The sequence below is a fragment of the Fringilla coelebs genome (genome assembly GCF_963513975.1).
Source record: "Fringilla coelebs genome assembly, chromosome: 30".
NCBI classification, from domain to species: Eukaryota; Metazoa; Chordata; class Aves; order Passeriformes; family Fringillidae; genus Fringilla; species Fringilla coelebs.
The window spans coordinates 736,290-796,138 of NC_140056.1; the positions used below are offsets into that span (position 1 = coordinate 736,290).

A 59,849-nucleotide genomic window follows, 5' to 3' on the forward strand; every position below is an offset into this window, starting at 1 on the left:
GGCCTGGGAGCACTGGGACAGTGGAAGGTGATCCTGCCATGGCAGGGATGGCACTGGTTGGGCTGTAAGGTCGCCCACTTCCAGCCGAAACCATTCCAGGTTTCTCTGTTCTGCAGGACTTGGCTCCCTCACAGATCCCAGTGCCTGGGGATCCCAGGACTTTCTGAGCCCATGTGAAATACGGCATATTTATCTGATTAAGGTGTATTTCTGGTGTACAGATTTGCGGTTAAGTGCGCTCAGTTGCCGCTGCTTTACGGAATTCACCAGATCTCTGTATAAACCAGAGACTTTTCTGCCGCCCCTCGCCCCGCTCCACTCAGACTCTTCCCCGCTCGCTGCCCCCTTCCCCGACCCCTCCGCCCCGGCCCGGCCCCGCTGGGTCCCGCTGGGTCCCGGTACCGTCCGCAGGGTCGGTGGGGGCCGCTCCCGCGTGCAGGGGCCCCGCGAGCAGCAGCAGCAGCAGCGGCAGCGCGGGCCGCGCCCGCCGCATCGCCGGCGAGGGCCGAAGATGGCTGCGGGCCTGAGGGGAGCCCCGCGGGGAGCCCCGCGGGGAACGGCCGGCGTCGGCACCGGCACCGGCACCGGCACCGGGCCGTTGGGGCGGCGGGGACGGCGCGGGAGCGAGGACCGAGGAGCCGGTGAAGGGCGGGAGGGGCCGGCCTGCCCTCAGCGACCGCTGGCAGGGAGCGCTCAGCCGGGCACAGGGTCGGGGGGCTCAGCTTCACCTGGGCAAGGGGTCAGGGGGCTGACCCTCACCTCTGCAAAGAGTCAAGGTTTTCAGCCCTGAGCCAAGGATCAAGGGTCTCACCCTCACATGGGCCAGGGGTCAGGTTTGGGGGTTCAGGCTCCATCAGGTGGAGCAGCCATGAGGGAGCGGGGAGGGGGCAGCAGGTGCGATGGAGGCCCAGTGACATGACAGCTGGGGAACACCCGAAGGATCCCTGTTCCAGAGTCAACCAGGCACAGACAACAGTCCCTTTCCATTAATACATTTATTTTCTGCTTCCCGGGCTGGTTTCTGTTGTCCTGGGATCCTCCCTGGCTGCACTGGGCTCTATCAAGGCAAGAGTCAGTAGTGTCAGGGCTTCGGGAAGGAAACAGCCTCAAGGTATACCAGGGGAGGTTTAATTAGATAAGAGGACAGATTTCTTCACAGAAAGGGCTGTCAGGCCCTGGCACAGGCTGCCGAGGGCAGTGGTGAAGTCACCATCCCTGGAAGTGTTCAAAAACTATGTGGATGTGGCACTTGGGACAGGGTTTAGTGGTGAACACGGTGCTGGGACTGTCATCCAAAAGGGTGTTTCCAACTTTGTTGATTGTGTGATTCAGAGACACTCAAGAAATTGACCCTCTCTTCTCACTTGACGGTTTGGTTTCTGATTCAAGTCCTTCGCTGTGTTACTGATATGGGAATGTGTTACTGATATGGGAATGCGTGGAGGAGCCTGTGCTGTGCAGGGTGTGTGGGTCACGATGAGGAGTTTTGGGGGACAGGGGGGCAGGCAGCAGTTACTTCACCCCATACCCTATGATGTGCGGCTCGATGGGCATCCAGGGTATCGCCACACTGATGTGTTGTATCTTCAGCTCGGAGAACTTTGCCTCTTCCAGATTCTTCCACAGCTCTCTCGTGAGGCAGCATCCAGCAAAGACGAGTTTCCAAGTTGGGTAACAGACTTGCTGCCAAAAATACGTCCAGCTGGAATGCTCAGCGGCCACGTGCTCCAAGAAATAGAAAGCTCCTCCCTGGGAACACAGAGTCCTCTTACAGCGGGTGTGGGGGTCACGCCAAATGGCTACCACTTCCCCTCCCTTCCCTTTTCCCTTTCCTTTTTCTTTTCCCTCTGTTAGCTGGAATTAATGAAAGAAGGAAACATCCAGAGATTCAAAATCCCCATTCAAAAAGCACAAAGGACTGACTTATTTGATCCCTCTTTTATTCCAGCAATAATTTGTTGTGGTTTGGTATCAGTTAACATGACTGTTTTTTTGGAATTAAATGATCTTTAAGGTTCCTCTCAACCCAGACCATTCCACAGTTCTATGAAAATGCCACTGTAAAGGCTGAAAGTCTGTTTTAAGCGCAAACCAACTCTTTTTAACTTGTTTGGTTTTTTTTTTTTTAATTTTTGGTCTGAGTTTTAAGCTCAAACCAACTCTTTTTCACTTGTTTATTGTTTGTCTGTTTTGTTTTAGGGTTTTTAAAATTTTTTTGAGGTTTTTTTTTTGTTTGTTTGTTTGTTTTGTTTTTTCCCCTTTCCTTGCTCATGGTACCTCTAGAGCAGACGTTAAGGGTAATACCAGCTCCTTTGCAGGTACTCACCGGCCGCAGCACCCGGAGCACTTCCTTCAGGGTGCTGCTGACGCTGTTGACGGAGCACAGCACCAGGGTGCAAACCACAGCGTCCACCGAGCCGCTGGGCACCTGCCGCAGGTCCTCTCCCGCAGCCACCAGGAACTGCTCGTAGCGGAGGTGCTGGTGCTTCTTCATGTTTCTGGAGAGGCCCTCCTGGAAGTTGGGGTTGATGTCGGTGCAAGTGACTCTGCAGCCCGGGGGGTAGAACTGGAAGTTGGAGCCGCTGCCGGTGCCGATCTCCAGCAGCCGCAGCTCCCCTGAGGGGCCCCTGAAGTCAGGCAGATTGCGGAATAGCTCCTGCTTGTGCTTCTTTGATTTCTTTTCGTGAAGCCCAGAAATCTTTTCTAAGAAGAAGGGAAAAAAGACCTTCCTGCAGAAAGGTTCCCAGATGCCCAGGAAGGACAGCAGGTAGACAGGCCAGGCTAGCAGTGCCAGGCCAGCACGGAGCAGGAGCGCACTCGCAGCGGCCTCTGGCATTTTCAGCGTGGGCAGAGGATCTGTGCAGAGCAGAACTGCTTCTCCTGTGTGGCAGAGCTTGGGGAGCTCAGTCAGAGCTGCATTTGTGTCCTCTCAGAGTGCATTCAGCTGCTTGGGTTGTTCTGGTGGACGCTTTTCTCCAGCTGATTTCTCAGTCCGGTCACAGGCGAGGACTGAACAGTGCAGGTGCAGCCAAGCAGTGACCAGAGTCCAGGGGAGGAGCTGCCAGCCTGTTCCCAAGCTGGGACAAGCCGGGCAGCACAACTTGGTGTGTAACCCCAGGCAAAGTTCTGCAAGCGCCCTCCTTCAGTTCCGGGTACAGTCATTCTCTTAAAGCAGCCTGCGCTGCCCTTGGAAGCTCAGCCGAGCTCTGGATCTCCGCAGAAATTTCATCAGGGGTTTGATTAATGTTTCAGTTCAGAGTTGTTAGGGAGTTGATTTTCCAGCTGCTGGAAGCTGCTGGGTTTGCTCAGCAGCTCTGTGCTCTCTCTCTGAACAGCAGTTTTAAGTCTTTGCTGTTCAAGGACACCTTAAATCTTTTGGTGGGTGAGAATGAGCTCTCAGTGATCTTCCAGACTGATGGGAGTCATGGACAGAGATAAAACAATTTATTAATTAATTAGTGCTGTGTGCAGCATGTGGAGTTTGGATTTTTATTTGGGTCGAATCAACACTGACCACTCCATGAGCACATTCTGGAAGACTTTGTCAACTTTGCAGTTGACAGTTTTCCAAAGGATTTGGTGGCAGCATGGATCAGCCATTAACAGGTGACAGCTCTGCTCCTGGTGGCAGGAGAATCCACTGGGATCCAAGGTTATTTAGGGACCGCTCATCCCAAGGTTATTAGTATCCTGGAACAGTTCTCCTGGGGGTGCGCTGGAGTTTTGCTTTCCTGGGAAAGCCACCAGTGTGTCTCCACTTCCCTCTGGTGGCAATAAAGCAAATTAAAGCCAGGAGTAATTAGGTGCTTCATTAATGATCTCTGTATTGTTGTATTTTCATGCCTCCACCTTGTGGCAGCTACAAACAGATTGAACAGTGGGAATCACAGAATCGCTTATGGAAAAGACCTCCAAGATGGAGTCCAACTTTTAATTACTCTGTGTTGCACCAAATACAGGCAGAAATGGACACAGGGATAATGATGATGATGATGATGATGATGATGATGATGGACACAGGGATGACCTCTGTGGACACGGGGATGATGATGACAACGATCAGGGATGATGATGATGATGGTGATGGTGATAGTGATGGACACAGGGGTGCTGGTGATGGGCACAGGGATACTGATGATGATGATGGATACACGGATATTGATGATGATGACGGTGATGGACACAGGGATGTTGATGATGACGATGGATACATGGATATTGATGATGATGATGGTGATGAACACAGGGATGCTGGTGATGGACACAGGGAGGCTGATGATGATGATGGACACACAGATATTGATGATGATGATGGTGATGGACACAGGGAGGCTGATGATGATGATGGACACACAGATATTGATGATGATGATGGTGATGGACACAGGGATGCTGGTGATCGACAGAGGGATGCTGGTGATGGACCCAGGGACGCTGATGATGACGATGGACATACGGATATTGATGATGATGATGATGTTGATGGGCACAGGGATGCTGGTGATGGACACACGGATGCTGGTGATGGGCACAGGGATGCTGATGATGACGATGGACACACGGATACTGGTGATGCTGACGGCGGGCCAGGCCCGGGGGTTCCCCGCTCCCCCCGCGCCGCTCTCGGTGCCTCCGGAGCGCCCCCCTGCGGCGCGCGCGGGGCGGGCGGGGGCCGGGCCGGCCGGGCGGGGGGAGCGCCGGGAGCGCACCAAGATGGCGACACCCGCAGTCCCTCCCGCAGCTCCCCCCGCGCCGCAGTCCGGCAGCGCCGCGCCGGGGCCGCGCTGAGCCCGCCCGACACGGTGAGTCGCAGCCCCCGAGACCCCCGCGGGCTCCAGCCGCAGCTCCCCTCGCTTGCTGTCCTGCTAGCTCCATCCCCCCCGTAGCCCTTGGCACAGCTCCCCCGGGGGCTCTGCCGCAGAGCGCGGCCCGGAGAGCCCCGGGGACACCGGAGGCGGGTTGTGGGGCGGTGCGGGGGGGAGGGCCTGGGGAGCCCCCAGCCCCAAATCCGCCGCGTTAGGGGGATCCCGGAGCCTTGCCCCTTCTCGGCCATCCCCTCGGTGGATGCCCGGGCACCCCGCACACAGAGAAGGGGGTCGGGGGGTCGGTTCTGTGACCACTCAGCGCTGCCCGCGGGGCTTCGGCAGCCGCTGCCCCGGCCGGGGAGGGTCCGTCCGCTGCAGCCCGAGGCCCCCGGCCCTGCGGGGAGTGGGGGGGGGGGGGGACGGTGCCGGGCCCCGGATCAGCGTCCCCCGGCCGGCGGGCTGGCTCTGGGAAGGGCAACCGCCCCCTGCGCCCACCCTGGACCTGGAGCCCCATCTGGGCCCCGTCCTTCCATCCTTCCGTCTGTTCCTGCATCCCTCTCTACATCTGTGCCTCCATCCCTCCTCCACCTGCCCTCCACCCCACAGCCTGGGGGGCCCACGGGACCCTCCTCCCACGCCCCAAATTCGGGGTCGTGCTCTTTGCATTATAGGAAGGGAGAGCCCGAGTTCTCCTCGATATCCCTTTCCCCTCGGCCCTGGCTGCAGCGCTGCTCTGTCCCTTCACCATCCCCTGCTCCCACCGCTCGGCATGCAGAGCCTCCCCTGCCCGGGGAGGGGGGATTTTGGAGGACAGGAGGGTTTTTTTTTTGCGGGGGTAAGAGGGCAGGGGGATGCTGGGGGCAGTCTTGGTGTTCCAGCTGACCCAGATGTTGGGTCAGCATCGTGGTTGTGCCTCTTTCTTCCCTCTTTCCTTCCGCCACAGATTTTGGGGGGGATGGTGAGGGCAGATTTGGTTTATATTATTTTTTCCCTTCCTGCTGGGAGGGAATTGCACATTCACGAGGTTTTTCTATTAAAAAATCTGGGTGTCTTCCTCCCCTCCCCCTGCGTTCTGGTGCAAACTGATGCCCAGCTGATGTGGGGGTGGGGACACCGGGAGCTGCTCCACGGCAGCGGCTGCGGATGATCCGGGGTGAAGTCGGAAAGTCTGGCAAGGGGAGTGTGTGCAAGGGGCAGCAGCTGGATCCGGACCCTCGGTCCCTGAGCTGAATTTTGGAGGGTGATCCCGGGTGTGGGAGGATCATCCTTGTCCCCTCCGTGCCGTGTCGCAGCGGTCGGCGGGAGCCCCCCGAGGGGCCGCGCAGGTGGGGCGGGTTCCGCGGCTCCGGTTGTGCTTGTGCCGTGTGTGGCCGGGTAAGCCGGCCCTGGCACACTGCAGCATTCCACCCGCACCGGGAGCCGTGACCGGGACGTCCTCTTTTCACGCCGGGAAGCTTTGATTGTGAGGAACGGGGTGGGAGGGGGTGGGTGGGGGGGCGTGTGGTCCCTGTCCCCTTCCTGCCGCTGCCTTCAGAGGCGGAAAGGGAGGAACGCGTGACCGTGGTGGTTTTCCAGGGCAGTCCTGCTTTGGAGGGATGGGGCCTGGAAATGGTCCTGTTCTCCTCTGTCGGTGATGGAGGTTCTGGGATGCTCTGGGGTCGGTTCCTCGAGGGGTGCCCTGGGGCAGAAGGTATGGGTGAGGCTGGAGGGCCCATGGGACACTCCCTGTGCCCATTACTGTCCCCTGGGCCTGTCACTGCCCTCCCGATCTCTTTAGGGGCAGCCACATAAAGTTAGTGAAGCTGTTCAGGATCTCTGCATAGCCCTGGTCTTGGGGAGTTGGTGCCTTTAGGAGTAACAAGCCCCTGCACTCTGTTGGGACCGTCCCTGCTGGGTCTGTCCTAAGGCCTCACGGAGCTCCAGTGCTGGGGTTTTCCACCCTTTGTGGGTTTAGAAAGTCCCTGTTCTTCACTTTGGTGTTTTATATAAAACTAACAACATGACCAAAGGTTTCTTTGATCATTTTAACGTGTTTGGGTGCTTCTGCAGTGTTGTTCACTCAGGGTGGAGAACCTGGAGCCATCACAGATAATTTAATCAGTTATATAAGCTTGTATGTATGGCTTAGATGTAGATCATGGTATAGATACTGTACTGCTCAGTGGAACAATTATAATCCTGTGGCTGTTTGGTGGGAGGAGGTTTCTAATAGGCAGGAGGGTGAGCGATCACGTGCCTCAGGAAATGGAGCATGGCTGTGCCTTCATTCTGTTAAATAAAGCAGAAACAAAGTCAGCATTGAATGGAAATGAAGTCGCTTCAAACCATAAATCACAGTATCATCTTCCTCTGTTTGGTGCTGTGTCTGTGCTTGGTCGTGGGGCTGCCCAAGTGTGTTTTGCATTAAAATGACCTGGTCTGGGTTTCCATCTCGATGGAGAGTTGCTGTTTTTCAATGGCTGAGTGGTGGCCCTGAGGCTATATGGCCCCATGGGCTCCTGCTGTCACATGGTGGCCCTTCAGCATCGATCGCCTTCCCCAAGCTGCTGCAACTCCATTGACATATACACTGGATCAATAATTTATTGTTGAGTTCAGAGCAATGGGCTGGGTTAGAGCAGGAGCAGTGAAACAACAAAACAAGTTGGGAATGAGCACAGGGAGAGTAATTTCAGGAGCCACAGAGAGGAAAGGTGTGTGATGGCTCGTGTTGGTGATGGTGGGGTGGAAAGCTGGTCCTTGTGGGACATTGGCTGGAATCTGGTGGGGTCCAGGAATGCTTGGACTGCTCCTCTTGTGCCTCATTATCTTGTTTCTGTGCAGAGGTGGAGAATACAAGTAGGGAAGAAGTGGCTTCCTGCTGCAGGAGTGTATTACAAAACCTCCCTGACATGAGCTCAGGTTCCAGCCTGGCTTTTAACACTTCACATGTTCTTCTGGCTTAGGCAAAACTCTCTCCTTTTTGGGAGGGGTTTCTTCCCAGAAAGAGTGGTCAGGCATTGGAAGGGGCTGTCCAGGGATTGGTGGAGTCCCCATCCCTGGAGGTGTCCAAAGAATGACTGGACATGGCACTGAGTGCTCTGGGCTGGGTGACAAGGTGGGGATTGGTCACAGGATGGACTTGATGAACTTGGAGGGCTTTTCCAACCTCACTGATTCTGGGATTCTGTCTTGAAATGCTGTTCCAAATTTAGAGCAACTTCTGCCTTCCCTTCCCTCAGCCTTGTCCTGTAACTGTTACTCCTGCCTAAAATGGAGCACTCCAGAAAATGGGAGATTTTGAGGAGAACGAACAGCCAAAGCTGGGACTTTGCTCCTTCCTTAACAGACCTATTTCAAAATTCAGAGATCTTGCTACCCTCTGAAAGTCCCCTTCTATGCTTCTTGTATTTCTGCCCCAGCCAGAAAGTGTGAGGAGTTTATAATGAACTCTGCTGAGAGGTGATTTGGGGAGGAATGTTTGTTGAGTACTGCATAACACTGCCGAATTGTCCAGGTAATGGTGTTAAAGTTACAGGAATAGCTGCATAGGTGGTCTTAAAGTTGAGGAAATGAACCCTTTATTGCTGGAGAAGGGAGCAGTGAGCTGTGGGGAGTGTGAAAGGGAGGCTCAGGGGGGATTTTCTCCAGGCTGAGCCTCCTCAGCTGCTCCTCAGTGTGAGATCTCTGTCACCCAGGTGGGAAAATGCTCTGGAAACACGAGGTTGGATGGCAAACGGGACCATTCCAGTGGTGTTCCCAGTGGGAGAGGAACTTTTTCTGTTCTGTTGAGTAAAGTCAGTGGCAGGATGGTGATGTCAAGGCAACCAGGAATAACTGACTTTGGTGGAGGGAGATGTTTGTCTGACCAGATATTCAGGGGGTTACTAGGAAGGAAGAAAAGTGTCACTCCACAGGGAAACCTGTGTTGTGTTCCAGCACACATCAGAAATTTTTAACAGAGCACTGGAAGGGGGTTGTTTATTCTCCCCCCTTTCATATTTGTCCCCTTTGTACTCAAACCATCTCAGTGCTCCACAACAAGAAATTAATTCCCCCAAAATTATAGTGTAAAATAACCATTTCCTGACTCCTGTTTTATGGGTCATGGATGGGCTGAATGAACTGAACAAGGAATTAAATTTGGGTTAGTGGTTGAACTCTTGCACAAAAGCTATTTTGAACAGTTCTTTGTTCAGAATTTTGAATTTAAAAGGGGCAAGTTGAAACATTTCAGGTTGTTTCGTTTGTGAACCTCCAAGTTCTGTGTGAGCTTGGAGATAAACACAAGTTTGCCTTGAGTAAGGATGGAATAGGGAACTGGGGATTAATTAATTAAGTAGGATTAACTAGTTCTGATTCTTGTAACGTACTGAGGGATGTTACTGAAGTTACACAGCTGCTGGGAGGGAGTGAGGACCCTGCAGGAATCGGTCTTTAGTTGGTCTTCATTAACTTGTTGTTAATTAATAATGTTTTCTGTGTGGCCAAGTCTTCAAGGCCTGGTTGGACACGGCTTGGAGCAACCTGGGGTGGTAGAAGGTGCCCCTGCCCATGGCAGGAGGTGGAAGAGAATGAGCTTTAAGGTTCCTTTAAACCCAAACCATTCAACCTTGGGATGATTCTAATATTTTTCTGTTGCTCTTGGTTGCTTCTTCTCTTTCCTCTGTACACTTCTGTTCATTTTTTTTTTTTTTTACTCTTAGAGGTCTGTGTCCAAGTTCAGGCCTTTCATGGCCATTTCAAGACCATGAGCACTTCCCTGCCCTGTCCCAAATCTGCCCTTGACCTCTCTTGTTGATCCAAGCACTGGGAACTTCCATAAGGTTTTACACAGGGTGGGGAGACGCCCAGCACCAAGCAATAAATGCTGCTTGGAAGTGGAAATATTTCCTTTTTTCTTCCACTTGTAGCATCAAATGGGCCATGAGAGCTTTCCTAAAGTAAAGGTCCCTCCTTCACTGATGCTGGTCACAACACTGACCCTTTTCATTAAATTGGTTACTTTAATTGGTCAGTTCATTTAATTGATTAAATTAGCTTGTTCTAGACACAGGACTCACTGCAGGTGGGGATTGGAGACTGAAAGCCACAGGATTTCTCCATGTGTGGCTATTTTGGGTTTGCTTGAAGCTTTTTAGGCTCTCCTGGAGCAGGATTTTAGGGTGCTGCTCATCTACACCATGTTTTCCTTCCTGCCTCAATCCTCATGTTGAAATCAAGAGGCACATATATGTGTCCACGTGGGTTATATAAAAATTCACACAGAAGGTGTCTCTGTCTCAAAGACACACTGTGAATGGCTGACTTGTGGTAATTAATAAAGGAAGAAGTGTATTAAAGGAAGGAAATTGCCTCAAAAGTGTTTTTTAATTTATTTTGATGATCAGCTTGAATAATTTATTGGAATATTTCATAATGTACCATTAAATGGACTGCTGGGAACATTTAGAAAAAATAATTAAGTCTTAGCAACTGGGCACCTCGGTGCAGCAGTTTCTGGTGGAAGATCTTTGGCATTTGAGCAATGTGTGTGTTGTGTGCCCCCAAATCCAAACTCCCAGGATGAATTCCTGGCTCCCTGGCAGTGGCTGGGAGCAGCAGTGCAATGTCATTCCCAGTGCAGGGATCCATGGATCCCTAACCCAGTCTCTTCTTCTGCAACTCACCTGGATGCTGAGTGTCTGTCACTGCTGATTTTGGCAGCATGGTGTTGTTCCCAGTGCAGTTTTCCATGGATAAAATTGGAAAAAAACTGTGCCACAATTTTCAGAACGTTTCTCTTGTTACAGGTTGAAAAACCTGATATGGGAAGGGCTGAAAGAAATCCTGGGATATATCCATCAATCCCAGCATGACCATTCCTGGTTGGAAAATCACATTTACAAAGTTTTTAGCTTCCAGAAGCTTTACAAGGCAGAGCAGCTGTGGAAGTTTCTCCTTGATGAAGATGAGGTGGAGCCACACATCTTACTTTGCCCATTACCTTAATGGGGGATAATTTATAGGGAAAACAAATGAAGTCAGGACAGGCAAACCATCCCAAGGAGAGAGACCCTCAGGTCACTGTTATGTGTTGATAGTACACAAGAAGCAGCCCTGTAAGTAATTCCACAATGCCAAAACATGGAGAAACTGCTGCCACGTGCAGCTGTGAACCAGATTTGGTTTGTTGGGTTTGGCTGTTTTTTTTTCCTTTAAATTGCCAGTCAGCTGAGTTGGTGCCTCCAGTTGTGGGTTGTGTAATTTTGCACAAATTCCTTCATGCCTTCATTTTTCCCTTTTTTATGCTGTGTCCCTGAGCTACTTTGGTTTCTAAATTCAGGCCTTACATATTTATCTGTGCCATTCAATTAGACCACATCCCCAATGCTGCTCTATAGTTTCACAGTATGTGGGAAATTTGGTAATTAAATGCATGCAAATGCTGCAAGAATAGAATAAATTAATTTTCCTTAATATCAGCAGGCCATTTGGTGATGTCTCAAAGATAATGTGACCAAGATCCTGGTTCTTCTCTCCCCTTCGTGCCATCTTTTTTGAGTCGTTACTATTATTGCTCTAGAAATTCCCAGTTTTATAGGAAGAGAATCTTGGCCCCACTGCACTCTGGAATTACATAAGGAGGGAGATCTGTACTCCAGGATTTTTTGGATCTCCAAATAAAACCTGAGCTGGAAACAACATTTGAACCATACCTGTGTGGTGCAACTTCAGATTTATGTGTGGATTGGGGGGTGTTAAAGGTTGTGTCACAGCAGTTGCAAGGGATAACCTGAGATCCCTCAGAATGATTTGCACTGGGTGTTCCAGCTTTGGAAATGCTGTGTTGAGGGCTGGGATCTCCAGATTTCTTACCAAGGAACTCAGTTATTTATTGGGTTTTATTTATTCCTGAAGCCCACTGCAGTCCAGAGAGTTGTGGTTCTCTGTTTCAGCTTCCCTGAGCTCCTCCCACGTGAATTCAGTGCCATCCTCATGGCCTGGGCAGGCTGGGGGTGCTTGACCTCATGCTGAAATAGCTGAATTTCAACAATTCAACCCCATGTCATAGTTTCCAAGGAAACTGAAAGTCATTCTTTTCTCCAGATCTTTAATATTTATTTGGGTGCTATGTTTGTGTTGCCTTAAAAGATCTGACCTTACTGCTTATCTTTTTCCTTGCTCGAGGGACCTTATCCCAGGCAGCTCTGGGATTCGTTCTGTGCCCTATCCTCATGATTTTTGTGCCATATCCTTACGATTTTTGTGCCATATCCTCACAGTTTTTGTGCCTTTCCTCTTGGATTTGGTGTTTGGGTCCCTCCCCGAGCACTGTCGGGGCTGGGTTCTCTTCCAGCCTGCAGCACTGCAGTGCTGTTGCATCAGTGCAGGGTTTCTGTCATCCCTCTCTCCCTTGGCCTCTTCTGGAGTGAGAACAGCCTGCCGAGGTAGCAGCAGCTCAGAAATGCAAGGTATTCCTGGTATTCCTGCTGCTGGTTCTGGAGCTGGCACGAGGAGCAGAGCTGCAGAGCTCGTGGTGGGCGGCTGCATTCGGGGGAACCAACTTCCTCCCAGCTCTGCTGCTCATGGCAGTGGGTGAGGAGAACAAGGGGCTCCATGGAGGGATGGGGCAAATCCTGCCAGGGCAGGCTGGAGGATCTGGGAGCTTGGCCTCACCTGTGCCCTGCAGCCCTCTCTTTGCTTTTGTTTGTGGTGTATCTGATTCCAAGAAGACCCTGTGTCTAATCAGAGAAATTGAACTTTCAGAAATTACTGTTGTGCTTGATGGAAGTATTTTTCAATTATTTCATTTTTATGGCCTCAGATTAATAGAAACCCTCATAATTTATAGAATTATGAAATAGCTTGGGTTGGGAGGGACCTTAAGCTCATCCAGTCCCACCCCTCGCATGGACAGGGGCACCTTCCCCTGTCCCAGGCTGCCCCATGCCCTGTCCAGCCTGGCCTTGGACACTTCCAGGGATCCAGGGGCAGCCACAGCTTCTCTGGATAACCTGTGCCTCACCACCCTCACAGGGAGGGGTTTCTCATATAATTCTATATCTGTAAAATGAAAGGGTGAGAATTGACTTCCTGTTGCAGAGCCGGTCCAATTTGAGCCGGCTTGGAATTTTGTCTAAAAATCAGTTTTGCTGAGAGCAGTGACTGATCAAACTGTTTTTGCAGGAAAATAGTGGCTTTGAAGATGAAGTTGCTTTTCAGAATGTTTTTTCTAGAATATTTTGTGTTCAGGAAGGCCCAAGTTGGGGTCGCCACCAGTGGGGTTGGGGGAGATCCTACAAGCTGCTTCTTGCTTGTAGAATTCATTGAAGTGGCACCAGTGACAGGTGTGCACATGCCTGGAGCTCGTTTTGGGGATGAAACCAGCAGGTCTGTGCCTCACTCTGATGCCTTCAGTTTTACCTTTCATATTTTCCAGACTCTGTACTGCATTGGTATATAACTCTGAACTTCATATAAAGTGTTTGCAAGTTCTCCTCACAGTTCAGTCAGACAAAGCAATCCTTTTCCAGCCCCAGAACCAAGGACAGTGCTGCAGCTTCAGCACCAAAAAGTGTAAAACAACAGCAAATTGAGGAGAGCAAAACTGGGAGGATGGGACTTCATAACCGGGAGTTGTAATTGGACAATTAATCCCAATATGGAAATGGAGCAAAACTTATAAAAGTGTGAAAACTCATGACTCAGAGTCCATCTTGGGTGTAGCCCTGGCCAGGCTCTTGTACTGCCCAAGGTGCATCCTTTGAAGACCTTTTAATAAATCCGTATTTTATTCTTTAACTCTGTGTAGCTGTGTTCTATGAGCCTCTCAAGGCATCACCTACAGCCTCAGGGCCTGAAAAGTATAAATAAAAATTTATAATTGTATGAAAAACTCATGACCATTGTCCATCTTGGGTGGACAATGAGCCAAGAGGCAATGAGCCATCTTGGGTGGACAGCAAGAGTCATGGCAGGGCTCTTGTACTGCCCAAGGTGTATCCATTGAGGATATCCTTTTAATAAATCCCTACTTAATTCTTTAACTCTGTCTAGCTCTGTTCCAGGGTGCCTCTCAAGGCATCACCTCCGTGGGGATGTGAAGAGCAGGGCTCCCCGTGGCTCTGCCCGTGCTGTTCTCACCTCGTGCCTGTGTTTTCTCCCCGCAGAGCTGACCTGCCCAGGGTGCAACATCTCTAAAGAAGCTGCTGCAGGATGAAAAGATGGCAGCGCGGCTGCTCGCACCACCAGGCCCCGAGAGTTTTAAACCCTTCACTCCGGAGTCCCTGGCCAACATCGAGAAACACATCGCGGAGCTGAAGAAGAAGCAGCGCTCCAAGCAGGACAGCAGCCACCGGGACGACGATGAAGACAGCAAACCAAAACCAAACAGTGACCTTGAGGCGGGCAAGAATTTGCCTTTCATCTACGGGGACATCCCTAAAGGGCTGGTTGCTGTGCCACTGGAGGACTTTGACCCTTATTATATGACCCAGAAAGTGAGTCTGCAAGGAAGGAGTTGCTAAAGCGCCTTTTTTTCTTGGGAACTTACAGGTTTGGGTATGGTTTAAACAGAAGATAAAGAAAGGGAGTCTTGGATGGGGATGGTTTGGTTGTTTTGTTTTCTTACATATTTTTATGTGAGGTTTAATAGTGGTGATATGATCAGTCTTTAAGGATAGAGTTAGGAGAACAAGCTCTGGAAATTAAAAATAGTTCAAGTTGTGCTAATGTGTCAATTTTAACCATCAGGGTTAAAGAAGAATTTAATTGAGGGGTAACAGTAAGGGTTTCAGTGTGTATTTCAGCACTTACATGGAATTCAGTCTGAAGTTGATGGTTATGAAGCACTGGGACACAGAATCATGGCAAAAAAGGAGACTAATTAACTCACTTCTTGATTTTTATTTGTCTAAGGTGATGTGGCAGGAAGCATTTATGGGTGCTGAGGTGTTTGAAGAAATGGTGTTGTGAGGGAATGGCTGGCAAACTCTGCTGGGGATGAAGGAGAGGGATCCACTGGTGATGGAATGAGGAACATGGTCACTGATTTTATTAGAAGGCAAAACTGAGGTTCTTTAGTGTTTAATTTCATTGCTTTCTTTGATACAAGTCTAATTGAGCCGTCTGAGACAGTCACCTTCTCAACTGAGGCTCAGCTGTGCCTCTGGGGGAGCTGCAGATTGAGCTGTGTGGGTGACAGGAGCTGTGATGTGGCTGTTCAGAACTCAGAACTGGCTGCATGTGGAATCTGTGTCATGGGTGACCAATGAGTTTGGTCAGAGTTTTTGTTGGGACAGACGTTTGTGCTATGCTCAGAAGTGACTCTGAGGCTGGCAGGGCATCATTCACATGAAATCAGCTGAATTTGGGGAGTGATGAGTGTAACTGACCCCTCTTTACTGTTTAATGGTTGTTTGTGTCAATTAATTCTTGTGTCCAGAGTGCTGAGGGCAGATTCTGACTCAGTACAGGGCTGTGAAATTGGGGGATCTGTGTCTTGCATCATGGTGCCCAGCTGATGTGTTCCTCCAGGAGATGCACTACCAGGAGCTGCTGTGGGAAGAAGGCAGCTGAGTTATCCTCAGGAATACTCGTTATTTATTAAACAAATATTTTCTCCTTATTAACCCAACCTGATTCTGCTGAGAGCAGGTCATAGAATTACAGGATTTGGGTTGGGAGGGACCTTAAAACTCATCCATTTCCACCCCTGCCAGGGACAGGGACACTTTCCACTATCCCAGGGTGCTCCAAGCCCTGTCCAGCCTGGCTTTGGACACTTCCAGGGATCCAGCAGCACCCACAGCTTCTCTGGGCACCCTGTGCCTACCCTCCCCACCCTCCTGAGAGAACTCCCAAGGTCTCTCGACCCCTTTCACCCACCACAGAGGTGTTAGGAAATGTCTGTCATCCCACTGCCAGAGTTTTGAAACCTCTCTGTGTCTGTGAGTTGAAGGGGTGATGTCAGTAGAAGAATTGGGCCGATTGATGTTTTTTCTGGCTGAAGGAGGGGGCAGTGCTGAAGGGGCAGTGAGCAGAGCTCCCTGGTTCTCAACATTCCACCCCAAACAGGAGGCACAGGGAACCCCGTTTTCCCTCCTGCTGCATCCGTCTCCACATTTGCCTCCCAACACAAGGCTATTAATAAACCTTTCATTTTGAGAGGAAGAAATGAGCTGCATTCCCTCTCTGAAGGCATCTGTCACATCTCTGGGAGCGCCGTGTGGAATCCTTGGCGGGCTGAGATGCAGGGAAGGTTCTGGAGATGGGAGCAAACCCCCCCCAGCCCTGCTGACCTCAAGCAGGGTCTGGCTCTCCCCACAAACCCTGAATCCTCTGCTCCCTGCCTGTCATGTCCATCTTAGCGTGGCCTTGCCTTAGTGCTCCTTGCTGCTTCCAATAGTCAGTGACTTTCCACAAAGAATTTTTTTTAAGGCCATTAAAAAAGGCCCTTCTCTGAATCATCAGGAATTACGAATCTTCTTGAATCATGGGAAGTTTTCCAAGATTTCCCCCCCCCCCCCCCCTCCCTCTCCAGAAGGCTTTGCATCACAGGTCTTTGCTTTTGCAGTGTGCACAGGGACGAATCAGCTGGTTCCTTTTCCCTGCAGGAGGACACGGTGATCTTGGTTTGTCTAAGGAAACTGAAACTGCATTTTAACAGAGCAGCTGAACCTCCCAGCACCTGTAAACTGATATTTAAAGGAGAAACGGTGTGACCTGGAAACAGAACCATGGCACAGGGAGTCACAAGTCCTGGGTTTGTAGCCCAGCAATGGTTTTGTCCAAGGTGCTGCTCTTTCCTCTGCTCAGTTTCATTTTGCAGTATGGGAGTCACAGAATCCCAGAATCCTTGAAGTTGGAAAAGACCTCCAGGATCAAGCTCAGCTTGTTCGCAGCTCTGAACACATTCTAGCCCCTGAGTGTCTTGAAGTGAGGAGTAAACCATGACTCTGAGGAGGATCTGGAATCCCTTTGGTTGCAGGTGGCAGGTTTGGGAGCTGCTTAGCTCATCTTTGTCTCTGTGTAAGGACGAGAAAGAATTTTTTCATGATTCTTTGTTTTACAACTTGTAATGGCCTTCCAGTTCCTGGCCTGAAGCACAGGGTAGGAGCAATAGTTACCCATTTTTATTATGGAAACCCAAACTATTTCAATTAATATATCCAAAAGGCATGTACATGAACTTCCTCGTTCACATGTGCAAACAAAATTCAGGAAAAACCCCGTGTGAGCAGCCCCAGCCTTGGGAGCAGAGCAGCCTCATGGCCTTAAATCCTTCACTCTTTATTAAGACATCAAGGCCATCTTCCTCTTTCACTCTTACAGTCAGGATTTCCATTTTGGATGTTTTTCCATCTTGTACACCTCTCTTTCCTTCTGATCCATTCATGGCCCAGTCCATCCCTCCTCAACACCTCCTCACCCTGTTCTTTCCCTCTGGACATGGTGTTTGCCAGGCTGGGGCCGTTCTCCTCAAGCACCTTCCATTTCCAATTCCCTCGAATTCCGTCCCTGCTGCAGAATGAGGTGAAGGTGCTCCTGCTTCTGCAAAGGCTGCAGTGATGAGGCAACAGAAGGTCCCTGGATATTCTGTGAGTTGAGGCTGTGGATAAGTTCAGTGGGAAAAGGAAGAGTGTCCACACACACGTCTGAGGTTGGGCTGGGACGTCCGAGGTCACCTATGGCTGCCACAGAAGCACCTGAGGATCTCTCTAGAGCCTTCGTGCCAAGGGAGTGACTTGCAGCTTTGTCAAGTCACATGCCAGGTTTGGAAACGGGCCCTGTGGGTCCAGAATGTCACCTTGGCCCAGGAAAATCACAGGGATGTGAGGGACCAGCTGCAGGAGGCACGTCTGGCTCTGGAATGTGCCTTAGGAGCCTTGGCCTGTGGTGTCTGCAGGGAGTGCTGGTGACTCTGCAAGGTCACGACACAATTCCTGGGTTTGCATTTCAGTGAAGTCACCAAAACAGAAGAGTCAGAGCCATCCCAAAAATCAGATTTTTATTCTCATTTCCAGCGTCTCATTGCCTTTCCCAGGTCTTGAGTGCTTAATGGTGTTTTTTCTTCCACTCTGACTCTCCAGTTGGCTTCAAAGGAGCAGGAAAAGTGATTGTGGAAGGGAAAAACTGAAAAAAGGAGATTGGATCCCCTGGCAGTTATGTTCTGCAGTCCTCTCCAGGTGTTGGAGGGAAGGCAGAGTGTGATGGAGCTGTTGGCTGTTGGTGCTGTGGATCCAGGCATGCAGAGCTGGGATCAGGGAATGCCAAGTGTGGAATCTGCTCCCGTCTCCTAAACAACTGCAGCCCACTTGTAATGGGGGAAAGGGTGGAGAATTATTTCTGGCCAGGAGGCAGAATGGATTTCCTTGCACAGGCAGATTGAGAGGTCCTTAAAACTTAAAAATCAGGAGCTCCCTCCAGCAGCTCCACATCCTCCCAGGGCTGCGGCAGCTCTGCAGGTGGGGTCTCACCTGAGCGGGGCAGAGGGGCTCAGCCCAGGCTCGGGGGGTTCCTGGGGCACCTCAAACCCTTCTCCCCACGGCTGCTCTCAGGACTTATTGTGTCTGTAATTCTTCAGCCCACAAGGTACCCGAGTTTGCTTTAAATTCCTTTTCCAGCAGCCTCAGTGGCTCGCTCAGGGTGTCACCAGGAAGTCACCGCTCTCCCCTGCTCCACATTGTGTCACTGCTGCAGGAATGTGCTCCCATATGTTCTGAGGCTGTTCCTAAAGCTGTTTGCTTCTGAAATCTCCTGCCCACTCCCCCTCACTCCTCAGCCATTACAGAACTGCTCAGTGGCAAACCTGCAGGAAGCAGGAATGTTTTAAATCTTGATGGAGCTGGAATCATTTTTGCCATCCCCCAGTTGGTTCTGTTGCTCTCCCAAGCACAGTCATAATTTTGCGGATTGATTTTTATGAAACCTTCTTTTTATGCAACTTATTTCCAAGGTTTTGGTGGGTCTTGATGAACTTGATGGAAACTAAAGAGGATGGAGTTTTTTCACAGGTCTAACAACAAAGGGAGTCTTTGGGAAGTCCAACCAGACAAAACCATCTCTTAAACTGACTGCAAAATACCTTTTTCCAGGTATCACCTTCCTCTGAGTTTTGAGCTTTGCTTCAGCACATCTTAAAAGCTCTTAAGGATGTTTTTGGCCCAGGTCCAGAAAATGTTTTAAGAGCTTGCAGCCATTTTGAAATAGAGTTTTAATATGTCAGCAGCAGAATGGAAAACTAAGAGAGGGTTTAAATTGCCAAACACTTCTTGGCTTTTGGGCTTTCCTTTCTGTTGACAAGACCAAGTGGAGATTTAGTCAGGATTTTACAGGGTACACAGGGGAATGGTGGATCTCAGAACTGTCATAATCCATGAGCAGACTGGAGTTCTGACACCTCACTACTGTGAGGGCTGTGCTGAAAGGCGCAGGGATGATGGGCTTTACAGGCAGGAACAATTCAACAGGCTTTGTGGTCTAAAATGAGAAATCTGGGCAGAGCACAGGGAGAAAACAAGGAACTGTCTTAGGTTCAGTCACATAACAGGTGAGGGACTGAACAAGGAGAACATGGAGTTCATGTTTGATAGGCTGTGGGATGAAAACTTTGATTTCCCTGTGGAGAAAGTGGTCAGGCATTGGAAGGGGCTGCCCAGGAAGGTTTGGAGTCCCCATCCCTGGAGATTTCCAAGGAATGAATGAGTGGACACTCAGCACTCTGTGGGGTTTGGGAAGTTCCTGCCTTCTTCCAGCTCCCCTTATCCCACGTAATGTCTCGTACGGTCCTGCTGGAGGGTTCATTGCTCAAAAGGCGTGGGAGATTTAGGGGATCATTTTTAAAGAGATTTAAAGAGGAAGGGAATGTGAGTCCTGGAAAGTTTGTGGTATCAGGGAAGGGGAGAGCTGATTCCTAGAATTGGGTGTCCCCTGAGCACTCTGTAATGGCAGTTTTGCAAAACTTTGGGCCTTTTAAGGGGTTTGTCCATGCCAAGGTGATCTGGTCATTAATTCTTGATGCTGCAATTTAAGAGCTGTCCAGGGCTGTCTTTAAAGTGCTTTTGGTAGGGATGCATTAGTGGTTCTGCTAACAAACCTTCCTCTCTCTGTGCTGAACCACAATCTGATTTTGATTTCCTTTGCAAATAATTTACTGTTCAATGGTCTAATTTAACCAAATGAGCTCAAACACGTTGTTTCATTGACGAGGAAAATGACAAATTTCCTAAGAGTGAGTCTCCTGGGGAAGCCTGTGCTGGCAGAGAGCCCTGGTGGATTCCCTGGGGTTGGGCTCTGAGCTCAGGGCTGTGCCAGCTGGGGGTTAGAGGCAGGAGTGAGTCTAGCTGTGCTTTGGGGCCATCCTGGAGAGTTTAAAAACAGGATAAGTGGTGCCAGGAAAAGGGCTTTGGCTTCTCAGTGCACACAAATTGGATTTTTCCTCTGGCTGGGATGGTGGGAGCTCTGGATGTGAAGCACCCACAGACCCAGTTGGCCCCTGATGCTCCTGGTGCTGCTCTCTGCAGGGAGATGGACAGCAGAATTCTGCCCCATGCTCACATGGATCATTCCACAGGTTCTGAATGAAGAAGTGAACCTGAAATTCATTCCACAAGTTCTGAACCTGACATCTTCATCAGCTCTGTAGAGAAAAGCAGTGAGATTGCTGTGCTGGGGATGGTGGGTGACCTGTATCTACTGGGCTGGGGGACACTGCCACCACCTTTTGGTCCTGCTTGCCTGCCAGTCTCTCTTCCCAGGGATTTGTAACAGCAGGATTCGTTGTGGTTATTTGGGCAGTGTGATAATTCAGGGGTTTTGAATAAGTTTGAGACAAGACCTCTGAGTTGTTTTTAGTGATGCAGTTTATTTTCTTATTTTCTACATAAGTAAAAAGTGTGAGTTCAGCTCACATTGTTACAGCATAATTCAGAAAGTCACAAGACCTTTTAAAGAGTTATTAACCAATGAAACACTGCTAGCAAAGATATTTATGTTTTTGACCTAATCCTTAAATATTTCATCTTATAGACCCATACTACAGTGTAAACTTTCTTAGCCATCATAACACACAAACCTATAGTGCTATATTCTAAACTCCTTTACCTCTGTAACTACTTTTATTTTTTCTGAAACTTAAAGCTTTCCTTTACTTAGCTGAACATGTCTCTACTTTAAACTCTAAATCCACATTCTCACCTCTAACACTTAAGTTTAAAGGCCTTTTCCAAGGTCACAGATCAAATCCTGTGTTTAATTTTAAATTTTAGCTTAGAAGCCTCAAATTCTAAGAGTTCTGTACATTTCAGATTCCAGCAGGAAGGAGGCAGGGGCTGTGCCAGATCTGCTCCTCAGTGCTGCTCCTGGGGCTCTGGGGACCCGGGTTCTCATCCTTAGAAAGGAATAGCAGGGTGTAGGAGAGGAAAGAGGGGCTTGGGTGGGAGATTTGACTTCTGTCCTGTCTGGGGTCTCAAATTAAATGGAATTTTGGAGTAGAATTACCCCTGGTGTCCTGCTGGGTGATGCCTGTGATGTTCAGGTGTGTTGTACCCTAATGGGAGCTTCATAAAGGAGATTATTTAAAAAAAAAAAACACCAGAAAATGCTATTTTTTACCCTGGAATTTTGTCAACTTTGTACAATTCCTGCTATGATTTTCCTGCATTAACTCTCTCTTTCTCTTTCTTTTTTTTCTCTGCAGACCTTTGTAGTACTAAACAGAGGGAAAACACTCTTCCGATTTAGTGCCACACCTGCCTTGTACATTTTAAGTCCTTTTAATCTGTTTAGAAGAATAGCTATTAAAATTTTGATACATTCATATCCTTTTCATTACTGAATTACGTTTGTGTGTTTGTTGAAAATCTCTTAGCTGTTGTCTTTTGCTCAGTTCACAAATATAAATGCCAGTCCTGCACCTGGAGATGTGGCCTCAGAATATGCACAAAATCCAGGTTTTTACTGGACAAAAAAGCAGTTCTTTAGCCACATCCAATGAAGGGAAATTCTCTTTTATTTACCCTGTTCACACACGTGGATAAGTTTTGGAACAGAGGCAGCTTAAGGTTGTGCTTCATGTGAAGGAGAGTTAGGCTTTAAAAGCTACTGAAATGGTTAAATTGAATTAAAATATAATGAAATAAATACTAAAATATTACATAGAAATAAATAGAATTATTATCTGGAGAACAAGCCACAGCCACCTTGTCTGTAATTTCTTGCTCTTTTGGCATCTCTAAAGCATCCTCCTAAAGCAAAGCTCTTCCAAAATGTCACTCCCATTGCAGAGCTTTGGAAGCACCATCAGAAGGTGTTCTTAGGAGAAAAGTAATGTATTTTATTGACTGTTTCTTTATTTATTTTTAGAAAATGGCTCTAAAATGGAAACACATCCAAATGGTTTAGAGGCTTCTACAGTCTCCCTTCCTGTATCTCAGATGGAGGAAAAGCTTTTCCATCTTTTCAGAGTTGACTTGGGAATATTTTCTTTGGCTCTGAGTTATTTCTTGTGGCCTTTTCTCCCCCTCGATGTGGAGCTGAGGGATGAATTTCTGCCAGGCTGAACCTGAGGTGCTGCTGGAGGCTCTGAGGTCTGTTTGAGTCTCCTGAAATAGTTTTGGAAGACAAATGTCTGGATTTCACCACTCTGCTCCTAATTCAGGAGTTACTGAATAGATGGATTTGGGGGCAAGGTTTCATTTAGGTCTCTGAATTGAGTTGCTGAGACATACCAGAAAATATAACCTTGATTTATATAAAACTAACTTTAAAAGTATATTAAATTGAAATTAAACAGAAAATTGATCAAATAGTGACTACTTGTGTAGTCATATATGCTATATGCTATATATAGATAGTTATAACTGTGTATAGTTGTATATATAGTTATATATGCAGTTGTATATATAGTTATATATGCATATATATAACTATATATGTATATATCATTATATAGTATATATGTTATGTAGCATATAAATAGTATATGTAATACAGTATATAAAAATACAGTATATAAATACTGTATGTAATACAGTTTATATAGCATATAGTATATGTTATGTAATGTAGTATATTAAAATATATAGTATATAAATATTGTATAGATATTGTATGTAATACAACACATAAAAACATAAATAGTTTTATTTCCCATGACTGCTGGAAGCATCTCAGCCCTTATTAGCAGCCCACAGAGAATAGCCTGGAAATGGTTGGATGTTCCTTCAGTCACTGACCTCTGGAGACTTTAGGGGTTGTAGAGTCACCGTGTGTCCCTTTGCTCCTTGACTTTGTCCCACAGTATTTAGCATGATCATTATGTGCACTATTTTGACCAACTGTGTATTCATGACTTTTAGTAACCCGCCTGAATGGTCAAAGAATGTGGAGTAAGTAGGAATTGTTGCATTGAAGTACCAAATGTTGTGTTTGTAAGAACCTCCCAAAATGCTGAGTTTGTTCCCTTGAGGACCCTGTTCCTCCCCATGCTTTTCTTGTGCATGCTCCCCATGTTATTTTTTTCTTTGTTTGTGGCTTTTTTTTTTTTTTTTTTGGTGTGTGTTTGTTTGTTTTTGTTTTGCTTTGCATTGGATTTTAGAATTTTTTTTGGGGGGGGTATTTTTTAAGGTGTTTTTGGGGTTTATTTTTTTTTTTTTAATCTTTTGGAGCCTTTTATTTAAATCAAAGTCTTTGCAATTCACCTTTTTTCACTACTAAAATGACCTTTCTTTGTCCCAGGTACACATTCACCGGGATTTATACGTTTGAATCACTCGTGAAAATCATTGCCAGAGGTTTCTGTATAGATGGCTTCACCTTCCTGAGGGATCCCTGGAACTGGCTGGATTTCAGCGTCATCATGATGGCGTAAGTTGTGTTTTTCCAGGGATTTCTGTGCCTGGGAGGGGACTAGGCCTTGGCAAGAGGGTAGGTGTGTAAGGAAAAAGGAGATCAAGGAAAACTTCAATGATCCCCCTTGATTTTTCCAAGGAAAGTTTTAGCCTGATGGGATTTCAGCTTTAAACTGCAACAGCGCTGAGTTAGTGGAGTTGCTACTGCAAAAAAAAAAAAAAAAGGATTTTCTGAAAATTGCCTTGATTATTACAAGATTTTAGCTGATTCATGCACCAGAGGGGCAGATCAGCATAGGAACCAAATGTCTTTAAATTCCAGTCTCTACCACTCCTTTCCCCTTGGGCTGTGACTGGAAGCTGGACTGTGATTAACCCATTAATAACCTGTTAATAAGCCGTTATTAACCCATTTCCCATGAAGCTGCAGTGTCAGAAAGGAGACATTTGATTTTCCTTCCTCATTTTTTTTCTCTTGTGCTGGGTTGGGCTGATACTGAGGATAATGGGCATGTCTGAGTCACATCAGGAAACACACCCTAAATTTCTGTTTTTTTCCATGTTTTCCATTTTTTTTGCCCTGAGCTGCACTGGCTCAGACTTAGTCCTGCTGATGGACATCTGGTCTTTGTCACTGGTACTGGTGAGTATCAGTGACAAAGAGTTGCTGGTGGAAGAAATATTTTTGCCCTTTCACACTTATTTTTGGAGTATTGCACATGGCATGGTTGGGCTCCCATATTCACCAGAGTCTGATGGAGCAGAGATCACAGAGGAAGGCTCAGGAGCTGCATTTCCAAGGGTTCAGAGCACTTGAACTGAAGTAAAACACTTTTATCATATTTTTCTGCACCCAAGATTGTTGAGTTTCCTGAGTTTTTGCTCTTTTTCTACCTTTCATTTTGTTCATTTAAATTATATGCATCTTTCATTTGTTTATTTAAATTATATGCAAAGAGTTGAACGTGTTCCATGAAAAGCCAGAAACCAGCAGCTCCCAACACCTGAGTTTGAGTGCAGAGCAGGTCGGGATCTGCTGTGCCCAGTGTGAACTCCCAGTGTGGGTGCACACAGACCAAATCCCACCTGGGAATTATCAATCCCTTAGTTTCTTCAGAAATGCCACCAGTTTTAAGGCATTGGTCTGCAAGGAATGTCCCAAATCCCCCAGTGGTGTTTGTAACCCTTTCCTTTCCAGAGGCCAGGCTTTGCCTGTAGGCTCTGTACAATTCTTTTTGTGTCAAGGGCATTATTTAAACAACACTAAGAGTTTTTGGAAGCCCTTGAGGCTTTTCTGCAGCAGGAAGAATCTTGAATGTTGAGCATGTCTTTGCTTTTTCATAGCAAGTTTCTCCCCATGTGGCACAGAGGAAATATTCTCTAAGCTGGGGTAAAATATAACCCTGTTACTCTGCACTAAGCTTCTTCTCCCCTGTGTACCTTGGTTGGGTTTATCTGCTTGGAAAAAGAGAATCAAACCTTCCTGTGGCTCACAAACAGACATTGAAGCATAAAGAATCAGAAATGGAGGATGCTAATTAAAATGAAGGATGCTAATTAAATGGAAGGATGTTAATCAAAGCAGAAGATGATTATGTTTTCTTAAAAAACATGAACTGAAGCGAATATACTTGAAACCTCTAATCTGAGGTACAGTCATGGAATCATGGATTGGTTTGGGCTGGAAGGAACCTTAAAGCTCATCCAGTCCCACCCCCTGTCATGGGCAGGGACACTTCCCCACTAGCCCAGGTTGCTCAGGGTGGTGTCACCAAATCTCGTCAAATATTTGGCATTTTTATTATTGTCTTTTTCTGTAGAGATTCAGAGTTTCAAATTCTTTCTAGGACTCTGTGAAGTTTGGGGCACCACGATATGAAAAACATCTGAAGCTGTTGGAGAGGGTCCAGAGCAGGGACAAGGGCATGGGGAGGATCTGGAGGAGTGGCTGAGGGCTCTGGGTCTGTTCAGCTGGACAAGAGATTGAGGGGAGACTCCTTGGGGGCTGCAGCTTCATCCCAAAGGGATGATCCTTGGGGTCCCTTCCAGCTCAGGACATTCCATGATTCCAGGTGAGGATGGATATCCAGCCATGTACCTGGACAAACTGGTTGAGGAGCAGAGAGACTTAAACCATATTTTACCCCTGCACCTTTGTCTCACTGTCTCTTTTCAATGCCAGTTCTGAAGCGTTTTAAATCACAAGCTGTTTCCTACAAGCAGACAATTTACGCAAAGGAAGGTGACCCCAACGGTGCCATTAACTCTGGTTTAATTCTGCAGGTATATAACAGAGTTTGTAAACCTAGGCAATGTTTCAGCTCTGCGCACTTTCAGGGTTCTGAGAGCTTTGAAAACTATTTCTGTAATTCCAGGTAAGGCGGCCCCGGTTGGTGTTTAGCTGTCGGGTACAGGCCCCTGTGAGTGATGTATTGCTTTGTCTGTAGTTGTTGTTTTATTTTGGTGTGTGTATTGTCATGGTGTTTTTTGTGTGTGACCTCCCTCATTGCAGATATGTCACAGAGTTTGTGGACCTTGGGAATGTCTCAGCATTGAGAACTTTCAGAGTTCTCCGAGCTTTGAAAACTATCTCTGTAATTCCAGGTGAGAACCATTCAGCATTAAAGTCTGGGCTTGTGTGTGTTTCCTCTTTGTATTTCCCCTCCCCTCCTGCACTGCTCATTCCTCAGAAATGGCACTGGGATTTTTTGGATGGGATTTGCAGTCTGTGTAACAAAGCAGTTTGAAATCAAGGCTCCTGGGCCATCAAATTATGGGATGAACAGGCTGTTACTCCATACTTTTCTGTCCCTTTTTATGCAGATTTTGTACTGATCTCTGAGACTAAAGCCAGGCTTTAAAGTTTAATTCCAGATGAAAAGGACCAGGCTCCTCCTCAGGCTGAACAGTTTCTGGCTCAGGGACTCGCCATGTCAGTGGTTTTGGAGTTGCTTTAGGAATAAATTTATAAAGCAACAGAGCAAAACCCAACCAAGATTAAAACCTTTTTGCTGATTTCCTGTGCCACCCCAGAGCTGGACTTGTCAGGACCACCCTTCCCAAAGCTGCTTCTGGACTTGTAACTCAGCTGGGTGTCACGGGGTGAGCAGTGGCCCTTCTTTTGGCACACCAGGGAGATGTTATGGACTGAGAATCACAGAATTCCAGTCTGGTTTGGGTTGGGAGGGACCTTAAAGCTCATCTTGTTCCACCTCCTGTCATGGGCAGGAACACCTTCCTCTAGACCAGTTTAATCCCAGCTCTGTCCAACCTGGCCTGGAGCACTTCCTGATCCTGAATTTTTGTACAGAAAAGCTTCATGCACGTGGTTTCACAAAAGTGCCCCTAATTCTGAGGTCAAGCTCAAGGCTCAGGTCCTACAGGCACTCAGACATCTCCAGCTTTCTGGATTCCAGGTGCTCAACCTGTTACCCAGATTAACTCCTCGATGAGTTTTGGTCTCAGTTCCTTTGTAGTTTGTTCCCTCATGCATTCCCTGATCCTGCAGTGCTGGTTCTTTCTAAGGCTGCCAGGGACCAGCCTGTGGATTTGTAGGGCTCATCCCTTTTGTCCCATCCCAGACTGCCAACCCCATCAGCTGGACCTGCCTGTTGTGCATGATGGTGATGATGATGATGATGATGATGGTGGTGGTGATGATGATGCTCCTACATGGCACCTGCTTTCCTTGCACCCAGTGAGAACATGCTGGAGTAATGTTCCTACTGAGCCTTCCTTCATGTCTGGTGATTTTAAGAGCAAAAGACCTTTGGGAATTGCTGTGAGGAGTGGGTCTGAGGGGTAGTTGTCGTTCTCTCAGCCTGCTCCAGAGAGCTCTGGCTTGCTCAGAGGAGAAGCATTGATGTTAAACCAGTTTTGGCTGTGTTTTGCTTTCTTAATTCTAGCAATGTGGAGATGATGCAGCTTTCAGGAGCTGGTTGCTGGCTGTGTGACAGCATGCCTTGTGTTCCCCTGGAAGGGAGCAGAACAGCTCAGTTTTGGATCATTCTCTCCATAGAATTCAAACCTTACAGAGTTTGATTTCAAATAGCAGGGGTTGGGGCTGAGCCTTGCTAAGTTCAGCACATTTTTGATGTAATTTTTACTAGAGGGACAATTTGCTGCATATTTTGATTGACTAAAAGGGGTAATTTGCCACATACAGCCAAGGGGATCCTGTTTGGGTGTTGAGGACCCAGAACATACCTGAAATGGCAAAAACTTTGTGGTTTTGTATCCATTTTTGGTGGTGGTGGGGTGATCAGGTGTGTTATGCAGCACATATCTTGGCCCCCTCCATTTTGTGACAGTAGGAGCAGTGTAAAACATTTGAATAATTGGCCTTTTGGGTTATTTAATAGGAAAGCATAAAGTGCTCTTTATGGGTTTTACCACTATCATTTTGCAAGGAAAAGGTGATTTTAGAATACATTCAATATTAAAATATAAAGGGGCTCCCCTTCTGCTTCAGCACATGGAATGGGAATTTTAACTCTGTGCTGAGCTACTGAGAAGCTCATTTTAGTGTTTTGTGTGCCATCTACACCTTCTGTCAATAACTGGAATTAAGGTGTGTTTGAGACAAGATAAAATTGGGATATACCACCAGAATTTGACATGTCATGGACAAAATTCTGTGCTCTCTATGGATCTGTGTGACAGGAGAAAACTGTGTGACACCCATGAGCTAAGCCACCAAAATATCCCTTTGGTCTTTTTTTGGTGGAAAACCTGTATGAAACCCTGATGGTCTCAAAAAATTTTCCGTATTGGCACTTGAGTTCTTATATTTTAATTGCCATGTGGGGACACACCTGGGTCACACCTGCATTCCACAGGATCCAGGGAAACCTAGACCCACGGAGCATGGGGTGGTGGCTGCAGCTGGAAGTTGTTGGTGTTGTGTTTGTTGAAGTATTCCCAGTCCTTGGACTGGGATCTCTCCTGCTGCCAGTCCTGTCTTGGTTCCAAACTTCTCCTGGCACACCTGAGATTGAGCAGCATCCAAAGCAGGAGCCCAGGTGCTTATGCCCGTGGGTGCATGTGCAGAGCAGAGCCCTGGGATGAGCATGGCAAGAGATGCTGGGGGTGATGTGTCTGCCACAACAGCAAAATCCTGCTCTGTGCTGGAAAATCCATGGAAAGTTTGGATGATGGGAGTAAATGACACTTCAAAATAGAATTTTTATGAGGAATGTGTCTGCAACTGTTTGTTTTGGAAGCTTTATGTTCCTGGGATGGGTCTAACCTCTGTTGATCTGCAAGGGTTTTTTAGGAGGAGGTTGAGAGGGACCAAGGTTTCTGGTCCAGGATTTAGTGCAAAATGTTCATGTGGTCTCAGCTGGAACCTTGTATGTGACTGACCCCAAATCCAGAAGTGATTTATTATTTTTTTCTCCTGCCTCCCTTCACTGCTCATTTAAACCACAGAATCATCCTACTTCACACCAGAAAGGCTGACTAAAGGAGCCTAATTCAGTGTTGTTTCTGCACCCAAAATTCTAGCTAGCTTAGACCTGTTGCCTAAAAATTAATTCTGAGTTCTCCCCACTCACGAGTTCTGCCTCTCACAGACCAGACTGGTGTGGGAAACTAGCAGGATTACTTTTGGAATATCTTATTTTTGATCCTGAGCCTGTTAATGATCCCAGTGGCCTCCGTAAATCCCAAAGCACCAATGCTGTGGGTGAAGCCCTGCCCTGGCTGTAACCAAAGCCACCTCTGAAAGGCAAGACTCTGCTCCTGCAAGGGAGGGGAAGTGCTGAGACAGTTCAGTTGAGCAGGAGAAACCCAAGATGTGGAGAGTTAAAGGTATTTGATCTCTGTGAGTTGTTGCAGCCTGTGCCAGCGAGCCCGGCTCGAACACGGCTCAATGTGTCCGCGAGGATTTTCGTGGCAGCAAATCCCAATTTGATCCTCATTTGACAAACCTTGTGTGTGGGGGGAAGTGATTCCCCACGTTGTGCAGTCCTGCTGCGAGGCTCAGGCACTCTCAGGGACAAACACTGGGATTTTGGTTTGTTCTGACCATTCCTCGCCTCCATCCCAGCGTTGTACTGGTTGGAAATCCTGACCACACACGCTCGTTCCAGGAACCTTCACCATTCATAGCCACAACCAGAGTAGAGTCACTCTAAGGTACTGTATTAATCTGGATTTTCAGTGTGTTTTCCTTCTACAGGAGTGATTTCTAGTCTTGTTTCCTTCTCCACAGGCTTGAAGACCATCGTGGGTGCCCTGATCCAGTCTGTGAAGAAGCTGTCAGATGTGATGATCCTGACAGTTTTCTGTCTCAGTGTCTTTGCCCTCATTGGGCTCCAGCTGTTCATGGGCAATTTAAGGAACAAGTGTGTGATTTGGCCAATTAATGTGAACGAGACCTTCCTGGATAATGGCTCCAGGGGCTTCGACTGGGAGGAATACACCAACAATATGTGTAGGTATTTCTACACTGAGGGTCTCTGAAACCTCCTGACTTGGCTCGATGCAGGAGTTCCAACAGGGCTCATGCTGTGGTGTGTCTGGTTTTCACAGTAAAAACCCTGTGTGCAGAAGTTTTTCAGGTTTTTTTTTTTTGATCTGACCTTGTTCAGATGTTCCTAGTTGATTTCATCCTTTAGAAGGGTTTGGATGTGCTCTTTTAGCTAAATAATTAGACCAAAATATATTTTTACTGATAAATTTCTCAGCAGTGCTTTTGGGGGACTTTTAAGTGAAGGTTTTAATAGTGTTATAGTCTGTTAAATCCTCTAACTCCATGTGTGTGTGAATCTGACCTCTTCTTTTTCATCTTCAGCAAATTTTTACATCATTCCTGGTGCCCCTGACCCTTTGCTCTGTGGTAACAGCTCAGATGCAGGGTGAGTGTTGAGCTTCACGAACAATCAGTTTGAGCTTCATTAACAATCAGTTATCCCTGATGTTGCCTAAAGCTGGCAAAACCTTTGGAATATTTCCTGGTTCTTCCTCGGTTGGTTTTGGTGTTACTTCACCAGGTTTCAAATTTCTTAACCTAATTATGAATCCACTGCTGATGTAATGTAATGATGACATTTTCCCTGTCAGGAGGCAGCTCTGGCCACCAATGGTTGCCAGTGGCATTATTTCCCTCTGAATCCAATTAGAGAAGGGTGGATGGAGGCTCAGAAATGGGAACTTGCCACGTGCTGTTGGTTTTCCACCCCAGCCTTCAGCTCTGAAGACCCTTCTGGCCCAAGCTCCTGCCTTGGGCTCAGGCTTAGGGAAAAGCTGCGCCCTGCAGCGTCTCATTTCCATAGGACAGGGAGAGCAGGCTTTCCTGAAATCTTGTCTCCTTGTCTGCTGAACTTAAATGACATGGAAAGAGCTGCTGTTTGTTGGGAGAGTGAGCCCTGACCTGGCTGTTGTCCCTCCCCAGCCAATGTCCAGAGGGATACACGTGCATGAAGGCAGGACGGAACCCCAACTACGGCTACACGAGCTTTGACACCTTCAGCTGGGCTTTTCTGGCTTTATTTCGCCTTATGACTCAGGACTTTTGGGAAAACTTGTATCAGTTAGTAAGTAAACACTTCACTTTGGTGTTGTATGTGGGGAGAAGCTGGGGGTAAAACAGGAAAGGGAAACGTGAGAAGTTTTGTTTTGTTCCTTCTCTCCAAAAGAGTGCAAGTAAACCTTCACAGTGAGGTTTTTTGGGGGGAGGAAGGGGAACATTATTGTCAGCAGGTGTTGGGCTTTAAGTCCAGAAGGGATGGTGGGTCCAGCTGAGCTGTGAATTAATTTGGGAGGAGCCTTAGCACTGGCTGCAGGAGGCTGTGAGCATTCAGTTCTGCTCACAGAGGGTGCTCAGGCTCTTTGGAGGGCAGAGAGTTTTCTCCTGACCTGACGGTGCTTTGGGGACCTTGCTGAAGCAGCTTTTTCTTGATTTGGTTTGTTTTAAGGGAGTCTGAGCATTGGGTTTCACACTGTGCTTCTGAATTCTTTTCAGTTTGGATGCTCCCTTAAGGGAAGAAGGTGGATGTCACCTTTTGTGCTCATGGCTAAGGAATGTGCAGGGAAAATGCTGAGTTCTGGAATATTCAGCGTTGCTGGATTTTCTTAGAAACATTCAGGTCAAGAAACTTGGGATCAGCTCTTGTATCTTGTGTCAGGGAAGCCTGAAGTTGCTTTTTTTTCCCTTTTCTAATCCCTCTGCCATTCTCTTCGACTTCCAGACTTTACGAGCTGCAGGAAAAACCTACATGATCTTCTTTGTGCTGGTGATCTTTGTGGGATCCTTCTACCTGGTGAATCTGATTTTGGCTGTGGTGGCCATGGCCTACGAGGAGCAGAACCAGGCGACCCTGGAGGAGGCAGAGCAAAAGGAGGCAGAATTCAAGGCCATGTTGGAGCAATTGAAAAAGCAACAGGAAGAAGCACAGGTGAGAAAAAAACCCAATTCCGCTCTGTAGGAGTGGTGAGGCCCTGGCCCAGGTTGCCAGAGAAGCTGATTTTACTACCTGCACAAGCAGACTATAAAAATTCTAACAAATTCTGGCTGCAAGTTTCTTCCAAGGAGAGAATAAACCTCTCAGTCCTGCCCCAAAGTCTTTTACTCATTAAGCCAAACTCTTTCTTCAAGCAGAAAATTGAGCATTCATGGTGGAAAGATGTGATTTATTTTTCCTTCCCTTGCCTGCACCCTTAGGCTGCTGCCATGGTCACCTCAGCAGGGACGGTGTCTGAAGATGCTGTGGAGGATGATGGTGGGGGGAGGATGTCCCGGAGCTCCTCGGAGATTTCCAAGCTCAGTTCCAAGAGTGCCAAGGAGCGTCGGAACAGGAGGAAGAAGCGGAAGGACAAGGAGCTGTCGGAAGGAGACGAGAAGTGTGACAATGAGAAGGTGTTCAAGTCGGAATCTGAGGATGGCATGAGGAGGAAAGCGTTCAGGCTGCCAGATAACAGGCTGGGGAGGAAGTTTTCCATCATGAACCAGGTAGTTTTCTGTTCTTTCACTCATGTTTGTGGTTGCTTGAGGTCAGGATAATATTCTGCTTTATATTCCTGTTGGCATCTCAAGGGTTCTGCCCACTGTCCTAAACTATGTTGGGTCAGGAGAACTCTTAGAGCCCAAGTTGGTGACTCACACACACTTCCCCTGGCAGGAATTATTCCTGAGGAATCCAGCCAGGTAACTCCTCCACTGAGACAGCTCAACCAGGCAGGAGTGAGCAGCTCTCACAGTGCAGCCAAGGAGTGTGAGGGGGGATGGTCTGTGCAGGCCTGGAGAGGGAGGGAAACAGGTGGACAGAGACCATTTACCAGCACCTGGAGTGCCAGGACAAGGCAGTGGCTCCCCAGTGCAGAGGACAGGGCTGGATGGGATATTGGGAAGAAATTCCCCCTCTGTGAGGGTGGGGAGGCCCTGGCACAGGTTGCCCAGAGAAGCTGTAGCTGCTCCACTCCTGGAAGTGTCCAAGGGCAGGTTGGACAGGGCTTGGAGCAGCTTGAGGCAGCGCTTCCATCCCCCAATGGCAGGGGCTGGAACTGGACAATCTTCAAAGTCCCTCCCAGGTCAAACCATTGAGTGATTGTAGGAAACCACCCAGCAGTGCTTTGTGTCCATCCTGCTCACTGTGGAAGTAAAGCACATGGGATTCCATTTTCTTCATGGTGGAAAAAGCTCTCCTTTAATCACATAACTCAGTTTTTATACAGTTTTACAGACCTCCTGTGGGACTCCAGTTGGTCAGTAGCTCCTTGCCAATTACTTATTGATTAATAAAAGTTGTTGTGCTGCATGGATTGGTCACTCAAACCCTCAGTGTGTATGTGCAGGGAGGATTGTTTGCAAGAGATAATTTTCATTTTTCTAATTAACAGTGTAGAGTTAAGCCTAACAGTGTAGTTTCTATCTAAACAGTTTATACAGGTGCCAGTTGTTTTTGACCCAGCAATAGATTGGTTTTGTTAACAAACTGCTCACAACAGGATTGCTTTCACATGGGAACTGCAAAATGCTAGCTTGCCTTAGAAGAAATGACTTCTAAAATCAGCCAGAGAAGGCCTGTTTTTGAGAGGCCTTTCTTTTTCATTTTCCCACCTTACTGCAGTGCCATGGCACACGGGTCCCCACCGGGTAATAATTGACATAGACTCCATGTATTACAGAAAGCTGATGATTTCCTTTATTAAGAAACCCATACTTTTATAGACAGTTACGATACAGCTGGACCTAATTGGTCCTCCAATCAAAACACCATCACCACTGGCTAATTAAGAAACCACCCTTTACTAAACAAATCTCCATAACACATTCCACACGTTCACAAACACCAGGTGCAGCGAGTTAAGACAAGAATTGTTTCTCATTCTTTTCTGATCTTCTCACAGACTTTCCCAGAAGGATGCCTGGGAAAGTTGTCTGTTTCTCTCTGTGGCCAGAGAGCTGCTGCCACACTGCAGCACTCACTCTGTCCTCCCCCTCCTCCCCCAGTCTCTCCTCAGCATCCCTGGCTCCCCTTTCCTCTCCCGCCACAACAGCAAGAGCAGCATCTTCAGCTACAAGGGGCGCTTCCGCGACCCGGGCTCGGAGAACGAGTTCGCGGACGACGAGCACAGCACGGTGGAGGAGAGCGAGGGCAGGAGGGACTCGCTCTTCATCCCCATCCGCGGCCGCGACCGGCGCAGCAGCTACAGCGGCTACAGCGGCTACAGCCAGGGCAGCCGCTCCTCGCGCATCTTCCCCACGCTGCGCCGCAGCATCAAGAGGAACAGCACCGTGGACTGCAACGGCGTCGTGTCCCTCATCGGAGGGCCGCCCTCCAGCATGCCTGGTGGCCGCATCCTGCCCGAGGTAGCTGCTGAGCATGGGCTGGTCTGATGAGCGTGGTCTGAGCAGCACGGTCTGCTGAGCATGGTCTGGTCAGACCAGTAAGGTCTGGACAGCATGGTCTGACCAGTGTGGTCTGGTCAGACCAGTAAGGTCTGGACAGCATGGTCTGACCAGTGTGGTCTGGTCTGACCAGTAAGATCTGGACAGCATGGTCTGACCAGTGTGATCTGGTCTGACCAGTGTGGTCTGGTCAGCATGGTCTGACCAGTGTAGTCTGGTCAGACCAGTAAGGTCTGGACAGCATGGTCTGACCAGTGTGGTCTGGTCTGACCAGTAAGATCTAGACAGCATGGTCTGACCAGTGTGGTCTGGTCTGACCAGTAAGATCTAGACAGCATGGTCTGACCAGTGTGGTCTGGTCTGACCAGTAAGATCTAGACAGCATGGTCTGACCAGTGTGGTCTGGTCAGACCAGTGTAGTCTGGACAGCATGGTCTGACCAGTGTGGTCTGGTCAGACCAGTGTAGTCTGGACAGCATGGTCTGACCAGTGTGATCTGGTCTGACCATTAAGGTCTGGACAGCATGGTCTGACCAGTGTGATCTGGTCTGACCATTAAGGTCTGGACAGCATGGTCTGACCAGTGTGGTCTGGTCAGACCATTAAGGTCTGGACAGCATGGTCTGACCAGTGTGGTCTGGTCTGACCAGTAAGATCTAGACAGCATGGTCTGACCAGTAAGGTCTGGACAGCATGGTCTGACCAGTGTGGTCTGGTCTGACCAGTAAGGTCTGGTCAGCGTGGTCTGATCAGCACGGTCTGACCAGCATACCTGTCTGTTTGGTTCTAGTACAGAGAATTATGACATTGTATGTAATTAGAAATGTTTTCTAAAATACGGTTTCCGTAATTTGTCTGAGGCTGCAGAAAGTCCAACAGAAAAAAGGGCTTGAGTTTTGTTTGGACCACTTGCATAGTGTAGGAAGGTGGGAAGGACAGAGAGATACATAGAATACAGAAAATACAGAATATGGAAAGGCAGACTAAGTGCTGCATTTCTGGGCTGAGAGTGGGTAAGAGAGAAGACTCAAGTCTGTATTAATCACCATCTGAATTTTTCAGGGTACCACTGAGATTGAAATTAGGAAGAAGCCTGGTGGGTCTCTCTTGGTCTCAATGGATCAGGTGAATGCATCCTATGGAAGGAAGGATCGGACCAACAGTGTCATGACTGGCTTGACCAACACCCTTGTTGAGGGTAGGTGTGATTTGGGGATTAGAGGATGGGGCCCCAGTGACATTCTTGAGCCCCTTCCAGTGCCTAAAGGGGCTCCAGAAGAGCTGGAGACAGACTGTGGACAAAGGGCTGAAGTGACAGGACGCAGGAAATGGCTTCCCATTGGCAAAGGGTAGAGTTGGATGGGATATTGGGAAGGAATTCTTCCCTGTGAGGGTAGGGTTGCCCAGAGAAATTGCCCCATTCCTGGAAGTGTCCAGGGTCAGGTTGGGCAAGGCTTGGAACAGCCTTGTCTAGTGGAATTCAGCTCCCCCTGCTTTAAAGCAGTACATATTCATGCATGGTCTTGCCTTATATGTGCTTCTTTTGGGTCTTTATTAATAAGGAAAAAATTAATAGACTTTATTTTACTTGGTTTTGGCATCCAGATTGCACAGAGTTGGAGGTAAAGGCAACAAAGAGTTGTAACTTTATGATGAAGAGAATGCAGTGTGGAGATCAGAGGAGTAAGGCAGTGTCAGGTCCGGGTGTTCTGTCTTCTGTCATATCCAAGCACTGGAGAGACCTTCCCTTGCTCCAGGCCGTGGGAGAGAAGGATTGGAGCTGCACTGGGAGCTGCAATGTGACAGCTGTCAGAAGAGAAAGGGGCTGTTTGCTGGTGGGAATTCTGGAATGGGCAGCACATGGAGATGAGATTTCCCAATATGTCATGCAGGAGCCAGCAAGAATTCATGAACAGCAGCCACATGCGGTTGATGATCTCAAATTCCTGCTGTCTCCTGCAATAAAATTGTAGGAAAACTAAATATACTTAGAAACAGAGCAGGGTTTTGCTGCCGCTCCCCTCCTGCGCAAACGCCTACAGGCTCCAGTGCCACGGGCCTCTTTTTAACTTCAGAAATTCCGAGGCAACTAAATACTAAGCAACCAGAGAACCAATGGGAAGGAGAGCACAGTGGTCCTTTCCCATAAAAAATAAAAGGTGAGGATGCACAGCTGCACGGCCTGACTGGAACCAGCAAGTCAACAAATGGGGGCAACTCCTCATTTGTAATTTTTTTTGCACTTGAGATAAGCCAGTGTAAAAAAGAAAAAAAATATGGACACAGCATTTCTGTGTTTCATTTCTGTAAATGGATGTAGTTAGTCTTAATCAGGTTATTCCTGTTGAAAATCCTTTGCAGCATTATGTCACCTCTTTCCTCTTTTAGACCGTGTCTGCGTTCAGCACAGAATTCATCTCAGTTATTTAAAAACTGGCAGCAAAGGCAGTTTGGAATCTGTAACTTTGGTTTTAACTGCTTTACCTTGATCAGTTCTGAGTTAAATATAGCCCTCCATTTGGAATAACTTGCATTGAATCATCCTGGTGGGGCTGAAGCATAGGGTTAGAACTGCAGTTCTGGTGTCCTGGTGCAGGCGTTGTGTAGGGACAGAGGAAAAGTCATGGAGCTCAGTAAAATCATGGAATCCAAGAATCCTTGAGGTTGGAAAAGAGCTCCAAGATCATTGGGTCTAACTTGTGACCAATCTCCACCTTGTCACCCAGGCCAGAGCACTGATTGGCACATCCTGTCATTCCTTGTACACCTCCAGGGATGGGGATGCCAAACTCCCTGGACACCCCTTCCAAAGTCTGACCACCTTCTCCATGAAGAATTTCTTCCTGATGTCCAGCCTGCCCACAAACTTGACCCAGCTCTTCTCTCGTGTCACCTCCGTGGCCATTTTCACAAAGTTCAGAGTTTTGTAATTCTTCAGCCTCAGAGGTGAAGCCTGAACTCTGTTTTGTTTTGTACCTGCAGAGCTGGAAGAGTCCCAGAGGAAGTGTCCCCCTTGCTGGTACAAATTTGCCAATACCTTCCTGATCTGGGAATGCCACCCATACTGGATGAAGCTGAAGGAGATTGTGAACTTAATTGTCATGGATCCTTTTGTTGACTTGGCCATCACCATCTGCATTGTACTGAACACGTTGTTCATGGCCATGGAGCACCACCCCATGACCCCTGAGTTCGAGCACGTGCTCTCTGTGGGAAATCTGGTAAGGAAATCTGCTAAATACTCCCCACAGGTCTGCTCCTGCTGTGATGCTTGGAGTATTGATGTGGGCTTGGACTTAGAATCAATTGCATTGTCGAGTCTTAGCCTGAAGATCAGAAAATAAGCCAAAAATGACTTTTTGCCTGTTCTTTGTCTGTCTCTCCTCTCCACTCCAGGTTTTCACTGGGATTTTCACAGCAGAAATGTTCCTGAAGCTCATTGCAATGGATCCATACTACTATTTTCAAGAAGGCTGGAACATCTTTGATGGGTTTATTGTCTCCCTGAGTTTAATGGAGCTGAGTCTGGCAGATGTGGAGGGACTTTCCGTGCTGCGATCTTTCCGATTGGTATTCCAAATTCCAGCTCTTTTTCACTGTTATTATTGTGGAGCTACCACAAAACTTAGAATCATAGAATCATGGAGTGTCCTTACTCGGAAGGGACCCACAAGGATCATCCCGTGCAGTTCCTGGCCCTGCACAGACACCCTGACAGTGCCACCCTGGGCATCCCTGGGAGCATTGTCCAAACATCCTTTGAGCTGTGGCAGCCCTGGGGCAGTGACCATTCCCTGGGGACCCTGCTCAGTGCCCAACTAGAGGAAGAACTTTTTCCCAATATCCAACCTATCCCTTCCCTGATACAGTTCAAGCCATTCCCCTCACATAAGGGATTTTTCCCATTTACATAGGACAAGGGAAGATCACTTTTTTCTGGATTTGGGGAAGACAGAGATTGACTGGTGCCATTTTTTATGGTCTCTTCTTTCTTCAGGACTGCTCTTTACGAGATCTGAGCAGCAGCTTGTTGCATTTGGGTAGGGAAGGGTGACTTTTCCTTTGGGGAGGAGATCAGCATGTGGGAAATAACTAAGTACAAAATGCACAAGCCTGAATTTCCAGAAAGGTTAAGCATCCTCTGCTCCCTGTAACCTCAGTAGCAGAAGGATGGACTTACCTTCATGTAAAGCACAAGATGGTTGTCATTTAGGAAGTTCTGCTTTATTTTCCTCTTTGCTTATGATTTGTCTGGTTTTCTTGTTTGTGTGTTTGTTTTTTTTTTTTTGTAGCTGAGAGTCTTCAAATTGGCCAAGTCCTGGCCTACTCTGAACATGTTGATAAAAATCATTGGTAACTCAGTGGGTGCCTTGGGGAATTTGACCTTGGTGCTGGCCATCATCGTGTTCATCTTCGCTGTGGTGGGAATGCAGCTCTTTGGCAAAAGCTACAAGGAGTGTGTCTGCAAGATCAGTCCGGAGTGTGAGCTACCCCGCTGGCACATGCACGATTTCTTCCACTCCTTCCTTATTGTCTTCCGTGTGTTATGTGGGGAGTGGATTGAGACCATGTGGGATTGTATGGAAGTGGCAGGACAGGCCATGTGCTTGATTGTCTTCATGATGGTCATGGTCATCGGAAATTTAGTGGTCAGTAAATGGTTACTGATGGGCTTTCTTGGTTGCCTCTGGGTGGGGTAGGACTTGGGGAGACCCCCAGGATGAGGGAGCGATGGTTTTGAGTCTGTTCCTGCTCTGTGGAGGTCCCTCTTGGCCTTCGATCTATCAGTAGTAGATTTTGGTAGAACAATGTTAAAGATGTTTTTTTGCTTGATGAGGACCTTAAACAGTCCCCTGTAAATGAAGCATTTTACAAGAAAAGCTTGAAAGTCTGAAAGCCTCAGTCAAAGTGCACAGACCTCACCTGAGGGGAAAAAGAAACAAAACCTGCCATTTTAATTGCCAGAAGACGAAATAATTTGGTGCACAGAGGAAGGTCCTGAAGTGTTAAAATGAGGAATGGAGGTTTCTTCTAAAACCTGCCCACTGGCTCAGTCATGAGGTGCTGCTGTGTGCAGGAATGGGCTGTGAAACTGCACGGCCTGTTGTGTGGGAGGTTGGACTAGATCATGATGCTTCCTTCTGGCCTTAAATTTCATGAAGAAAAGTCTGTGGAGGAAAGTGTGAGCAAGAATGAAGTCACATGAACAGTCGCAATTCTTCAAAGTAGTTGTGAGCTCTCTCTGAGAGGTCCTGTCTTGCCAAAGGGTTTTGATAAAATAAGTCTTGGGGATGGTCACTAAATGTGGGTGAGGAAGTAGAGCTGGGAATGATCACTCAAGATGCCCAGATTTTCCCCATTTTCTTTGAGGCAGAGATGGGACTAAATCAGTAAGGCTGTATTTAAATCCTGTGGGGATTAAATCCCTCTCTGACATCTGCAGTCCAGATCCTGCAAGAGGCTCGATCCAGGGATCCCTGTACCTGCCCAGGACCCCTGGGACTCCTCAGAGCTGCACCAGGGTCCCTGTTCAGGGAAATTTTTGCAGCATCAGGGGGTCATACATTGAACCTGGGCACCTGCATGAGTTTGTGGGACACCAGAGCTGGTGTTTGGAGACAGCTCTGCACCACCAGCAGGGCATGGGCGCTGAGAGCTCTGCTCAGCTTTGGGAATCCCCCCTTTGTGTGTCAGTCCAGCATCAGCTCTTCCCTTTCAGGTGCTGAACCTGTTCTTGGCCTTGTTGCTGAGCTCCTTCAGCGCAGACAACCTGGCAGCCACGGACGACGACGGGGAGATGAACAACCTGCAGATCTCGGTGATCCGCATCAAGAAGGGCATTGCCTGGACCAAGGCCAAGGTCAGGGAGTTCATGCAGGCCCACTTCAAGCAGAGAGAGGCCGACGAAGTGAAACCCTTGGATGAGCTGTACGACAAGAAGGTGAACTGCATCGCCAACCACACCGGGGCCGACATCAACCGCGACATCGACTTCCTCAAGAACGGCAACGGCACCACCAGCGGCATCGGGAGCAGCGTGGAGAAATACATCATCGACGAGGACCACATGTCCTTCATCAACAACCCCAACCTCACCGTGCGCGTCCCCATCGCCGTGGGCGAGTCCGACTTCGAGAACCTCAACACGGAGGATTTCAGCAGCGACACGGATCCTGATGGCAGCAAAGAGGTGGGAGGAGGGCCCCAAATTCACTCAGGGTGTTTAGCCCACTGGGAGGGCCTGGAAACCTGCTGGCTGGTTCCAGCACTCGACTTTTGTTTGTGTTGGAATGTTGTCTTTGCACTCAAAACAGAATTTCTTGTACTAGTAGCTCTATAGAAAGCTAGAAATACTTGTGTAATAAAAAATATGCATAAAATAAATATATGTAATCATAGGATGATTATATAAATATATATACACTATACATTTATATATACTAAATATGTTTATATTTAATTTTATATTTATCATATATTTCTAGAGTCTATATATATACTATATATATTTACTGTAGTCATAGTAAAATAAATATAATAATAGTAAAATAAAACATAAAATAAATAAAATATAGATACAGAATATCTATAATATTAATATATATATATATATATATATATAATCACAGTTAAATATATATAATCATAGAATGGCCTGGGTTGAAAGGAGCTTAAAGATCTTCTAGTTCCAAGCCCCTCCATGGACAGGGACACCTTTCATAATGTAAATATTTAATCCTGCCTGTCCTGTTAACGTGAGACATAAGCTGGGTCAGGATCTCAGTGATTAAAGTGAGGAAACAACTTCCATGACAGCAAATGTAGTGAACAAACAGCTGAGTCATTGTGAATTTTGGTGTTTTTTGGGATTGATGTTTGATATTGATTGGGTTGGGGTTTTGTATTGCAGAAACTTGACGAGACCAGCTCTTCTGAGGGCAGCACCATCGACATAAAGCCTGAAGTGGAGGAAGTGCCCGTGGAGGCACCGGAGGAGTACCTGGACCCAGATGCCTGTTTCACAGAAGGTGAGGAGGGAGTGAAGGAGGAGGCTCTGGGGATGTTTTGGGGAGCAATCTGCTGTGGGTTCACCTCAGGGTTAGGTCAGCCCTGGATCAGGGCTGGCTCTCAGCTTATCTCGAGGCCCTTCTTGGATGCTGGTGCAAAGTGAAGCTCTCAGAGATGCAGCTGCCATTGCTAGGGTATCAATCACAGAGTCATTCAATAGTTTGTGTAGGAAGGGACCTTAAACTTACCCAAATTTACCCCCTGCCATGGGCAGGGACGTCTCCCACCATCCCAGCTTGCCCCAAGCCCCATCCAACCTGGTCTTGGACACTTCCAGGGATCCAGGGGCAGCCACAGCTTCTCTGGGCACCCTGTGCCAGAGCCTCCCCACCCTCAGAGATGACCTATAGTAGAACAAGATGATTTTTGTGCAGCTGATGCCTTAAGTACTCAGAAGCAGAGTACTTTTCCTTTCCTGTAACTGGCCTCGCTGTCTTTCGAGAGCAGATCCGTTACAGGAATTCCCATGGCAAAGATGCTTTAAATGGTTCAAGGTTATTTTATCAGCAAGTTTTCCATTTGTCTCCTCAAGAGCATGGATCTCACCAAACAGAACGAGCTGATCTGTTCCCAAATTGATGTCAGTTCTGGTGCCCAGGCACAGAAGTAGCAAAACAGCCCTAAAATCCTCAAGAATGCAAAAATTTTAACTCGCTCAGCATGGTTCATATTGGTGACATCAAAACTGCTTCTAGACAGTGAGAATTTAATGTTTTTACCTTAAATCCTCTGTTTTCTGAGTGAAGGTTTGCCCTGTCCCTGTTCCAGGTTGTATGCAGCGTTGCAAGTGTTGTCAGGTCAATATTGAGGAAGGGTTGGGAAAGTCGTGGTGGACCTTGAGGAAAACTTGTTTCCTAATTGTGGAGCACAATTGGTTTGAGACTTTCATCATCTTTATGATCCTCCTGAGCAGTGGGGCTCTGGTGAGTAAAATTTAAAAAAAAAAAAAGTAAAACCCCAGCAGTTCAGAGGTGTTGGGCTTGGGGACATCTGATTGTATACAGGAAATTTTGGGAAAAAGCAAACTGTGGGAATTCCTGCCTAGTTCAGTTTAAATTAAGAACAAAGCCTTCAAATCTGGGTGCTGATCCTAGTTTGACTAGAAATGTGAGGATCTGGAGAAAAGTCAGCCTGTATCTCTATCTGATTTCACAGAATCAGAAAATCCCAGAATCACTGAGGTTGGAAAAGCCCTCCAACACCATGAAGTCCAACCCATGACTGAAACAAAATAAATTTTCTATATTTGATTTATATATAAAAATAAATGTATTTTATATATATATCTATATATTTATATATATATATGTAATTTATCTATATCTATAGAATATATATAGTTTTTAATAGATCTATGTATTTAGCTCATCTATAACACTGTACAGTGAACTCACCACAGTGTCATTTGAAGCTCCTGAATTGCACAATAAATCCCATATAATGACATTTGCACCTGGTTATTTCCCAGGCTTTTGAGGATATTTACATCGAGCAGAGGAAAACCATCCGGACCATCCTGGAGTATGCAGACAAGGTCTTCACTTACATTTTCATCCTGGAGATGCTGCTGAAGTGGTGTGCCTATGGATTTGTGAAATTCTTCACCAACGCCTGGTGCTGGCTGGATTTCCTCATCGTGGCTGTATGTATCCTCTCCTCTTCCTTCTGCTTGGGATGTTTCCTCCTCAAATCCTAACTGGGTCATAGATTTAACAGTTCCCAAATGAAGGAGAAAACCCTTCAGCCCTCTGTGCAGCTGTGGGATTTCTGTCCTGCAGGGATCAAGGAGGATTTTCCAGCCCTTGGCTTTTTTGCTGTTCTGTAAATGAAAATTTTTAGGCTGTGCTTGGAGGTGTTACCAGTGTGAAAGCTGTGCAGATGTGGAATTCCTTGGGGATATTTCTGGGAGTTGCATTCTCTGTAATCATTTGCTTGCATTATTAATGATGAAGGGGTGATGAGAGAGCAGAACCTCCCCATCCCACCACCCCACTTCTGAACACTGGATTTGTGAGACTCTCAATCCTTGGATAGCTCATTCTGCACAGTGAAGTTCAGCAGAATCAAAAGAAACAGGAAAGAAAAAGCAGGGCCATATCAAACAAAAAGCTCAGAGTAGTGTAGAGTGAGGGACAGACCCACCCTGGAATCCCCTGCAGAACGTCTTGGGAGGAAGGATAAATCTGAGAACTCAAAAAAGAGAGTATAAATTGTAGAATTAGAAGAAGAAAAAAAAACAATAGAGAGAAATTTTAGCTATGAATTTGGCTCTGAAGCACAGTGAGGGTATTTAAAATAAATGGAATTTAAAATACAATTTATGCTGTCCAAAATGATAGAAAATGGTGTAATTCAATAGGAAATTTCAGAACCAGGAAATTTAGAATCCCAAGTGCTTGGATTGTTTTAAAGTGTTTCATCACATCCATCTGGGTTTCAGTGGCTTCTAGTGATTGCCCCAAGAGCAAGTATGATAAAAAAGAATTCCCAGTTTTTCCAAGCTTCTCCTTTGGAACACACTGTGTGTGATTCAGTTGCTGTTCAGCACCATTATCACTCTGGAAATATTCCTGAGTAGGTGGAAGGAACTATGCTTGGAATTTAGGGGCAGAAGTGACTCAAACTCCATTTCCTGTAGGAAAATTGAAATTTTAAATTTAGATTTTTTTTAAAATCCTCTCTGATCCCCTCAACACCTTTCCTTGGACACAACCTGCACATTATAAGTTTTATTTTCTGACAGAAAATAAATTTAAAATAAATAAATAAATAAATTTAAATGTTAAAATAAAATAATAAATAAATTTATTTTCTGGATCTCTCTCACTGCCTGAAGATAAAGTATGAGTTTAATTCCAGTTTAATTCCAGTTTAACGGGCAGATGTGGTACAAATTTGATTTCCTTCCTGTGTATCTGGGAGTGGAGTAAAGACCAGGAACTTCCCAGGCAGGAAGGGGGCAGTGAGGGAACAAGTGCAGAAGGATTTGGAATTCCCAGGGCTTTAGGAATTTTAGAATTCCTGTTTTCCCTTGCATCACAGACAGAAGAGTTGCACATTTTTCCCTGAATAAAAAATCTGAAATGTGACTTTGAGATGCCAAAATATCCCTCAACAAAACCTCAGCAATGCTTTGTGTCTGTTTAATCACATTTTTTTAACCCAAATTTTGTGGCATGTTGTGGAAGGGGCTGGAGTGAGCCAGGGTGGCAAGGAATGAGCCTTTGCATCCTAACAACACTCTTGGATGTTATTTTGCAGGTTGCTATAGCATTGTCCAATTCCCCTCCTCCTCATCCCCAAAGCTTCCTGGGTGTGTTTGTGAAGACTTTTACTGGGTAATAATGAAGGATTCTGCTTTTCAGTCAATCTGGGATTCCCTTTGTCCGACCTCGGTGCCTGCTGTGTCTTCTGTTGGAATGTCCTCAGGGAATAATCCTCAAAGATTATTTATTAAAAGCTCAAACAGCCTTTTCCAGCATGGTCTTAGAGTCCTGCTCAGGAGTAAGGTGTTATCCTGAGGAGAAAAGCTCTAAAAATGAGAATTCTTTGTTCATGGAGTCATGGAATGGTTTGGGCTGGAAGGGACCTTAAACTCATCCAGTGCCACCCCTGCCAGGGCAGGGACACCTTTAATCATCCCAGGTTGTTCCTGTCCAACCTGGCCTTGGACACTTCCAGGGATCCAGGGGCACTTCCAGTGTTACATTTCCAGTGTTATTTAAACACACTGCATCTCCAAATCTATCTGGATTTTTATATTTCATCATATTTATATTTAGAATTTTAACGTACCAGCGTTGCCCTGGCCTGGCTGAGCTGGTTTTGCCTCACAAAGGCTTTGTTTGAACCTTTGTGACATCCCTGGGATGGTTCAAAGTAGTGTAATTTTAAAATGGGGTGGAAAACCCAATCTATTGTGGCCACTTATTTTTGGGGAAGATACTATAGAATCCTGGAATGGTTTGAGTTGGAAGAAACCTTAAAATCATCTCATTCCGAGTCCCCTGATGTGGACAGGGCCACCTTCCCTATGGAGATGGAAAAAGCACATGACCCACATGCCCAAATAAGATGAAATCTCAATTTTCCCACACATTTATGCATTTAAAATCCAGATCTGATATTTCCCAGAAATACATGTGGAATAAGAATCATCCTTCTAATTAATTCTATTAATTCTAATTCTTATTCTCTCTTCTGTAAAAAAGTGATATATAGGAAGTGTCCTATTCTGAGAATTCACCTGAAACCCCACCTGTTCCAGGAGGAGCTCCTGTGGTTTTTTGTTTGTTGCTGTACATGGATGTCTTTTTTTTTTTTTTTTCTTAAAAAGGGTTCATGTCTCTTTCTTATCTGTCTGAAGTGTGATGGTAGCGAAAAATGGGGAAAATGGGAGCGAAAAATGGGAAAAATGGTAGCAAAAAGTGGGGAAAATGGTAGCAAAAAGTGGGAATAGTTGCAGCTGCTGTGCTGTGTCTGTAACTGTTTACACGTGGCCAAGTTGTATCTGGAATTGGTGGGTTTAAGAATCTCTGAAAATTCAATTTTAGAGCCTAAATCTGACTCCAGGCTACTCAACACATTGCCCAGTATAACCCAGTACATCCCAGTACTTCACTGTACACTTGTTGCTGCTGAGGTCGGGGTTGTGAGAAAACCAGGGAAAAATGGGGGAAATGGGGATGGGATGGGGGGAAATGGGATAAAACAGGATTGGGATGGGGGAAATGGGATAAAACAGGATTGGGATGAGGGGAAGTGGAGCTGGGATTGAGAAAAATGGGAGGAAAACAGGATTGAGATGGGGGAGAAAACATCTGGAATGGAGGAAAATGGAGGAAAATGGAGGATTCTGGAGCTGGGATTGGGAAAAAATGGGGAAAATTGGAGATTCTGGTTTTGGGATGTGGAAAAAACCTTGGGAAAAGCAATTCCTGGGAATCCACAGGCTTGGTGACCATTTTCTCTCATCCCAATCCTGTTTTATCCCATTTCCCCCCATCTCCCACAGTTTTTCCTGGTTTTCCCCTAGTCCCAACCTCAGCAGCTGCAGGAGCATGCGGTGAAGCCCTGGGAGGTACTGGGAGGTACTGGGCTATACTGGGCTGTACTAGGCTGGTTGGAAAAGCCTTGGAAAAGGGAGCAGAAATGCTGTAGTACAGCACAGGAATTTGAACAGTTCTAGAACAGGATCACTGTCAGAGCAGGCAGAAAACAGAGCTGCTCTGTGTGCCAATGTCCTGGTTTTGCATGGGAGGCATTTAAGGACGTTTCCCTACCCTGGCAGTGATATCTTTTCTCTCATCATCAGCCCAAAATTGGTTTAAAACCAAATCTTGTGGAAGTTTGGAAATTTGGTTTTAAACCAATTTAGTTTAAAAAGCACGAGCAAAGCATTGAACTTAACAAGTTTGAATTGGTACTGGCACCACTCCCTTGGGTGTTTCAATTATTGCAGTGTCTGGCTGCTTTGCCACTAATATTCTGATATTTTGGTGCTTTTTTTTCCCCATTTGGGCTTGAAAGAGTCTCCTAAGAACATGCAACAGAAAAAAAAAGGCGTAGTAAAAAAATGAAATAAAGGGTATTTCGTATCAATGAATTTCCCAGGTGCTCTTAGAAGAAGAATGTGGGGTTTTGTGCTAAATCCCAGTTAGCTCATAACCAGAGAGAAAATCATATATTTTAGCCCAATTTGGTTGAACATCTGCCCCATGCTGGGGTGGTGAGGCAGGAGGAGCTGGGGTGAGGCTCAGCATTCCCAGAGCGACGCGGTGGCTGTGGAGAGCTTGGCCCAGGTGTGCAGTGTGTGTATTTATCTGTATTCTTTCTCATAGGTACCTTTAACATTTGTCTGGCTTAAATTTCATGGGCGCCGCCGGGATCCCTGCAGCCGGTAAAGGGCGAGGGTAAGGTTTTTGTCATCGTTTGGGCTCTTCCTTCCAACAGCCCCTCTCCTGTGTGTGTCTCTGCCTCTCTTTCTCTCTCTCTCACTTATCTCTCCCCTCTGGTCTTTTCTCAACTGCATTATTTCCTTCCAGGTCGGTTCAGTCAAGTGAAGTAGGCAGCTGGTGTCATGGCTTCGGTATTTGGGGCGGCCCAGGTGGCTCCTGGGCTGGGCAATCAGGGCTAGGGGATCCAATCTAACAGTCTGGAACCTTTTTTTTCTTTTTTTCTTTTTTTTTTTTTTCTTTTTTTTATTTTGTGTGTGTTTTTTTTGTTTTGTTTCGTTTTGTTTTGTTTCCTTGTCTTTCTTTTTTTTTTTTTTTTCTTGTTATTTTCTGGTTTCTTTTTCTATTTTTTTTCTATTTTCTGTGTAGGTCTCTTTAGTCAGCCTTATAGCTAATGCCCTGGGCTACTCGGAACTAGGTGCCATAAAATCCCTTAGGACACTAAGAGCCTTGAGGCCTTTAAGAGCGTTGTCCCGATTTGAGGGGATGAGGGTAAGATGCAATTAGCAGCTGATCCTCCTGCATGCCCGTGGAGCATTTTATTTTAAAAGCATGCTAGAACTGATCAAAACTGGTGGAAAGAAAATTCCAAACAGAATCATGATGCAGCTGCTGACTTGATCACCTCTACATGGATGTACCCTCACCCTGCCCACCGCTGCACCCTCCCCTCTAACAAAGGGAGATGCATCAGCTGCCTCATTACATTAATTACTGGCCCAAACCACCCATTTGTAGCCGATGTTGACACTTGGCTGTTCTCATTTGGCCTGGCTTTGACCTCGAGCATCCGAGGGGCTTCTCAGCTGTAACTTTTTTTTTTACCTAGGGAGAATCACCAGGTGCAAAGAAGCAGAATTGGAACCACCTCAGGGTCCCCAGGCGTTGGCTGTTGGTGGAATTGGATTGAAAGATTCTGTCTGAGAGGGGGTTTTTGAAAAAGTAACCAGGGGGAAAAGGCTGCTGCCTCTCGTGGGTCACTGCAGGAAGGGACTGGGGGGAGCTCAGCTCTTTGAAAACTTTGGTTTCATTCCTCTTGTTGCACCTTGTTGTTCTCAGTCCAGTCTGGTGGTGACTGGCAGCCTTGTCTGGTAGTGAAGCTTTTCCTTTCTGTCCCCTTCCTTTTTTCCATGCTTTTTTGGTCCCTGTCCTGTCACTGTGGAACCAGAACAAAGCACAAGCAAAGCATTGAACTTAACAAGCTTGAATTGGTACTGGCACCACTCCCTTGGGTGTTTCAATTATTGCAGTGTCTGGCTGCTTTGACACTAATATTCTGACATTTTGGTGCTTTTTTTCCCCCATTTGGGCTTGAAAGAGTCTCCTAAGAACATGCAAAAGAAAAAAAAAAAAGCGTAGTAAAAAAAAGAAATAAAGGGTGTTTCGTATCAATGAATTTCCCAGGTGCTCTTAGAACAAGAATGTGGGGTTTTGTGCTAACTCCCAGTTAGCTCATAACCAGAGAGAAAATCATGTATTTTAAATAATAAGGGAAGGAAATAGCAGTCACAGTTTTACTTCAGGGTCTGAGTGGAGCAATTCCACCTGGATCCTCCTCATCTTTGCAGCCTAACTGAGCCCAAAGTCCCGCCCAAGAGGAGCAGTGAGCTGATGAGGGCTACTCAAACTCCCTGGGAAGTAACAGAAATATGTGAGCTCCAAATCCAAGGGAGGTGTTTCCTCTCTAAGACCTTCTCTTGCTGTTATTTCTTTATGTCATGAGTTTAATTCTAGACTTGAATCTGCAGCAGAGGCCCAAAGGAAGAAAAATTTCCATTCACACAAAGGTGGAGCTTTTGCTGGCCTGGGTTTGGGTCCCACCCAGAAGTTTGATCACAAAGAACAGGCCTAGCACTAGACCTGGAGAAACTAAAAGCTGGTTTTAATCCATGCTGGGGAGAAGATTCCTGATGTACAGTTAGGAAATTCTCATGCTTCAGGTGGGGGATCTTCACCACGGGAAAATTGATAGTTACAACTGCAGCCCTGTCAGCTCCCTAGCCAGTTATCTTTGTTTTGGAGACAAGTGTCACTGCCCCATCCAACCAGACCAATTTCAGAGATCTGAAATGCCTTAGCAAAGGAGACTAAAACTGTAGTTCTTTGCTTTTCTCTCCTCCATAGCAATCTGCATTTCCAGGAGCTTGCTGTGCTCTGAGCTCGGTCAGGGAGTTTGATAGTGATGCTGTGAGACGTGCATGGGTTCTTGTCAGTCTGCACACAAAAGCCATGTTCCTCCTTTCCCTCCTTTTGGAAAGCTCTGTAGACTTAATGAACCATAAATGACCATATTTCAGGAGGATATTACCCTTTTTTTTGCTTCATGTGGTAGCAGGAATAAATCCTTGTATTCGTAGGAGGATGTGACCCAAAAAGTCCTGCTGGTCCAGCAGCTGAGCATTCTGTTGGGATGAAGGGAGAGTGAGAGCAAAGGCAGCCACCTGCAGCCTTTTGGGGCTCTCACCTGTGCCTTCCTGGGTGTAGGGATGAACTTCTGACATCATCTACCAGCTGGAACAGAAGGTTTACCATCTGTTGCAGAGTTCCATCTTCAATTTTTTCTCCATTCCTCTGTTTCAGACTGGTTTGGGTTGGGAGGGACCTTAAAGCCCACCCAGTCCCGCCCCCTGAACACCTCCCAACAGCCCAGAACTCCAAGCTGGCCACGAGCTGCTGTGGTGGCCACGGGTGGTGGTGGCTTCCAGCAAGGGGAGGAGAAGGACCAGGACAAGCTGTGGCCAGTGTTCCACCCTTAGGGCCTCCAAAGTCCCCGTGTGTGGTTGAGTTGCCTTTCAAAACGAAGGCAAAGGGGTAACAATAGTTTAGATGATGTTCATCTATTAAAGCAATCTAAATTAGGAGATCATAATAAAAGATTTAACATCCTGCTGACCTGTCTCTATTAAAAGCTTACATTTGGCCATGTGTTGGCCAGGGATGCTCAGGGACACGGTGCTCCCAAACTGTGAAGGGCTAAAATTAGGAAGAGATGAGCTCTGACAAAACCCATCCTCATTTCCTGAGCGTTTGCTGCCCTTTGGAGGAGGGAACCTGGCTTTTGTGTGCTGGTGAGCCTGCCAGGCTGCATGCTCAGCTCTCTGCCTGGGACTACATGACTGGCCTTGCTTAGTCCACAGTATGATCTTGGTGTTAGTCTGTGCTTTAGTGTGACCACAGTGATGCTGGGCTTGGTCCTGACCCCGTGCAGGGAGCAGGACCAGGCCCTGAGTGAAAGCAGCCTTGTTTGAACGTGGGGAATGGCTGGAGGGGGTACTGGGTGGGAAAACCTCTGGAATGCATGAGCTAAAGTGTCCTCACACTTGGCTCTGAGAAAATTCCATCAGGAGCCTGTTTGTTATGACAGTCTAAGCCCCCCTCAGCCTTTGGACCATTAAAATGACAGAAAATAATTGTTTTGTTGAAGAACAAAAAGTCCAAACTCCATAAATCCAACAATGTGGGTTGAAAACAGAAATTATTTTGAAATATATACATAATATATATTATATATACAATATATAATATAATACACATAATAATATAAACACATATTTTGAAAACACAGCTTTTCCGGGTGCCTTTGAAGCAGAATTTGAAGCTTGAAACAAATTCACTGCCAATTTCTGTAGGGATCAACCCCCAACATGTCAGTGGCCTCCCCCATTCCCCCCCAAAAACAGCTGTACTTTTGCTTGCTGTCTCCTGCCTCGTGTTTTATACTGAAACTTTTTCCCACCCCTTCCAACACAGGTGGTTGTCAATGCCTTGGTTGGCGCTATCCCTTCCATTATGAATGTCTTGTTGGTCTGCCTTATCTTCTGGCTGATTTTCAGCATTATGGGGGTTAACCTGTTTGCCGGGAAATATCATTACTGCTTTAATGAAACAGCTGAGCATCGCTTTGAGATAGATGTTGTTAACAACAAGACAGACTGCGAGGCTCTGATGCCACCCAACTCCACGGAGATCCGATGGAAGAACGTGAAAATTAACTTTGACAATGTTGGGGCAGGATATCTGGCTCTGCTGCAAGTTGTAAGTTTGGGTTTCTACCGTTTCCCTTTAAAATACCCCAAACTGAGGGGCTGGAGATGTGTCCCCCCCCAAAACCACCCCAAACTGAGGGGCTGGAAATACAAAATGCTCCTGGTGCATTTTATGTGCTTCCCTCTCTCTGAAATCCAGCATCCACTGGGGTTGGGGCTGGAATGAATTTGCCATTTTATATTTCTTCTCTTTCCAAAGTTATGGGTCCAAGGGGCCCCAAGTCCCCCACTCACCCTCAGCCTGCTTGAACCTCATGAGGTTCAACTCCTTGAGCTTGATTTCTGTAATTTCGGTTAAATGAAAAGAGAAATATTGAAATATATTAAAGTTCATTATACAGGGCTATGAAGAGTGCCAGGGAGTTCCTGACAGGGCTGGAATAATTCTTGTATTTTGGGTGAATTCTGTTTCTGTGTTTTCTCTGCCAGGCTACATTCAAGGGCTGGATGGACATCATGTATGCAGCTGTAGATTCCAGAAAGGTAACCTGCAAAACTCCCCTTCCCTTATTTCTGTCTGCTCTTTTGCTTTGCCAAAATTGAGAGTAAAAGTTGTAAGTTGTGTTTGTAGCAAGTATTCAATGCTGGGATTGTTTCATTTGCTCTGGGGCTGTGATGAGTTAAAATATGCTGAAGAAAATCCCAAAAAGGGCAGGTTCTTCTGGATGGGTTTTTTATTCTACTCCAACTGGAGTTAAAGTAGAACAAAACAAATAGAAATAGGAAAAAAATAGGAATAGAAGTAAAACAAAAATAGGGAAAAACAAATGGAAAAAAACCCATAAAAATATGAGTAGAAATACAGTGGAGTTATAGATTTAATCATTAGAATAAATTATGGGGAGGAATTAGCCATGGATCTTATGTCTGTATGGAAGTCTAAGCATTAGGGTGAATCCAGTTGTGGAATTATGTCTGGGTTGGATTCTGGTTCTTGCATGCTGGAGTCATGCAAATACAGGACTTCCTTTTTGCTTTCAATTTTTTCCCCCCTTCTATTCTCTTGGTTTTATATGAAACGTAAAATTTATATTTTTAGATGGATTTTCTTGTTCTGCACTGAATGTAGGTTTGAAACAAGTATGGCTGTGCCAGGAAAGTAAAAATGTTCTTCTGGTTTCTGATCTTTGATAGTTTGGAAGCACAACCAATCTCATTTTGCCTGTGTTTGTATGATGTCTTTGAAATGTCATTTGTTGTTCTTCTTATCTCCCCTTCAGCAAGAAGAGCAGCCTAAGTACGAGGACAACATTTACATGTACATCTATTTTGTTATTTTCATCATCTTTGGCTCCTTTTTCACCTTGAACTTGTTCATTGGTGTCATCATTGACAACTTCAATCAACAAAAGAAAAAGATAAGTGATCTGTGTTTGCTCATTCCAGCTCAGACCTGTTCCAGGATTGTTGGCTCTTCAGGCTGGTGGCTTTCTCTGCAAAATAAAGTCATTTTGGGGCACAAAACTCCTTTTTTAAAGCTGTGGACCTCTTGGTGCCTCCTAGGAACAGCTGAGCACAACTGCACCCCAAGGCTTGGTTTAAACTACAGCCAGATTAAACATTTTCCATGGATTTTCATGCATTTTGGGGTTTTTTTATGCCTTGACTAAAATACAGGCTAGAAGCAAGATGTTTTCCTTGCCACTGTCTCTGTCTCATATCTTGCTTTTCCTCAAAAATGTTGAGTTTCCACCATTGTCCCCTTAAAGTACAATACAAACTGAGGGGCTGGAGCAGCTCCTGGAAATGCCCTCACAGCTGCTCGCCACAGAGGGGAGAGAGGGATGGGGAAAGAGGCAGTGCACTGAAACCTATAAATTTCAATTTATAAGACATTTAAATTTCCTTTACATTTCATTTATAAGGAAAACCAGTCATTTTTAATCAAGATCAGTGCACCCTGGGTGTAAGTGTGAGTTATTTCTGTCTGAAGTAGCTGCCACCAGCCTCTTACCTGGCAGGTCTCACCTGAGCTGGGGTTTACTCCTTTCCCTTCTGGTTCATGAGCTGATTGTAACCAGTTTTCCTTTTGCCCCTTTACTTTGGAGGTCAAGATATTTTCATGACAGAAGAACAAAAGAAATACTACAATGCCATGAAAAAACTGGGCTCAAAGAAGCCTCAAAAACCCATTCCCCGACCTCTGGTGAGTACATTAGAGGGAGCTCAGGATAAACCTGTGGAGTAGATTTCAAAGGAGCTTTTTCTCCAAAAGCATCCCTAGTTTTAACTCATGTTGGACTTCACATCACCTTGGTCTGTGTCATGTAACTCAGGTGTCACCTGCAAAGGTTAAAACACTTGTCCTGGGGTTGATGTTAATCAGTTCATCACCTGAATCAAAAAATTCCAAAACTTCACCTGGGTGAGAGGCCTTAGATGTGGAGTAGGAGCCTTCTGGCACTCACAGGGGGACCTCTGGCAATCATCCAGCCTTGGGGGCTTCGCTGGTGGAGAACTGAGCTCATTTCCCTGGTTTCTGAAAGGCTTTGGATCCCTCACAAAGCCAAAAAGGGGGTTGGGTTGAGTCCTTTAGGGGCTGTATGGCTAAAGCATCCTGCTTCTGGGGCTGTGGTGGTGCCAGAACACCAGAAGGGTTGGGTTCTCCTGCAGGTACCCATCAGTGCAAGGATCTGGCTGCTTTCCCCAGCTGTGACTGCAAAGGCTCAACAGAGAGCAAGATGTGCTGCTAGTAGGGGTGGAGTAGCATGTTGGGGTATAAATAATGGCATTTTCCTGCCTTTGCCTTAGCCAGACTGGCTCGTGGACAGGGTTTGCCTTGAAAGCTTTATTCGATACTGACAAAATTACATCCTCCTCTGTCTTTCAACCAATAATTTGTTGACTAATTAGGTAAATTTAGGAAGAATCTCCTCCCTGTGAGAGTGGTGAGGCTCCGGGTGCCCAGAGAAGCTGTCGGTGCCCCTGGGAGTATCCAAAGCCAGGTTGAACAGAGCAGGGAGTGGAATGGGATCATCTGAAGGACATTTCCAATCCAAATCATTCCACTCTTCCATGATTGCTGTTCAAATTTGGTTCCTTGTCTCTCCTGCTCCACAGAACCGCATCCAAGGAGCCGTCTTCGACTTTGTCACTCAGCAAGCCTTCGACATTGTCATCATGATGCTCATCTGCCTCAACATGGTGACCATGATGGTGGAGACAGACACACAGAGCAAGCAGATGGAGGACATCCTTTACTGGATCAACTTTGTGTTTGTCATCTTTTTCACCTGTGAGTGTGTGCTGAAGATGTTTGCCTTGAGGCACTACTATTTCACCATCGGGTGGAACATCTTTGACTTCGTGGTTGTGATTCTGTCCATCGTGGGTAAGTGTGACACCACTCAGAGGTTGTGGTTGAGACAGAGACAATACAAAGCAGCACACTCCATTTTCAGAAGGCTTCAAACCTATTTTTATCATAGCATGCATGCCTTTTTACATTCTTACAAGACTCCTAACTTTACACTTTACTCATTGGTCACGAGAGACAAACGTAAGTGCTCATTGGAATAGGCAGCTGAAGGTTTCTCTTATTTATCCTTCTTTCTTTCTTGGTTTCTATGTCAACGACCTTGGTAGGAAATTCTTTCAGGGGTAAACATGGATTCTCTTATCAAACTTCTCTCTGGCTCACAGGAGTCGCTGTAAAACCTCTTTCACACTTAAGAGGTGTTGAGTGCCAGGCTGTTTTGGCATTTTTAGGGTAGAACATGTCTTTGAAAGGGATATGTAGGTATCAGGACTTCAGGTTTCTCTTTGAGCCTTGGGAAGACACTGTGGCAGAATTTATCTGAATTTATTTGTGGAGTCCTGAAATTTATTTCTGAAGTCCTGACTGATGGCCCTTCCCTCTGTTCTGACATTCCTTTCCTGTTGTGTGGGGTAAACCACTTGACAATTGCTCTCTCTGTCTGTAAACACTGAAGTTTCACTCACTTCATCAGAATATTTTAATGCTCAGTAACCGCTGAAAATTGCCCTGCAGAGCTTCTTGCCACAGCACAGGACTTGCCATCTTGTTTGCAGTTTGTTTGAATGTTAAATCCATTTTTCCTCCAACAGGTTTTGAGGTTTTTAGCATCTAATTTGCAAAATATTCACAACCTCACAATGGCTGTGGTCATTCCCTGGGGAGCCTGGGCAGTGCCTGAACCCTATGGGAGAAGAATCTTTTCCTGATATCCTTCCCCTGACACAGGTCCAGCTGTCCCCTCACTGCTCACAAGGAGTAGAGATCAGAGCTGTCCCTCCCCTGCTCCTCAGGAGCATTTACCTGCCTGAACGTGAGACCCCTCCATCCCAGACACCCTCTGAAAATCCACCCACGGCGTTCCACGTGTCCCATCCACCACTCAGCCCAGAGGAAGCAGCAGCCTGTGCGTGTCCACTGTCACACGTGTTGCCTCTCTCCTTTAGGGATGTTCCTGGCTGAAATCATTGAGAAGTACTTTGTGTCACCCACTCTGTTCCGAGTCATCCGCCTGGCTCGCATCGGCCGCATCCTGCGATTGATCAAGGGAGCCAAAGGGATCCGCACGCTGCTTTTTGCCTTAATGATGTCCCTGCCTGCCTTGTTCAACATCGGCCTTCTGCTCTTCCTAGTCATGTTCATCTTCTCCATCTTTGGCATGTCCAACTTCGCCTACGTCAAGCACGAGGCCGGCATAGACGACATGTTCAACTTTGAGACCTTTGGCAACAGCATGATCTGCTTGTTCCAGATCACCACCTCGGCCGGCTGGGATGGGCTCCTGCTGCCCATCCTGAACCGGCCCCCAGACTGTGACCTGGACAAGGAGCACCCGGGCAGCGGCTTCAAGGGGGATTGCGGGAACCCCTCGGTGGGGATATTTTTCTTTGTGAGCTACATCATCATCTCCTTCCTGATCGTGGTCAACATGTACATCGCCATCATCCTGGAGAACTTCAGCGTGGCGACGGAGGAGAGCGCGGATCCGCTCAGCGAGGACGACTTCGAGACCTTCTACGAGATCTGGGAGAAGTTCGACCCCGACGCCACGCAGTTCATCGAGTACAGCAAGCTGGCGGACTTCGCCGACGCCCTGGAGCATCCCCTGCGCGTCCCAAAGCCCAACACCATCGAACTCATCGCCATGGACCTGCCTATGGTAAGTGGGGACAGGATCCACTGTTTGGACATCCTGTTTGCCTTCACCAAACGTGTCCTGGGGGACAGCGGGGAGCTGGATATCCTGAGACAGCAGATGGAGGAGAGGTTTGTGGCTTCCAACCCTTCCAAAGTGTCTTATGAGCCCATCACCACCACGCTGCGGCGCAAGCAGGAGGAGGTGTCGGCGGTGGTGATCCAGAGGGCTTACAGGGCTCGTTTAGCACGACGGGGCTTCATCAGCCGAAGGCCTGCCACCACCAAACTGGAGAACGGGGGAGCCAACAGGGAGAAAAAGGAGGGCACCCCCTCCACGGCGTCCCTGCCGTCCTATGACAGTGTCACCAAACCCGAGAAGGAGAAACAGCAGCGGGCGGAGGAGGGCAGGAGAGAAAAGGCAAAGAGACAAAAAGACGCCAGGGTGGCCAAGTCTTGAGACCCACACACAAACACAAACACAGAGAGAGAGAGAGAAAGAGAGAGAGAGGAAAAAAAATTAACAAAAAAAAAAAAGTAGAATTGTACGAATTAAAATATTTGCAAATGAAAAAAAAAAAAAAGATTGTTTACAAACTTCCTGAAATATATCAATACAGAACAGCTGTGGAGACACTTACCTGAAGATCTTATACCAAACATAGTCTGCTTACTGTGTGACAGCGTTGCATCTAAAGCAGTGACCTACCACCTGTTTAAAGGACCCTGTAAACAAACATTTAAACACAAAAAAAAAAGGAAAAAAAAAAGGATTTTCTATTGTTTGGGCAGGTGGATACTGCATGTTCCACATCAGTCAATGCAACTTAGGACAAACAAGCAAAATAAACCACACACACACACACAAACACACACAGAGCAAACAAAACCCACTGCTGGGATTCATGTATTTTCCAAAGCAGCCCCAAATGGATTTTATTTTCCCATTTTGTTGATTATTCTCAGAAGAAAACCCAGAAGTCACAAAGTCACAATGTCGATGGGTTTATTCATTCAAAATTAGATTTGCATTTAGTTAAGCAGAAAAAAAAAAAAAAGAGGAAAAAAATTGAAAAAAGAGTTAAAACAAGTAGAACAAAAAAAAAAAAAAAAAAGGAAAAAATGAAGCAAAGCACCCATTAAGCCCACTGAGTTACCATAGTTTATTTAAGATTTATTATTTGCATTCTATTTTCTACATGGGCTTTTCTTGGTTTGGGAGATGGGGTAGTCGGGTACCTTCAGCCTGGAGCCAGCTCAGGCTGATTCCCCCCCCTAAAAACAAAGTGCTCGTTAACGCCTAGAAGCGATTTTTGCAGATTTTTGCATGATGGCATGACCAGGGACCATGCATGAGGAACCACAACCAGGGTCACCTGTCCACAGAGGTGTGTTAAGCCATAAATTTGAGGCACTCCACTGAGTATCTACCGCACACTGTATTCTGGAGAGAAACCTTAGTGATGCTCCTGCCCGGCACCAGTACTCCCAGTTCATAGAGAATCTTCCATAAACCTGCCAGTAGAAGAAAAAAAAAAAACCCAACAAAACCTCAGTGTAACTCTAAAACCACAAAATTCCCCCAACAGAACAAGCAGGTGAATGAATTGTGTGTGTCTGTTTCACAACTTTGACTTTGTTTTCCATACAGCCATGGTTTTTTGCACACTGAAACAGAACAAAGTTCCAAAATGCTGCTCTGGACCTCACCAAAGGGGAGAGGATAAATCTGGGAATGGCTTGTTATCCATGTCACTGTAAATCCAAAACTTAGGGCTTCAACCAGCCAGCAAGGTCAGTTGTATCCTGCAATATTTAGCATTAATATTAATTATCCTTCAGCCTCCATCCTGCAGCATAGACACTTCTTTTGGTAGAGATAAATGTTAAAAAAAAAAAAAAAAAAAAAAGGCAGCACGTTTCCTCTGCTGGTAGGAATTTGGGGAGCTCACCCACAGCACTCCTGGGCTGCAGGGTGGGGTTTGGGAGTCACCCTTGGGGTCAGGACCCACCTTTGGGGTCGGGACCCACCTTTGGGGTCGGGACCCACCCTTGGGGTCGGGACCCACCCTTGGTTGTCCCGTGGCCATTGTGGCTCCTGCTCTGGGGGTGCAGAGCTGGACCGTGGGGTGCTGGGGTGTGGCCAGGAGGGGTTTTGGGGGCTGCAGCCCAGGAGGGGCCAGGTGCCTTCACCTTCCCCACATTTCCCACACCTGCCCCAGGTAGCCCTGGGGGTACCTCTGGGCTGGTCTCACTGCAGCGGAAGGAGCATCACGAGCCACTTTCGGCTGTTTTCTGTTTCCTCACCCCCAGCTGCCTCTTGGGGTGTCCTCAGCCAGTCTCAGGCCAGCCCCACTCAGGTTGGGGTGTCCCTTCAGGGTGGTGGCACCAGGGAGGGGAAGCCAAAGGTCACTGCAGGGGTGACATCCAAACTAAGGGTACCCAAAGTAGGGAAAAAGAAAACCCCAATACACCAGAGCTTGATGGGAGGATGAATCTCCATTTGCATAATCCCATAAACCCAGAAAACGCTAGGAATCACCTAAAATAAACCAAACCCAAGCAGGAAGCCATCCAGCAGCCATCTGTGCCACCTTGGCATCCTCGGGGCGGCCACGGCACGGGAGCAGCTCTGCCCCCCAGCAGGGACCTCGTCTGTCCTGCCCCGTTGCTCCCAGGATGGGATGTATAATAAAAAAAATAACAAAGAAACAACAACAAAAAAAATCTACATACATATGTACAGGCTACATTGTAAACAGCACAAAAAAAAAAAAAAAAACCTGGGGGAAAAAAAAGGAAAAAAAATAGCTGAAAAGTGTGATTGAACTTTTTAAGAGAATATTATAAATACTGTAATATATCATTTTATTTTATTGGCATGCCTTTTTGTAAATACAAAGAAGTACAAAAATTATAGAATGGCTTCTGGCTTATGCCATTGTCCATGGTTATTTTTATTTTTTTAAGATTTTTCTGTTGTCCTTAGATTTTAGATAGCCAGGAAATGTCCCCCAAAGGAAAAAAAAAAAAAAAAACCACAACAACAAAAAAATTCCAAATGAAAACCTAACCCCCTCAAAATAGATTTTAACAAAAGCTTTACTTGCAAGTGGTATTTGCAGCAGCAAAAGTGTCTATTTTTGGGTTCCAATGTGCAATAAGTCAACCACTTCTATGCAAGATTTGGCTGAATTTCGTA

At 46.7% G+C, this 59,849-nt stretch overlaps 2 protein-coding genes across 2 annotated transcripts; one reads left to right on the top strand and one right to left on the bottom strand.

The window, feature by feature from the left end:
• Positions 1-983: 983 nt before the first annotated feature.
• Positions 984-3,094, bottom strand: LOC311164114 (thiol S-methyltransferase TMT1A-like). Its single transcript, XM_084223434.1, has 2 exons — positions 2,327-3,094; positions 984-1,749 (listed from the first exon to the last, which is right to left on the bottom strand). The coding sequence occupies exons 1-2, from the start codon at positions 2,834-2,836 to the stop codon at positions 1,513-1,515; spliced, it is 747 nt and encodes a 248-aa protein (XP_084079560.1). The 5' UTR covers positions 2,837-3,094; the 3' UTR covers positions 984-1,512.
• A 1,613-nt stretch (positions 3,095-4,707) lies between these two features.
• SCN8A (sodium voltage-gated channel alpha subunit 8) lies at positions 4,708-57,288 on the top strand. The gene is made up of 27 exons (XM_084223668.1): positions 4,708-4,802; positions 13,937-14,266; positions 21,466-21,583; positions 23,065-23,155; positions 23,505-23,633; positions 26,130-26,221; positions 29,832-30,053; positions 30,414-30,477; positions 31,014-31,155; positions 31,810-32,016; positions 32,283-32,570; positions 34,071-34,430; positions 35,532-35,667; positions 37,452-37,690; positions 37,866-38,039; positions 38,762-39,118; positions 40,189-40,659; positions 41,380-41,497; positions 42,306-42,460; positions 43,006-43,179; positions 47,861-47,983; positions 51,242-51,526; positions 51,967-52,020; positions 52,758-52,895; positions 53,579-53,683; positions 54,598-54,868; positions 55,960-57,288. The coding sequence occupies exons 2-27, from the start codon at positions 13,991-13,993 to the stop codon at positions 57,105-57,107; spliced, it is 5,937 nt and encodes a 1,978-aa protein (XP_084079794.1). The 5' UTR covers positions 4,708-4,802; positions 13,937-13,990; the 3' UTR covers positions 57,108-57,288.
• Positions 57,289-59,849: the final 2,561 nt, after the last annotated feature.

Excerpts from the sequence above, each read along its gene's own strand:
- SCN8A (XM_084223668.1), top strand. The coding sequence starts at position 13,991 with ATGGCAGCGCGGCTGCTCGCACCACCAGGCCCCGAGAGTTTTAAACCC. Across the intron at positions 23,634-26,129 it reads TTCAGCGTCATCATGATGGC|ATATGTCACAGAGTTTGTGG; the intron begins GTAAGTTGTGTT and ends CCCTCATTGCAG. Across the intron at positions 30,478-31,013 it reads GGTAACAGCTCAGATGCAGG|CCAATGTCCAGAGGGATACA; the intron begins GTGAGTGTTGAG and ends GTCCCTCCCCAG.
- LOC311164114 (XM_084223434.1), bottom strand. The coding sequence starts at position 2,836 with ATGCCAGAGGCCGCTGCGAGTGCGCTCCTGCTCCGTGCTGGCCTGGCA. Across the intron at positions 1,750-2,326 it reads TGCTCCGGGTGCTGCGGCCG|GGAGGAGCTTTCTATTTCTT; the intron begins GTGAGTACCTGC and ends CTGTGTTCCCAG.